This window comes from Brassica napus, chromosome C6 (genome assembly GCF_020379485.1).
Source record: "Brassica napus cultivar Da-Ae chromosome C6, Da-Ae, whole genome shotgun sequence".
Lineage (NCBI taxonomy): Eukaryota > Viridiplantae > Streptophyta > Magnoliopsida > Brassicales > Brassicaceae > Brassica > Brassica napus.
This window is the reverse complement of record NC_063449.1, coordinates 7,882,520-7,954,608: the sequence shown is the minus strand read 5'-3', so window position 1 is coordinate 7,954,608 and position 72,089 is coordinate 7,882,520. Positions and strand designations below refer to the sequence as shown.

Below are 72,089 nucleotides of genomic sequence, written 5' to 3'. Positions count from 1 at the left end.
TAAGCATAATATATGTTAAACCAACTTAAATTATATTTACAATAGGATCATCCTAAACCGGTTAATAAACCAAAAACAATATTAAACCAACATGAACCAATACCTGATTCGGCGAGGAAGGTAATGGTGTGATCATGAAAGAGTTAGTATGAATATTAACAATAAAATTATGGATTAGATTAATTTAAATTTGTAAGAATACCTTTGAGTCTATGAAAAGCAATTCAATTCCCATGAATAAGTTTGGCTTTTGGAAGTTGCGGGTTTTCCAACAATGAATCCACCTAACAAAAAGTTCGTTGTTATAAAAAATCTCCTTCAAGGTCATTAAAGGTTTTTGGGACGGCAAGAGTTGATGGTGGAACCATTTTTTTGCTTGAGTGCTTTGAAGTTTTCCTTGATGGTGTGAGGTTGATGTTGATAGAATAATGAATTTTATAGGGACTTTCTTGATGTAAAACTATACATTTTTATTTTTTTTTGTTTAATGTGGTATTTTCATTTTTATATAATTTACTACCATTTTAAGATGAATGTACATTTTACGATAGATGTTTAAATCTTAATGTACTTTTTCCATTTTTTAAAATGTTTATTTCCATTTCTTATATTTTTTTATTTAAGTAATATCTATATTTTATATTTTAAAATAGATATTTAGATTTTAATGTACTTTTTCCATTTTTTTAAATTGTGTATTTACTTATATTATATATTTTACATTTTAAGATAGATGTTTAATGCTTAAAGAACCTTTTCCATTTTTAAAACAAAATTGTGTATTTACTTATTATTATATATATAATTCATATATTATATATTTACATTATTTACTTATTATTTATTTTTCTGTATATGTATTTCCATTTCTTGTACTTTTTATTTACTTAATATCTCTATTTTACATTTTAAGATAGATGTTTAAATCTTAATGTACATTAATGTACATTTTCCATTTTCTTTAAATTGTATATTTCCATTTGTTATACTTTCTATTTACTTAATATCTATTTAAATTTTAAGATATATTTTTAAATCTTAATGTAATTTTCAATTTTTAAATTGCGTATTTACTTATTATTTATTTTTCTTTATATTGTGTATTTCTATTTCTTATACTTTCTATTTACTAATAATTTTATATTTTAAGATAGATTTACATTTTAAGATAGATGTTTAAATACTATTGTACTTTTTCCATTTTTTAAATTGTGTATTTCCTTTTCTTATACTTTCTATTTGCGTAATATCTATATTTTACATTTTAAAATAGATGTTTAAATATTAATATACTTTTTCCATTGTTTTTAAGTTGTGTATTTCTTTTTTTTATACTTTCTATTTACTTAATATCTATATTTACATTTTAAGATAGATGTTTAATATTTAATGTACTCTTTCCATATTTTAAAAATTGTGGATTTATTTATTATTGTATATATAATTCATCTATTTATAATATTTAATTATTTTTTTTTTCTATATATTGAGTATTTCTCTTTCTTATACTTTATATTTAGTTAATATCTATATTTTATATTTTAAGATAGATGTTTAAATCTTAATGTTTTTTTTATTTTTAATGTAAAACGGCAATGTTTAATAGAAGAACTTGGACAAATAGTCAAATAGTTATATTTATGTTTTTTTTCTTTTTTTATAAAATGATAATGTTACATTATAGAGATAAGCCGTTTTTTTTAGTGAAAAATGGTAATCTTACATATGTTTAATGTAGTTTTTCCATTTTTTTATGTTGTATGTTTACATATTATTGTTATTTTTAAATGTAAAATGGTAATCTTATGTATGTTTAATGTAGTATTTCTATTTTTTTATGTTGTATGTTTACATATTATTTATTATTTTCGAAATTATATATAATGTTTTTTTTACAAAATAGTAATGTTACATTATGGAGATAAACCGTCTTTTTTTAGTGAAAAATGGTAATCTTAAATATGTTTAATGTAGTTTTTCCATTTTTTATGTTGTATGTTTACATATTATTTTTTAAAAATAAAAATGTAAAATGGTAATCTTACATATGTTTAATGTAGTATTTCATTTTTTATGTTGTATGTTTACATATATTTATTATTTTCGAAATTATATATAATGTTTTTTGTTTTTTTCTTATAAAACGGTAATGTTACATTATGGAGATAAGCCGTCTTTTTTTTAAGTGAAAAAATGGTAATTTTACATATGTTTAATGTAGTTTTTCCATTTTTTATGCTGTATGTTTACATATTATTTATAATTTTCGAAAATTAGTAATATTAAAATGAAAAACTATATTTTATGCCACGTGTCATCTTTCGGAAGAAGTTTTTTTTTGCTGATATGGACGCTCTACGGAGCCTCAAAAGATCCCTTTTATTACTAAGGATTTTGATTTTATCTAAAAATTACCATCAGATAACAATAACACATATTTTATTCCCAAATAGCACACAAAAGGAAAAAAAAAAAAATCAAAATATCATTAATTAAAGTTTTTTTAAAATATTTTATATTTGGGTTTGAGATTATTAATTAGGGTTCAGTAGTAAGTGGCGAGGTTAATGTAAGAGTTTAGGTTCGCCGTTAGATGTGCCAAGAACTTTTTGAAGATGATGTGTGATATCTTCTGGTCGATGAGGCTCGAGCCGTGGTCGATCAGGCAAAACCCACCGACCATCTCCGGTCTTAACCATCCCTTTGTTCTCGTCTTGTCTCCAACAAGGCGGTACGTGATAATCACTTTTTAGGAAGTCACAACTCTTGTTCACTAAAGCTATGTCCCTCTTCGTCACCAAACAAAACTTCTTCTCTTCTCCTTCTTCTTCTCCATGATATCCATCCACCAAATGAAGTAAAGCTTCTAGGTTATGTGCACAGCCCAAATCCTTGGTCGGTTTCAGAAACGGGCTTTTCTTGTGGTCTAAGGCAAGCTCTGTGCCAACGTGTGCGTAGCTCCATGGGAATGATGTTGCCTCCTCGATATATTTCTGAAACTGAAACTTCTCGTTTGCAAATATCCCTGGAACTGAAGGTACCTTGTCATGCACGTTTATCACTCTCAAAACTTTGACATCTAGCTCTTCGCATCGTTCCTTGAACCTCAAGTTGCCTACACGTGGTCCTGAGAAGGAGAACACAGTAACTGGGACTTTAGTGTTGTTCTCCGGTATGTGATTCAAGTTTAGCTCCGCGATATCATAAGCACTGACCAAAGCAAGAGCTGCACCCAGGCTGTGACCTGTCACGGTGATGCTTATCTCATGACCTGCTTGACCATAGTACTCAACAAGACGTTTGACTTCGGACAAAACCTGTTCTCGAGCCGAAAAGGAAGAGAACTTGCAAGAGTCTTCTTTCTTGGTGTACAAGTCATGAAACCCTAATTCAATCTTGACTGAAGGGTCGTCACCGAAGTTAGCTGAACAAAGAATGTCTTTCAAGTCATAGATCCATTCGAGATAAGTGACAGTGCCCCTCCAAGCGATGACTATGTCACGTCTCCCGAGCCTAGCCACCTCTTCCTCATCCGTAGCTACAGCAATGTAACCCATCCAGTTTGCATGTTGGCTCCAAATAGAGCTGAGTTTTGATCTTTGGAAGAAGTTTGGGAGGTTGATGTTGGAAGTTGCGTAGAGGTAACGTGTTATGGTGTAGCCCTTGTGTAGATTTAGGTCAAGGTTTGAGAATAAATCTGAAGGATGGTACTTGCAAGAGCCGCAGTATTTAGAGTGAGGATCAAAGTCGAATGAGTCGTAGCAAGCTTGAGCAAACTCGCCGTAACGTATGATCTCGCTTCGAAGATGGTTGTTCATTGGATCTAGTAGTCCTTCCCAGTTATTACAACCTTGTACTTCTCTCCAAATTGATCCAAGACTCACTTCTTCTTCGACCTCTGCTTCTGCTTCTTCTTTTTCTTCTTGTTTGTTGTTTAAAACAAGGGGTTGAGTTGTTGAAGAGTTAATGCTTGTGCAAGAAGATGAGTAAACGAGGGAACAAGTCTTCAACTGTGTTGTCAAGATTAGGGTTTTTGGTTTGGTATTGAATATATTGTGTGGAGAAAAAGAGAGGAATATTGGCTTCTTGAGAGCTATTAGTGATGATGGAGCAGCCATTTGATTTGGTGGTTTGCTTCTTTGCGTAGAGACTAAAGGGCAAGTGAATGTTTGTATATAATAAATATGAGATTTTATTTTATTTGCTTATGTTTTTATGTGTGTGGTTGTGATTTAGTTGGGTAACAGAGATGTGATGAATTTGGTATAAGTGCCTCTTCTTATTGTTGTGTATTTAATGGGGTTAGTTGCAGGAGATAGACGTGCAAATCATTAGAGCAACATTAACCGTTATAATTTCTCTACGGTTTGTGTTTCAAAAAAAAAAAAACTTCTCTAAGGTTCTAAATAAAAAAAAAGATAATATTATTATAATGATTTAGTTATACTTTAATTTTGTAAAACCAATTGAGACATTAGTACATTGACATGTTTCATTTAGAGTCTTTACACGGTTCTTAAAAGTACTGCAGTTAGAACTTTTTTGCTATTTTCTCTCCAATTTAATTTATTTTTCATTTTTTTAACGATGAGAACTCTTCTTCGTCCTGCCGTTAGAACTAATCTTAGGCTATCTTCAACCACTACACTATTTTAGTGTTAAAACTACACCATTTTAGTGTAGTTTTAGCACCAAATTTATTTTCATCTCCAACCACAACACCAAATATCACATTAAAAAATATTTATATTATTATATTATTAAATAAAAAATTCTTTTAATTATTTAATATTTTAATAGTCATTATTCTTATAACATATACAAGTAACTATTTTTAATAAGAACTAGATTAACAAATTTAAAACAATAATTATAATTATTGAATAATACTTTAGAAATACATATGAGATTAAAATAACAAAAAACATAGAAACGAAAATACATATGAAATTAAAATAACTACAAACATACAAACGAAAATACATTGCATAAAAACAACACGCTACATCTTACTAATTATTAGAATTACCATATTCACCCCACAAATGTTCGATTAGTACATCTCGCAGTTCAAAATGAGCATCTCGGTCTTTGATTTTATTGTGCCAAGCTAAGAATTCTTGAAATCGAGCATCATCAACACTTGTCATCTCAACTTCTTGATGGAGCTGGTAATAATTTTACGGGTTATTAGATTATTATGTTAGTCAATCTAATGTTTTCCAGTTTGTTTTTGCAAATTTATGTAATTTTTTTAATTATGCAAATCTATTTTTTGTATGAACTTTTTATGTTTGGTTGGTGTTTATTTGGTTTTATGTATTTTAAATAACTTTTATGTATTTTAATTCTATTTAAAATGTTAAATTAATTAATAATTTATATTAACTAAAATTTAGAAATCACATTAAGATTTATTAAAAATAAATTTAATATCATAATTACGTATCTGTGAATTTTTTTTGTTATTTTACAAAAGTAAATATAATTAATTAAGTTATTTAAATAATAAAAGAAAATAAAAAAATAACAATAAGTTATCCCGTCGCTATAATATCCCACTATATTTAGTGTAACACTATCAAAAATCAGCAAAACACTATAATAGCATTGCATTTACCGTCTCGTTGGAGATGAAAAATCAAAATATGACACTAAAATGGCGTTATGACGTCCACGTTGGAAATGCCCTTAGAGGTTTCTTTCTTCTCCTTTAATGGAGTCTCCCAAATTCTTTCTTGCACTATAGGGCCACTCATCGCTTAACACGTGTATGTGTGTATTAAAAGTGTTAATAGATCTACTCAAGAAACAAACAAGTGTTCCACCTTGTATTGAGATTTAGATTCTCCTATTTGAATTTGAAGTAATATTAAGAGATGAATTACCTTTTAGGATTGTGATTTAAGCTTTAATTAGCTAGTGGAACATCATAAGTCTGAGAATGTAATAATTTTGATGTTAAAAAGAGTTACAATTTGTTTTTTTGGTGGATCATGGATGGGTTTAATTAGTACAAGTACAACAAATAAATAAGTGCTAATATATATTTGTTATATGTGGTTGACATACGTTGGCATATATTTTTCTCTTTGGTTGGTACTTATATAGATTTGTTGAGACATTACTCATTACCCGGCAGAGAAACTAAAACGGGACCGAATAAAAAATTAACTGATTATGATTTATAAACATGTTGTTTTCAACATAAAGTAATTGGAGTACATATTTATATATTATACTTACAATTTTATGGATCAAAATCTAAACAAATATAGTATTTGAGTGATTAAAAATGGTTAAACTATTTTTTTTAAACACAGTTAAACTATATAAATCCATTGAAAATAGCAAAAAAATAAAGTATGATATGCTTAGGCATGGACATTCGGGTTTCGGTTTTATCCATTCGGATTTTGGCTTTTCGGGTTTATCAAAATCAGCCTCATTCGGTTATATAAAAATTCGGTTCGGGTTCTATCGGGTTCAGGTCGGGGTTAGTAAATCTTCAAAGAACCGGTATAATCCATTGTATTTTCGGGTTCGGGTCCCAATCGGTTCTTCGGTTTAAAAATACCTGATTTGTACCTATTTTGTAACTAAAACATAAATAGAATCGGTTCTTTGGATTAAAAATAGATGATTTGTACATATTTTAATAGCCAAAACATAAGTAAAATCGATTCAAAAATAAGAAAAAACGTCAAACGTGATCATTCAAAATCAAGCGAAAGATAAACATAGTTAGTGATAGAAAGAAAACCAGATAAATGAAATCATAAAACAAAAACTAAGTTCTCATGAAATGAGAAACATTATTCAATGAAAACAAAACCAAAATCTAAAAACTTCAGGCTTCAACCGCCACATTCCACCATCAACCTTCATGTAATAGATAATTATTTTACAAGTTCAATAATATCTTAAAGTATTTTGGATACATATTAAGAATTAAGATCATATTTGGTAGAAGTTCTTTTTTTGTGATTTTAAATGTTTCGGATTCTATCGGATATCCATTTAGGTACATGTTCGGTTCGGATAATACCTATAACCCAAAATACCAAAAAAAAGATCCATTCGGTATTTATGTCGGATTCGGATCGGTTCGGATTCGGTTTGGATTTTCGGGTTCGGTTTATTTGCCAAGCCCTAGATATGCTATTGATCAATTTAGTGATCCATTTTTTTATAGAGTTCTTCTGTTATTGAGTAATAAAAATATATTTTATGAATGAAACAAAAATAAATGAAAATGAACAGAGGCCACACGAGGTTAGCTTTTTCATTGACAAGATATGGTTCAGGAAGTGACCAAGGGACGATATCAACGGCTAGAGGAACGTGGGGTAAGATTTGTTTAATCTTGTTCTTTTACTTTTACAATTTGGTTATACATGTTGACAACTGTGAAACATACATACACAGCAAGTCTCAAGGTTTCATGTGTGAGTAGAGTATAATAACCCTTTATTTCTCTCTTTATATATGCAAATCTTAGTGCATCAAAAGAGAACAATGATGATATTATATCATCCCCTATCCTTTTTCTCAAAAACTACCTTCAGCATCTTGCTGGTGTTTTTTCATCCATCTGGTGCTGAAAAATCTCTCGGAGACACCATTGACAAGATTGGGAAGTACCATGGAGACATTAAAGACTAGATGGTTTGTGGTTTGGAGAGATCAGTTTCTGACACAGACACTAATCCTGGGACTTGGATAGTAAAGCTTGATAAATAGGAACAAACTGGTAATTAAAAGCCTTAATATGCTACAGAAAACACATATAAATCAACCAGTCTCTTCCTTAATTGTTGATATATATATATATATGGGAATGAAAGGAAATGCTGTACAACAACTGTCAAATTCACCTCAAAGGTAGGAGATCATTAAGAGAGCAGCATGCACTTGTACAGTAGTATACAAAAATTTGCATAACATGAAAACAATCAAGTTTGAGGAAATATGCAGCAAACACGGTCGGTGGAATCAGCGGTGAAATATGATAGCTGAGATCATCTGAATGATTATCCTCTCATTTTGGATCTTTCTCCATAAAACATTACAAACACACAACAAAGATCATATTATTGGTTGAATAAAAATTACATCTTAAAAGTCATCTTATGTGTTTTGGAGTCAGCTATTTCACCATTCCCATAAAACAAATCATACTTTTCAGCAAAAATTTCAAGTAAGTGGATCATTCTCAGTTACTCAAAATGCTCAAGTAATCAAACAATTTAAAATTATAATGAGTGGTACGACTGTAAGAAATGTCAACTACTACTTCAAACAAAGTTTAAAATATATATGTAGACCTAATGATGTTTTGCTAAGATTAGAAGCAAAAGATAATGGTAACAAATTTGACTATTTGCTATATTATATTGTAACCTATTCAAAAAAATAGTTTAATCCCATCATTCCCAAATGATGTAAAAAGTTCAAATATGATATTCAACACACTCCATATTTGAATTAAAGGAAAAATAACCATAAACAAATAAATAAAAACATGGGAAGTCTCCTTTATGCTAACCTCCAATGGCACAAACTCAACCCCAAGAGACTCTGCTTTCTCTTTAGACACTTTGTAGGTTGGAATAAAAACTTTTTTCATCTGCACATCTGCACAAACTCAATGGGATTCTTTTCAAAAATCTTGTCTTTAAATCAACAACTTCTTTAAAGAAAAGCAGAGCTATTCTGTTTTGTTTCTGATACTAAAACCTAAGACTTACTTCTCAGGGAGTAGAAAATCAGGGTAAAGATGATGCAAGATGTTAACAACTTCAGAGTAGTGAGCAACTCTCTCCACTAAACAGTATCTTCCATTAGCTTCTGGATTCTCAAACGCTTGAATATGAGCGTTGGCCACATCTTTAACGTTAACCCACCTGAATGTCGCTAGGAAACGTCTGTGCACCTGCAAAGTTTCAATCTTAGCAAAATGTCTGAATCAAAAAACCAATCATCTGTTTTTCATTACCTTTGATCAAGCTTAGTAATGCAGCAGCACTAGTGTTGAGCGTTGGTTGTAAGAGAGGACCAATCACCATTGCTTGATTTACCGAAACCAACTTCCACGCGGCGTCTTCAGCTAATGTCTTGGAGAGTACACACCATAGCTTTTAACAAAAAGAAAAACAGAGCGTTTCAGCGAAAACAGAGTGATAACTTGAAGGTCACGCAACACTAGGTTATTTTTATTTCCTTGGCAGCTCTGCAATATTCAGTATGCTGGATACGCTTGACTTGCAAGGTTCCTTTTCCTATTGATTTATGATTATCTAAAAGAATTAGGAAATATGGATTGTGATAATACTATTAGAATTAAGAGTTATCTAGTTCTATATATATGGAGATGCATATTGTGTTGCATAACATATGATTTGTGGTTTGTGATTTGAAGAACTTTGTGATTGAATAAGAGAATGAGTTCTTATTACATGTGATTCTATATTTGGTATCAGAGCCACACAAACTACAAAACAAAAACGATGGGAGATGAGAAAGAAGATATTACTGCGATGAAGATCAAAGAAACCGGCCCCTCCTCCATAAAATTTGGATGCTAAACTCCTCAAACTATACGGTGTGGGCTATGCGTATGAAGATAGCACTCAAGGTCAACAAAGTGTGGGAGGCTATAGACCTCGGAAGTAAAGCTGAAGAAAAGAATGATATGGCTATTGCCTTGCTATTTCAGTCTATACTCGAGGCCTTGACACAACAAGTTGGTGACCTAGATACAGCTAAAGCAATTTGGGATGCGATTAATACCCGACATGTTGGATCTGAGAGAGTTAGAGAAGCAAGACTACAAACCCTAATGATAGAGTTTGATAGACTTAAGATGAAAGAAGAAGATACAATCGATGTATTCGTTGGAAAGCTATCAGAGATTTCTTTGAAGTCAGCCTCGCTGGGGGAGATCATTGAAGAACCCAAAATTGTGAAGAAATTCCTTAAAAGCTTATCGAGAAGAAGATATATCCACATTGTTGCATCTTTAGAACAAGTTCTCGATCTAAACACCACAAGTTTTGAAGATATTGTTGGGAGATTGAAAGCATATGAAGAACGAATAGGAGAAGAAGATGATGAACTACAAGATGATAAAACCAAATTGTTGTACTCCAATACGGAGTCACAACAAGATCAATATGGAGGACGCGGAGGCCGAGGACGTGGAGGTCGATATAACTCATGGTGAGGCCGAGGTCGTGGTAGATATAGCAATTTTCAACAACAACGTGACGCTTATCGACAAGGAACACAACATGACGCTTCACACATTACGTGCTTCAAGTGCGATAAGCTTGGACATTACGCAAACGACTGTCCGGACAACTTACTTAAGCTTCAATAAACTATTGAGAAGAAAGATGATGATACTCAAGAGGCTTATGAGCTAATGGTGCATGAGGTAGTCTATCTCAATGAACAAAAGGTCAACCCGAGCATCTTCGAATCTGATCATGATAACAAGAACTTGTGGTATCTTGATAATAGAGCAAGCAACCACATGAGTGGAAATCGTCTATTCTTTCATACAATGGATGAGAAAATTACAGGCAAAGTGCGATTTGGGGATGATTCACACGTTGATATCAAAGGAAAGGGCTCCATTCCATTTGTCTTCTCGGGAGGTGCTAAAAAGATCAACGTATACTATATTCCAGCTTTGAAGAGCAACATTGTGAGTCTGGGACAAGCCACATAAGTTGGCTCCAAGGTACGAATGAAAGGTAACACACTAATGCTATTTGATCGCTCTGGATATCTCATGATCGAGAGCATACGATCAAGAAATCAGCTTTATAAAGTCACCTTGCAGACGGAAAATATTCAAATGCTTGCAAATAGCGTCAACTGAATCATCTACATGGCACACCCGACTCGGTCATGTTAATGTTGAGACGATGAAACTGATGATAAATAAAGATCTTGTCACCGACATTCCAAACATCACAGTCGGAAAAGAAACATGTACGTCTTGCTTACTTGGAAAACAAGCTAGACAACCATATCCGCAGACAACCCAATATTAAGCAAGCCATCCACTGGAACTCATCCATGGAGATCTGTGTGGACCCATTACTCCTGCTACCCCAGGACATAAACGATACGTGTTTGTTCTTACTGATGATTTGTCTCGCTATATGTGGACCGTTTTGCTGAAAAATAAGAGTGAAGCTTTTGAAAGCTTCAAGCGATTTAAGGTGATGGTCGAACAGGAGACAAAGGCTACAATCCAAACGTTGAGAACGGACAGTGGCGGTGAGTTCACATCTCATGAGTTTGAAACATAATGTGATCGACATGGTATCAGAAGACATCTTACAGCACCATACTCTCCTCAACAGAACAGAGATGTCGAGAGACGGAATCGTACGCTATTAGAGATGACCAGAAGCATATTAAAACACATGAGTGTTCCAAACTTCTTATGGGGAGAGGCAGTACGACATGCTACTTATCTGATCAATCGACTTGGAAAAGGTCACTTAAGGGGAAGACACCATATGAAGCTCTTCGAGACAAGAAGCCAAATCTCGACCACCTAAGAGTGTTTGGGTGTGTGTGTTATGCTACAACTGATACAGCAGGAAGGAAGAAGCTTGATGATCGTTCTAGGCGTCTAGTGCATCTCGGGACAGAGCCAGGGTCTAAAGGCTATTGACTTTTAGACCCATCAAAGAGAAAGATTGTCATAAACCACAACGTGGTTTTCAAAGAAGACCAAAGTTGGAATTGCAATGCAGAGGAGGCGAGAGAAGATGACAACTCCGGTACCTTTGATTTTGAACTGAAGACACTCGATGACAATAGAGAAAAAGTATCATTCCAACTAGTGGAGTAGAAGAAGAAGAAGATGATGATGCAGATACAGATCAACCTCAGCTACAACCAAGAAGATCAACAAGAGTAAGCAATAAACCTTTGTACTTAGAAGATTACGTCCTCCTAGCCGATGGAGAATGTGAACGCCTTCTCATGGTCATCAACGATGAGCCATGGGATTTTGCAGAGGCAAAGAAGCTACAGGTCTTGATCAATGTGTGTTTAGATGAGATAAGTTCAATCGAGAAGAACAATACTTGGATCCTAGTTGATTTGCCTAAAGGAGTAAAGCCAATCGGATTGAAGTGGGTAGTCAAAATAAAACGTAATGCCGACGGAAGTATCATCAAATATAAATCGCGGTTAGTAGCTAAAGGTTACGTTCAGAAACATGGGATCTACTACGACGAAGTCTTCACTCCAGTTGCTGGAGTAGAGGCAATTCGTCTAGTTGTCTCGTTGGCCGCTTCATCTGGTTGGGAAATACATCACCTCGACGTGAAAACCGCATTCTTGCATGGTGAACTAAAAAAAGAAGTATTCGTTTCACAGCCTGAGGGCTTTGTGATCGTAGGACAAGAAGGGAAAATATATAAGTTAAGAAAAGCTTTGTATGGTTTGAAGCAAGCGCCTCGAGCATAGAATGCTAAGCTAAACAAGATTCTTGTTGGGGTGAACTTTCATCGATGCTCCAAAGAACCATCTCTGTACAGAAGACAAGATAAGACGAGTCTCCTAATCGTGGTAGTATATGTCGATGACTTGGTCATCACGGGTTCTTCGTTGACAGCCATAAATGACTTTAAGAGAAGTATGGCGATTGAGTTTGAGATGAGTGACCTTGGAAGATTGATGTATTACTTGGGCATTGAAGTACATCAGTTCGACGGAGGTATTACAGTGAAACAGAGCTGATATGCGATGAAGCTTCTTGAGGAAAGCAGTATGGGCATGTGCAACTTAACTCATGTTCCAATGGACTTCAACGTAAAGCTGTCCAAGTCACCTGCATAAAAGGGCGTTGATGAAACAGGGTTCAGAAGGAACATAGGTTGCATGCAGTACTTATTGCACACTCGTCCGGACTTGTCATTTAGCGTGGGACTACTAAGCCGATACATGCAGGAACCAAATGAATCACATGGTGCAGCATTAAAGCAAGTACTGAGATACATACGAGGAACTGTCTCTCTTTGTGTTTTGTTTTCGAGGTCGTCAAAGTTGGAAGTGGTCGGATTCAGTGATAGCTCTCATAACGTAGATGAAGATGACGGTAAGAGCACTACAGGTCACGTATTCTATCTCGATGACAGTCCAATAACGTGGCGTTCACAGAAGCAAGAGATTGTTGCTCTATCATCATGTGAGGCAGAATTCATGGCTGTTACGGAGGCAGCGAAGAAAGCGATATGGTTGCAAGAATTACTTGGTGAGGTTGTAAGAAAGGCTTGCGAGAAAGTGAAGATAATGGTGGATAACAAATCTGTAATTGCTCTAACGAAAAATCCTGTTTTTCATGGCCGAAGGAAACATATACACCGAAGGTTCCATTTTGTACGCGAATGTGTTGAGAAAGAGCAAATTGAAGTGGAACATGTGTCAGGAAGTGAGCAGCGAGCAGGCATACTAACCAATTCATTGGGAAGAACCAAGTTTGTAGAGATGAGGAATTTGATCGGGGTCAAGAACGTGGATGAAGGTGAATTCAAGTTTACGGGAGAGATTGTTGGATAAGCTTGACTTGCAAGTTTCATTTTCCTATTGATTTATGATTATCTAAAAGAATTAGGAAATATGGATTGTGATAATACTATTAGAATTAGGAGTGATCTAGTTCTATATATATGGAGATGCATATTGTGTTGCATAATATATGATTTGTGATTTGAAATTTGAAGAACTTTGTGACTGAATAAGAGAAGGACTTCTTATTACTTGTGATTCTATGCAGTATCGGCAAACCAAGACTCGTCGACTATTGTTTCGGGTGTTCGAGTCATTCCATTAAAAGCAACAGCTGCTATAGATGAGGTTAGACGACTCTCTTAACAGAGGAAGTTTTCAAGCAGAGCTTGGAACATTTATTGTTCCTTTCACCGCTGGATCAAGTAACTCAGCCTAACAGAACCCAAATCAATCAAAACATAGGATTTGATAACTCAGAGCATGTGACTATGAGAGAGAGAAAGACCTGAGGATCTTTGACATCGTGATAGAATGGTGATGCAGTGTGGAAAACTCCTTAACAACCATCGATTGCTGAATCGAAAGAGCCTTCTTCTAACAAGTTTTTTTTGAAAAGTTTAAGTCTTTCTTCTGCACCTTCCGTTGCAAGTAAATTTTCTGTTTTTCTAGGATCATATGTTCCATTGAACCATTTACACAACAAACACAGAGAATCAATCTTATGAATTATCCTTCAAATTTCATTAGAAATGAATATTGAACATGAATCTTTACCTTTCAACTTAATTGGGATTCACAATCTTTCGAAATAATTGAAATTGTTATTATTAATAGATATATACTATATAATAGAGTAAAGTTTTTGTTATGTTTTTCTTGGTCTAAGAGTCCACCAGTAACCTATAAAAAAGTTTAGGGTAAGTTTCACATTAGTTTAAACTCAAATCAAATGAATATTTTTTTCTCTGTGATTAACATAGGTGTTTTTAGAAGATAACTACTACACTGACAGAGTGACAGAACATCAAATAGAGATATTGGTTTTTAATGCTTTCACAATAAAACACTGGAAAAGATAAATGTTTATGTTTTTGATTGAATATTTTCCCAATTGGCTAATGCATTACATATATCATGAGGAAAAAAAGAAACCATCTAATCTATTAAAACTGAAGTACATTTTGTACTTAGCCCAAACTTTTCCTAAATAATTACAAAGGAATGCCACTAAGATTATAAACTGTAGTTTTAACTCATTACTAAACCATTGACTTAAATTTGACCCACCTTGCTTGTTAAAATAAAAATAAAACCAAAGTGAACCTAATCTTCCGTGTATCCATACCAAATATGCTTCGGTTACTCTTGGTGTGCAGAATCAAAAAGATTACAAATATTAGATACATAAAAAAATTGATGGATTACATTAAAAAAAAATTGTGTAAATACTTAACCACATAATTCTGATACATTATATTGCTTGATTAATAAAGACTGTAATTATCAAAGAAATGTCTCTCATCTTAGTATTTTTCTTATGAATCTATTGGTTTATCGGTTACAATATCATGGTTTGTATCATGATATATATTAAAATGTGTCAATCAAGCATGTAACATAAAATATTAGTATCATAATAAATAATCCTAAAGATATACACTTGGTTTGTATCCTAAGATATTATGGGATTCAATTGTACTATCGTTCCAGAAATAAATTATCTTATTTAACCTACCTTTTCGGAAGAAACTATATATATATCTACTCTATTGCGTCAGTAGAAAAGAAAAAAAAGATCCTTAACCTAAACATGTCTTCATCAACAACTTTTACTTTTCTCACAAAAGTCCGACCTTTCAAAACCTTATGGCGAGTTCAGGTTAAGTGTTTACATTCGTGGAAGCAAAACACATCTTTGGGAAAAGTTAACTTTGAGATGGTTTTAGCCGACTAAATGGTGACTTTCTGTGTAAACATTTGTTAACTTCAATTGCTTACTTTCTTTTACTATAATCTAACACTAACCGTGTTTGTTTTTGTAGGGTAACAAAAGAGTCAACATTGACTAACTATATAGATAATCAAACGGCATATTATAAATTGTTAGAAATGTTTACTATTTACTTACCATGAGTTAGCTATGATTCAACTGATTCTCATCTTTCTGTTCTTCTCCCTTCAGTCTTGCTTTTGGATAAATGGCTTCTGGCTACTGTCCCTCTGTTTGTCAATACTACTAATACATGATGTCGGAAAGCAAATAAGAATCAAGAAAATTAACCCTAAGTTGAATCTTAATCTAATATAAGACTATCTGAACTTAACTTGCAATGTGATTACACTTCAATTTGCACTACAGCTGATAGAAGAAAATTAACTCTAAGTCTTATCAAAACAGACGGACACTTCTATTTGCACTAAACCTAATAATATTATTCATCTGAAAATAAAACTCATTACTCATGAGTAACCAAAACAGACATAACCTCTGAATCTAAACAAGACCTTAAACACACAGAAATACCAGCTTCAAGCTGGAAATAAAACAACAAAATAAAACACAGTAGAAACAAACAGTAATAAAAAGTATAACCTTTGTCTTAGAATTGATTCTGGTTTTATTCTTCTTTAAATTGGTTCGGTTTGTCTTATGTATCAAGATCAATATCGGCCGACACCTATCTTCAAATACTTTCACTTTCGATAGATCAATCAATCTATATTTGTTACTTATATATATCGATGCCGTTCATCTGAAGTTGAAACAATATGAAAGACAAAATAAGAACAAAATCCTTACCTTCAAAATAAGAACAAAATCCTTACCTTTTTGCATACGCCTTCACCATTGATAGCATACTGGTGAATCCTGAAAGATTTTAAATGAAAGTTCGGTATGAATAACGAAAATATTTGATGTATCGTGAAGGAATCGACGAAACCCTAGCTGTTACTCGTATCGCTCTGTCTCTTTTCTTTTTTACGAACCTTCATCTAACTGATTTTTTTTCCTACGCCAATTAGTTACATTACTAAATGGACCAGAACATTAATCAAACAGGCCATTCATTACATTTAACATTACCGCAAATTTTAGGCCCAAGTTTTTCCAACTTATAGATTTCCATCGGGCCCATCTTTTCTTATTAATAGTTACTATCTATCTATATATAAAGTTGGATTTTTCTCTTTTTATGACATGTGGAAGGGGGGTTTGTTGACATGTGTCCTCATGTTTTTTTTTGTAATTAAATTCTTCTTCTTTTAAATTATTGCAATTTTCTCCATCAATTTCTAATTGTGTATTATCTAATCATTCTCACACTTATTGGTCTCTAAAATTCAAGAAATAAATAAAATAATATAAATATATTTTAAATATTTAATTTATTCACACCTAAAAATAGCAAGACTTTTCATCATTTTATTATTTTTACTAATTTTTATTATTTCATTTACAAATTATATTTATTCAAGTATTAGTATCATAAGATAATCAAATTAAGAATAAGAAACTAGACAACCAACGCATAAAGTAAAAAAGCAGGCCAAAGGGAGAATAATAATCGAAAGGCCAAAGCCACCAAAAAGCAGGAAAATATATGTCTAAAACACCGGAATCACAACCAGTAGCTAAAAAGTAAGAAACACCTCACAAACTAAACAAGAACATACAAGACGACATGCAAGTGAAAAACCACAAACCTCTAGATAGAAAGGACCAAAGCTCCAAGAGACTAACTCCGCACACCTATACCTAGGAAAACATGGAAAGAAAAGAAACAACTTGAGAGAGGGAGAATGGAAGACAACCACCAAAAAATCAGAGACTAAACTTGAGACCAGAAATAACCTTCCAAGCCCACATAGCATACACGAACGAAAATATTATCCAAATCTCGAGTGGCAAACATGGTGAGAGGGAGAGCCACCAGAGATGCGATGAAAGCTACAAAGAGATGCAAGAATAGAGAGGGAAAGGGAGACGGAGCGAAATCAGAAAACTCTGGAGCCGTCCTCGAGCTATGAAAGAGAGCATAGAAGTCAGAACACCAAAAACTAGAATTTGAAAACCAAAACGAGCAGAGACTATTGACGGTAAGCCAACGACGAGGAATACAAAATCAAAGACGAATAAACTCTGACCCAACCAAGGAGATGCAGTTCCCAACATCAGCTGAAATCTAAGAAAGAAGAAGAGCAGTTAATATTGACTGGAACAGCCTATAATGTTGTGGGAAGCAACCGAACAACTGAAAACTCATAAACCTGATCTGCAAAATACCATATAATCTCATAGGTGAAGAAGACAATGAAGAACAAAAGAAAAATGTGGGTCTTTTTCCGGTGATGGTGAGAAGCACCGCACACCAGAAATGTAACGAAATACATAGACGGTGAGGGCTCAAGTTTAAAATATGGGGAGAGGGCAAAAAACATCTTAAAAATTATAATTTTCAAAAAATATGAAAAAAATATAACACAATTTTGACGATGAAACCATTAATCTTAGAATCAACAAATGCGTAGATGTAAAGTTATTGAAATTCAATATTAGTTTACGTTAAAAGCGCATTTGACTACTAACAAGTACTATACACACAACAACACATTATTCAAAAAAAACAAACGCAAAATATATTAACTTATCACCTACTACATAACACACTAAAAACATCAAATAATGATCTTAACAAATAAAAACGACAACATAATTACATTATCCAAAAAAAAAATCATGCTCTTAGCAATAATAAAACAATATTCCGCGCGAAGCGCGGACACCCCCTAGTATTATATATATATATATATAATTCTCATTTTGTTGTTATCACAATAAATATGTTATATATATTTTTCACACTATGATTAATTTATTGTAGAACAAGTAATTCTAGAAAAATGCATTTTCAAATAAACATTTAGATGATCGATGCCACATCCGTGGATATATGACAAATCGTAGGTAAATAAGAGAAAAGCCAGCCAGAACTGCCGAGATGGAGGTGATGAAGCCGCCTGCGACGATGACCATGCCGAAGTGAAGCGCTATATATAACACCATGCCGAAGTGAAGCGCTATAACCCCTAAGGTGATGGCAGCCATGTCCACATGTGCACGCAATCTCATCTCAGGGGGCACCGCCTTGGAGATCAAATAAACAATAACGTATAGTATCACAGCGATGAAAAATCCTTGAAAGGTGTTACTTTCCTGGGGTTGACGGGATGCTGACTGTGACTTCGACAAGTTTTTATCACAAGTACAAATTTTATTCACATTAATTCAATTATCATCGGCAGAAAAATAAAATTTGAATAAAAGTTAAGAATCAAAAAAAAAAAAAAAAAAAAAAAGTTAAGAATCAACAACCATCCTGCGAGAGGTTAGGGACAGCGCCAGTCATGACCATAGAAGAGGTGACAAAGGCAATGGCAATAAAAAGCTTAACCTTTGTGTTGTGCTCACTTAGATTTGATAAGAACAAAATTTACTTCGAACACAAACACATACATATATATATATACTGCTTGATGTTTTGCACTTGTGCGGACTATATATATATATATAACAATTTTTAATTCTAATGTTTATTTTATTTTAAAAATTATTTAACTAGACATAAATTTTAAATTAATATTATAAATTATAAAACATCAAACTATTCATATCGGTAATCAATATATTAGTTATGTTATTTGTTTCATGCCCTTTTATTTATTGAACGTAAATTTTGGATCAAAATCTTTTTTATAGTAATAATTAAATAAAAACTTGTATTTGAAATTAAAAACTTATTGTATTTGGATTAAAAACAAATCAGGTGACACTGAAAGAATTATAAACAATCACAATCCATAAAATATCAACAAAATAACAATAGTTTAGGGGTGTTCAATCCGATAAAACCAAACCACTTAAAATCGAACCAAACCAAAATAGAGAAAAAAAATCATGCTCTTAGCAATAATAAAATAATATTCCGCGCGAATCGCGGACACCCCCTAGTATTATATATATATATATATATATATATATATAATTCTCATTTTGTTGTTATCACAATAAATATGTTATATATATTTTTCACACTATGATTAATTTATTGTAGAACAAGTAATTCTAGAAAAAGCATTTTCAAATAAATATTTAGATGATCGATGCCACATCCGTGGATATATGACAAATCGTAGGTAAATAAGAGAAAAGCCAGCCAGAACTGCCGAGATGGAGGTGATGAAGCCGCCTGCGACGATGACCATGCCGAAATGAAGCGCTATATATAACACCATGCCGAAGTGAAGCGCTATAACCCCTAAGGTGATGGCAGCCATGTCCACATGTGCACGCAATCTCATCTCAGGGGGCACCGCCTTGGAGATCAAATAAACAATAACGTATAGTATCACAGCGATGAAAAATCCTTGAAAGGTGTTACTTTCCTGGGGTTGACGGGATGCTGACTGTGACTTCGACAAGTTTTTATCACAAGTACAAATTTTATTCACATTAATTCAATTATCATCGGCAGAAAAATAAAATTTGAATAAAAGTTAAGAATAAGAAAAAAAAAAAAAAAAAAGGTTAAGAATCAACAACCAACCTGCGAGAGGTTAGGGACAGCGCCAGTCATGACCATAGAAGAGGTGACAAAGGCAATGGCAATAAAAAGCTTAACCTTTGTGTTGTGCTCACTTAGATTTGATAAGAACAAAATTTACTTCGAACACAAACACATACATATATATATATACTGCTTGATGTTTTGCACTTGTGCGGACTATATATATATATATAACAATTTTTAATTCTAATGTTTATTTTATTTTAAAAATTATTTAATTAGACATAAATTTTAAATTAATATTATAAATTATAAAACATCAAACTATTCATATCGGTAATCAATATATTAGTTATGTTATTTGTTTCATGCCCTTTTATTTATTGAACTTAAATTTTGGATCAAAATCTTTTTATAGTAATAATTAAATAAAAACTTGTATTTGAAATTAAAAACTTATTGTATTTGGATTGAAAACAAATCAGGTGACACTGAAAGAATTATAAACAATCACAACCCATTAAATATCAACAAAATAACAATAGTTTAGGGTGTTCAATCCGATAAAACCAAACCACTTAAAATCGAACCAAACCAAAATAGAGAAAATAGTATGGATTTCGCAGTACCGATGGATGTTATTTTAAGAAACCGCAATATATAGATATAGTTTAGTATATTAACCGATCCAACCGAATAAACTGAAGAAATCGATTTATTATATATAATTTTTTTTAATAATTTGTATTTGGATCAATATTTCTAATACGAATTTGAGAAACTGACTATAATATTAGTCATTAAAATCATAAAATAAATATGAGATAAACATAATTATGATATTATTGGTAGATATTGTTAATATCTATTTATTAATTAAATATTCTAAATATCTTGATAATTATATATTAAAATATTTTTTAATGATAGTATATATATATATATATATATATATATATATATATATCAGTAGAAAAGGTTAATTTTATTAATTATCTTAAATATCATGACAAATATATACCACTTTCTTGTTCCTATTAACAAAACATCCCCTTTAACTTCGCTCTTCCGGAACCGGTATAGAAATGGGTGATTTTTTTACGTTGTTTACCTGGCGAATCCTTCACTCTACCTTCTCTTATTAACACCTAATATAATAAAAATTTAAATAATAATATTAATTAAACTAAATATTCATCTTAAAATCATGGAGAATATGATAAGTAAACAAATTCATTAAAATTATTAGTTAAAGGTCCTAAATATCATGATAATTACATATTAAAATATATTTAAAAAATAATTGTATATGTATCAGTAGAATAGGTTAATGTTTATTAATTATCTTAAATATCATGATATATATATATATATATATATATATAATAAAATAAAGTGTTAAATAATAATATTAATTAAGCTAATGATTTATCATAAAATCGATGACAAGTAATCAAGTTCACTAAAGTCATGGAGAAAATAACAAGTAATCAAATTCACTTCTAAAATAAAAAATAAATAATATTATTTAAACTAAAGTTTTATTCTAAAATAATGGAGAATATGACAAGTAAACAAATTCACTAAAATTACTAATTAAATGTCCTAAAAATCATGATAATTACATATTAAAATACATATTTAAAATAATTGTGTATATATATATATCGGTAGAATAAGCTAATGTTTATTAATTATCTTAAATATCATGATAAATATATATAATAAATAAAGTTTTAAATAATAATATTAATTAATCTAATGATTTATCTTAAAATCGATGATAATTTGGAAATTCACTAAAGTCATGAAGAAGATGACAAGTAAGCCAATTGACTTCCACATGTTCATCAAAGGGAAGTCATCTATTAATTCTTCACATTTTTGTATATCCTTGTTATCATTTAACTCTTTATTGTGTAATTTCTTGCTGCCAAGTTTCTTGCTGCCAAGTTTCTTGGTCATGCATGAATAGAAGTCAATGAAACATGTGTTTCAAGTCTAAAAAATATTTTTTATACGGGGCCAATTATAACAACAAATATCACGTAATTCTATGATAACTGCATTGTTATTGTGTACTAGATCTTGACACTGTCGCCCGCGCGCGGATGTTGGTTTTCTCTTTTATTGATTTTGATAATTTTATGTATTTATTAATAGTTAATACAAATCAATCAAAAATAGAGGATTGATAACTCAGTGAGAGACTGAGAGAGACCTGAGGGTTTTTGACATCATGATAGAATGGTGATGCAGTGCGGAAAACTCCTTGGCAACCATCGATTGATGAATCAAAAGATCCTTCTTCTAACAAGTTTGCTTAGAAAAGTTTAAGTCTTTCCTCTGCACCTTCCAACACAAGCAAATGCTCTGTTTTTCTTGGATCATCTGTTCCATTGAACCATGTACACAACAAACACATAGAATCAATCTTATGAATTATCTTTCAAGTTTCATTAAAAATGAATCTTCTATATGGGTTTATGGGTTGGGTCGGGTTGGATTTTGTTAATCTGGGTTTAGTTTATTAAATTACAGAATAACCCCACTAGTTTAAGCCTTTCCTCTGCACCTTCCAACACAAGCAAATGCTCTGATTTTCTTGGATCATCTGTTCCATTGAACCATTTACACAACAAACACATAGAATTCATCTTATGAATTATCCTTCAAGTTTCATTAAAAATGAATCTTCTATATGGGTTTATGGGTTGGGTCGGGTTGGATTTTGTTAATCTGGGTTTAGTTTATTAAATTACAGAATAACTCTACTTTAATCTGGGTTTAGTTTATTAAATTACAGAATAACCCCACTAACTAAGCTTAATATCAATTAAACCCGATTGTGATGTTGCCAATATATTAAATTTAACTTCGTATATATGACATGTATTAACATAAACATTGTGTATTTATTGACATATTTTAATACCTTGAATGGTTTCCACCATATTAGATTATACTTCTTCGAGTGGCAAACTTTTTTCCATTTATTAACCAACCATAGAAAACAGAAAAAAGAATCTGGTTTTTGTCAGAAAGAAAAGTTACACTCTCATGACATTGGAGTTCTTCTGTCTCACTGCCACTGAACCGTTCTTAATTTCTCTTAAAGGCTGTCTTGAACTAGACGGTTTTGTTGTTTTCCTCTCACTGTACTTAGACCAATCTCCATTGCTGCTATATATGTTCTCTTTCAACCTACAAATCAACACTCTCTTCTCTGACTCTGTTGGCAACTTGTTCTTCGCTGCTTCTACCTTATCATCCTTCCTCAACCTTTTCATCTCTTCTTGTAATCCGCAAACCTCGGCTTCTAGGTTCTTCAACTTTGCTTCTGATGACAACGCTTTTCTTCTCCATCCTTCAACCTAAAACAGATTCATCAAAAGGATTATCAAACTCATGTTATATCAAAGATGAATCTAAGACAAATCTCATAAAGATCATATTTTTAGTTTTTGTCACATAAAAAGTTTTAAGCATATATTAATCAATAAAAAATATTAAATTACCTTATATTGTAAACTCTAACCCTGATCATAACCCTACTCCCTAAATACTAAACTCTAATCATTAAACTCAAAAATGTTTTTTTTTTTAACTTTTTATCTACGCTATTTTGGTGATTTTCCTCTTTATGTGCTAATTTTTGAACAAAAACTTGATTTAGTGGGTTGCCCAAAAAAAAAAAAACATGATTTAGTGCTAGCTAAGGATATCTCTCACGAATCTATGTGTGTGTAAGTCGATCTTACTGAGGAATGTAGATTCTGTATCTGAGAATCTGATTCAAGAGCTCTGTTTTGCCAGAAATCGCGACAAGTTTGAAGTTCCTCCATTTCATTCCTCACTTGACTAAGCATTTCTTGCATTTCTGACCATTGCTCTGCTTCTGCTCTTGCTTGATCTGCAATCTTCCTCATAAGTGCTTTGCAATGTCTAGAACAGCCTCTATTTTCCCCATGCGCCTGCACAAATACTCCTTTAGACAACTCCTCCAATTTACTACCCAATGTATCTATCTGCAGTAGATAACATCAAAATCAAGAACATGCAAAGAGACTAGGCATTTTTTTTGAACAGTGAACTGTTGTTGTGACTCACATTTTGATCAGGTAGAGAGTTGGGATTGACCAAGAAGCTATCTTCTGCCATTTTCTGAATCCCTTTAACACAAACCTCTCCTTCATCTAACTTCTCCAGCTCTCTTCTTAAAACAGAAGCTTGCCTGTCAAAGTTATGTCTGTAGTTTCCAACTTCCATGTCTTTAACCTTTGGAGACTTCAACTCATTCAGTTTCTCAATCAAGTAGCTAATCTCATCTTCCAAAACGTTGCTCTCCTTCTTCCCTTCAGAGATTCTCTGTTTCCCCTAAATCAAAACCACCAACATTGAACAACAATGTTATGAACAAACGCAAATCGACTTTGAAGAAAGCAAATAAACTTAAGAACAAAAACGAATTGATTCAAATACCCGTTTAGGATTTGTATATTGATTATGTGTGAAAAAAATTACGATGGCTTAAACCCGTATTTATAGTAATCTAAAAATTCAATTTCCTTTTTACTTTAGGAAAACATTCTTATCCTACAAAAATTAGTTTTCCTAATCATAAAAGGCATACGGTACCCAAGAACTACGTCCGGCACAATGAATGTTGGCATTTTTACTCATGTACAGATAATTTAAGACACATCCATGATTAACAAACAACAATCAAACTCAAAAACACTCACACTTGCAAACCAAGGAGAAGGAGGAAGAACACACTTACAGAGAGAAGAATAAGAACAGCAGATCTTAGCGTTCTCTCCATCCTCTTCTTCCTTCTCTCCATCTTCTTCATAGCGATCTCTTTCTCAACCCTTAGTAAATTACACTCTGATCTCAACATCTCCGCCTGAAACCTCCACTTGGCGAAATCAACAGGAGAAGACCTACTAATCTCTCTCCCGTCCGCAACTTTCCCTCTTCTCCTCCCTCCCTCCTCCTCGTGATGAAAAGACCTCTCTTGGTGAAACAGAGCCTCCAGCTTCACTCTCTGATCCTTCTTCTTCGGTGATATTGTATTCCTTCTCCGAACGCTATGCCTACGTGGCAGCTGGAGAATCCTCGGCGCAGGAGGACCCACCATTCCGTTTCTTCTCTCCATGTTTTCACCGCCAACTTTCAAAAAAGACATGGAAAGTGTCTGTCTTTTGTCTTTGTCTCTTTCTGGTAATGATTGTCAGAAGAAGAAAGACTTCTGGTCTTTTCTTTCTCTGTCGGATTTTGAAAAGTAAAACCCTTTTGTTACCGTTGCAAGAGCGATAGAGAGAATCACTAGAGAGACAACATTGGAGAAGTCAAGCGCAAAGATCGCTTCTTTTTCGTGATTTTTTAACATTGGGGTTTTTTTTCTGTGGGATATATATAATGAATGCGAAAGTAAGGATCTTTCATTGGGTCTGGTTCTCGAGTAAAGCAAGCCTACGGCGAAAGAGAGAGAGAGATGAAGACCTCGTGAAGTGGAGCCATTTTCAAATAAAAGCTGTCTTGTTGTTGTTCGTGATCAAACCGCTGCTTCCTCCTCTTTTCCACTTATTTACAACTCTGCCACTACGGCGAGTCTCATGCCTCATTGAGTCATTGGATGATGGATATTCATTTATTACATATCTTTTTTTCTTCCTTTTTACGATATCATTAAGACATTAATGTACATAGTGACTACTTGGTGCGTGTGTTTGTGTTTTTCTCAACGACTAGTAATTGTTTTACTCCAATCATGCTTTTCTATAGCCTATTCAAATTATTAATTAAAAAATGTACACTAGAGTATATTGTTATTAAAAATTGTTATACAATTCAAATTTCCTAAGATTATGCTCCTTAAAGTAAGATGTTTTAGATCTTTTATTTGTTCCACAAAGATAGATTTTCCATATATTTAAGATATTTTTTTATACTTTTAAAAAACATTAAATAAAAATGTTTAAATTGATTAAATTTCATTGGTGAAAAATTATTGGAAAGTGTATAATAAAATAAAAAAAATTAAATTATAAACATTTATTGAATTCTTAATAAGCGTGAACACTTTAGAAAATCTTACTTTCGGGTACGGAAGGAGTATTATGTTTTATATTGTTTTCTAAAATTTTATAATGTATTTGTCAAATTGTAAGGGACAAAGACTAAAAATGATGAGAGTTCTATTGATATTCGATATTAACATCTAACTAAATGGTATATGATAAACAAGTGGGATAAAAACGTAAAACATGTACATTTGCCAACTAAAAATTGACAAATTTGCTAAAACTCTAATGTTTAGTAAGTGTTTAAAATCAAGTTTTTTTGGAGGAAATATCCTCTCTAAAAAGAAATAATTTAAAATAGTTTAAATTTGGTCCTAGAAGAAGAATGTACACGAACCTAGAACTTTTTAGTAATTCAAAGAAACATGTATATTTAAATATGTTTATTTGGTTCGATACATTAGTGGAAGAAGAAACTCTTGTTAATATCTTACATATATACTAATATTTCATATATTTGATTATTTAGTAGGCCTGGAACTTTTATCCGAGATCCGGATTCGATCCGTGATCCGATCCGGATTCGATCCGTGATCCGATCCGGATCCGATCCAAAAATCCGGATATCCGGAGAGGTCGAATCCGGATCCGGATAGTAAAATGTTGGATCCGTCAAAGCCGAATCCGGATCCGGATATCTTGATTTTTTAGTCCGGATATCCGGATCTGTAAATTTTATTAATAACTATTTCAAAAATAGTAATATCTATATATAAAAACTAATTTTATTAAATATATTTTCATTTTTATAATAGTATATATAAATTTTATGTAAATTTTGTAATATTATACATAGAAATAATTAAAAAAAATTATATATATTTTTATTTTTAAATTATTGTTAATATTTTATATATATTAATATTATTTTTTATTTATTTTAAGGATCCAAATCCGGATCCGGATATCCGCCGGATATTATAATTTTTAGAAGGATATCAGACACCCGGATATCCGCGAACCCCGGATCTGGATAAGGATAGTAAAATTATGGATCCGCCGGATAAGGATCCGGATCCGAATATCTTAAAATTGTCCGGATACCCAATCCGTCCGAGACCTATTATTTAGTTTGATTTAAATTAAGTCATAGAAATAGAAAGACCAAAAGGTACAAAGCCAATTGTACAAGAGTCTCAAATTTTCTTTTTGTAAAATCTATATTATAATGATTGAGTTTTTGCTCTCTCCCCAGAGAGCCACGTCAGCGTTTTGTTGACCCTCACTTTTAAAAAGTGTGAAAATGTGTTAAACCCTTGGCTCGAACCCAGGTTATTGAGATATAAACACCAACATTTATACCACTAAACTAAAGGATACTTTGTACATTGATGGCCGAAACTAATATATATTTATGAAGGTCAGAAACCCTCGATTCTTCGGCTTTTTCTATAAGTGTATTATAAGTTCCTTTTTTAAATGAAACATCACGTTATATGAAAAAAAAAAACAATTATAGTTTTTCCATATTGTAAACTGTCTTTGTTTAACATGAGTTAAGGTTCTTTTCATCATTGTCTCAGACAAGTCTGAATTACAGAGTTGCGATGTGTGTCTGTTCGTAATCTATTTTTTCACCGGTGAACTCTTCATCTCCCCATCTTAAATCGCTTGATCATAAATGTTCCTGATTTGTAGCCCTTATGTAAACCCTATATATATATATGATTTTTCATCTTTGATGAACTCAATCTGCATCTCCACAAAACTCATTGATTTCTCTTAACTTTAACCATCTTCTAGAAAATGTCTCTCTCTCTGTCTTTCCAGTTCCTCAAACCGGCGTCCCCGGTGTCCGTCACTCAACCTTTGCGTCTCTTCGTCTTGGTCGTAGTAGTCAGAGCATAGCCTCTAACCTCCTCGCTTTTTGGATTCCCTGAACTTTAAGAAAGACAGTGAGTTTATGGGAATCACGGTTCTCTTCCTTGATGAAAAGGTAAGTTAATCTTCGATTTATCACACTTATTTAATATAATTGTTTTTAATTGATTTCCTGATTCTTTGTTGAATAATATTATTTGCAAATTCTGTGATTCATGGGTTTATTCCCGGCGGGCCTGCTAATCATTACATGCCATCTTTGAAAGCCGGTTCCATTGTGAAAGTCGATCGTTTTGAGGTTGCTAGGTGCTCAAGCATGTACAAGATAACTGATCATTCATTCCTCATTCGTTTCATCTCACCAACTATTATTGATGAAGTCATCACGGATGCTCGTAAGATTAATCTCCAGTCATAATTAGACTGTTCGACAATTTCCAATTGAATGCGAACACAAACCTAGAACTCCCAGGTATATTATCATATTGCACCTGAGTTTATATTATGTTTCGATATCATAACTGATATTTAAACTCGCAGATGTGGTTGGGCAAATCTATTATGTTCAGGGCTCTGACCTTACCAAAGAAACAACTTGAGTCGTTATCTGTCTCCTCATTGATCCGTAAAAAACAATCAACACACAACTCCATTTATATTATTAACTATATTGTGCTAACATCAATAATCAAAAATATTTTATACCCAAAATTTGTGGTCGTCTATTTATCTCACTTACTTATCAAACTAATTTTACGCAAACTTTTATTTTACAGGTTAAAAGAAACCACAACAACCCAAACAATCAAAACACCAAAAACTATAATTCCAAAAAAAGACGAATCATTAATGATCACCTCTCTTTTTTTGTCTAATCTTAGAAATAAACTTCAAAACAAATATACCAAACCAATCACCACAACTAAAACTCAACGACACATACATCGAGTCTTTTAAACAATACAAACTACACGGCCAAATATTTAACAATTTACAAACTTACTTTCGCAATGAAGAAGACGAAGACGACAATCAAGATCAGTGAAATTACCTAAACAAAAAAAGCAGAATAAGTTACGAACTCTGATAAATACAACTAACAATGATTTTTGTTTACATATTACTCATCAAATAAAAGAGAAACAAACACAGCCACACCAGAAGATACAAGAGACAATCCCAACAGACACAAAGGCGGCAACAACATCTCCACCTGCTCACTCCTCTTATCTTATAAAAATAGCTTACATGCTCAATGTCAACAGGCCAATGCTATTGTCTTCTTATGAGAAGACAATAGCATAAGGCCCAAATACTCAGAACTGTCACTCCTTTTTATAGTTATTTCTACAAGTCTTCATGTATTTGTTTCAAAGGTCCGGTAAGAGCAACAAGTTTAAAAATAAAAAAGAAACATATAACAAACATAATAAAAATAATAAAAATTATTACTTAATACACACAACTTACACAACTAAATTGGAGAAAAAATATTCAGAAACAAAAGATACTCTCAACAACTTTAATATAATTTATGTACTCTCAACAGTACAATAAACAAATTAAAAAGACAAACAAACAATAAGTTTCAGTAACACAACAAACAACACCACGAACTATATCAATCACATTACTAACACAGTTTAGTCTTTCATAGGTGGAGAACAATGCATACACAGTTCATCATCACAACTCTAACCCTATAACAATAAAAAAACTTGAAAAACAACTCAAAACACAAAATTCACAACTACAATAACCCTAACAAATATTGAGATGAAACAAAAACTATGTTCACAACTCCGCGATTGCGCGGAGGCAATGCCCTAGTTTATCATATGAGATACTTATCTCATTTTATCTCTTTCATTTTGATTACTTTTGATTACTTTAAGGTTGAGAAACTCATTGAGGATAAATGCAATCCTTTATCAAAGAAAAAGAAAACTTAAATACGCTAAATAATACTCAACCATTTTCAAAAGATAAATGTTGTTAAAAACTTGTTTGAAAGTAGATTTTTAAAATTTTCTATGCACTATTTATCAATTAATAATAAGCAACTTTAAATTGCAAAAATAACTAAATTGTTATTCGTTTTAAGCTATTAATAATTAAATTTTACTTTTTCCTTATTATGTGTGAAAAGCTGAAAACCAATTACTTGAAACATCTCAGTAATCTAAAACTCTAAAACAATCTTGTGCTGACCTTTCAAAAGCGTTGAGTAACCAACTAGAACTCTTTTTACCGTCCACGTAAAGACTCTTTGAACTATACTTCTGTTATGCTACTTTGACGCTTTGAGCAATGGTAATAATGGCCCAGAAGAAGTTTGTCAGTTGTGACTAGTCGTCCGCTTTGGTGGTCAGATAAGTGAACCCAGTACAGAAGCTACTCGTATTCTCCAGAGAGGTCACTTCGATTCAACGACCACAAGTTCCCCTCTGCCAAAGATTGCACAACCACACGTGGCAACAACCCATTTGCTCTAAATTCATATTTTGGATAAGGAAATGGATCATAATCCCTCAAACCCAACTTTCTTTGCCCACATCCCCAACTTTTTAAACACACAACCATCATCACTGGGCGATCAGAGAACAGAGAGAGACTAAGAGATCGCATCAACATCACAATTTGCTATGGCGTCAATGACCATGACATCTTCATTTCTCCCTGCCGTCTCAAAGCTTCCAGCAACCGTCTCCGGCAGCGACAGACGAAGCCTCACTGTTGTCAAAGCCTCCACGAGCGAGAACACAACCAAGAAAGAACAGACCATGAAGATGAGGAGGGATCTAATGTTCACAGCTGCAGCTGCGGCTGTGTGCTCCTTAGCCAAGGTGGCCATGGCAGAAGAAGAAGAACCCAAGAGAGGGACAGAAGCAGCCAAGAAAAAGTATGCTCCTGTCTGCGTCACAATGCCTACCGCCAAGATTTGCCGTAACTAAGTTCACTATTTTCACCAACTTAACTATATATATATATATATTATATCCACGCCATGTGTCTGTGTTGGTATTGTAATGATCATATTTGATCAAATCTATTAAAACCCTTTGTTAATGTACTTGAATGGTCCACTGATATTATACGAAAGAACATAAATCAGCAAATACATCTACTCAACCTTTGGCTACAAATCTTTACACTCTCAATAAGAGACATTATAATCCAATAAGAAATCAACTATTGGGATTAAATCATGAGGTTTGATAAAGAATAAACAGCTTAAAAAAGGCTGACAAATTCATACGAGGACAAAAGTAATGCACCTCTGGTTTTATTCTTCTTGTGTATGTTGAGAAGTGCTTCTGTTACTCTACTCCACCGGCCCAGACGAAGTTCCATCCTCTTCACCATCAAACTCTTGCTCAACACCTTTGACCTGTGCATTGCACAAGCAACCACTTTGGTGAGTAATCTTGAAAACAGGACAGAAGAAGACTATACCAATGCATCAGCTTTACCTCGGATATATAATGCATCAGCATATTCTCAATCCCTGATTTCAAAGTAACAGATGAACTTGGACAACCGCTACAAGCTCCTTGCATTCGAAGCTTAACTATCCCAGTTTCCCTGATCAAAAACATATAGCTTAGATAAAAGATATGGATCTTCTTGACCATTTGCTATAATTCACTTACGTATCAAATCCACAATACTCGATGTCCCCTCCATCATCTTGGACTGATGGTCGGATGCGAGTCTCCAAGAGTTCTTTGATCATTGCTACAGTTTCAGAGTCATCCTGAATAACACTTGTTAGCATTTTCTTTAGAGTCTCTCATCTACCAAAAACTTTGGAGATTACTGGAAGAAGCTTACGAACCTCGTTAATGGCAGTGTCCTTGGCAGCTGCAACTTGTGAGTCCATAAACAAAGGCTGCCCAGAGGAGTAGAAGTCCATTACCACTGCAAACACTTCAGGCTTGAGGAAGTCCCATGTCACGTCGTCTGACTTAGTCACAGTGACAAAATCCGATCCGAAGAAAACTCTAACAACACCTGCATCCAAGAGAGATTAACACAGTCTTCTTGTCATATGTAGCAAAAAGCTGCAAGAGATACCATCAATGGAGAAGATGGCTTTTGCCAAAGGTGAACTCATAGCTGAACGAGAATTAGGGAAGTCTGCGCTTCCTACTTCCATGACTGGTTTGCCAGGACTAAACATCAGAGAAGAAGGGTTTGGTGTTGACTGTGTTTGTATAAACATTTTCCTCCTTTGCACCGCCCCTAAACACACATAAGTTTAGTTAACTAGAGAGAGACCTTCAACTTCAAGCCATACCTTCATTCATTCATCTCTCAAACACACACACACACATTAGAGAGGGACATTCAAGCAATAACTTCATTCATTCATTTCTTAAGTTCAAAAAGATAAGATTTTTAAAATGCCCAAAAACACATACCTCCCAGTGAAATCGATTTGAGGGGAAAGGAAGAAACTTTCGGAGGGTAACAAGAAGCATAAACCCCCCCATCACTCGTCGAAAATTGGGTTGTCGCCGAAATGAACAGAGGGCGACGTGATACCAGAAGAGGAGAAGGCGAAGAAAAGATCTCGCGAGCTCTACGTCGCGAAAGAGAATTCAGAAACCTCGTTATCCCTTTCATCGTTTCCTACGATTCCAGATTATAAAGATTTAAGCTTTCGTCGGAGAATCGCAAATCGGATAGGCCCCGAAGAAAGAAGCTGATCGTCGGAGAAGAAGAAGAAACCTGCGTTACGGCGTGGCCACGACGGGCTCGCTCGTTATTAATAGTTTCTGTTACCGTCACCGTTAGTACCGTTAATTAATGAACCGGCTTTAACTCGAACCAACATTTCTGCAATTTATTTCTACTATACCGATTGTATAGCTCTACCGAATCTAACCGACCTTTAGCTCCATAATTTACCATATGTTTTTTTTTTTTTTTTTTTGAAACATAATTTACCATATGTAGTTGACTAATTTTATAAGTTTTCTATAAAGTGTTTGAGGCCGATGCTTAAGTGAATCTAGACACAGCATTCTCGAAAATGATTCTAAACCGCTTAAAACTGTCCGGAGAAAAAAAAAAAAGTCTCAAACGTAACCAAAAAAAAAGGATTTTTCTGAATATAAATACAATTAATTTTGGGACGAGGTCTAGTTAACAGTACGTACAAAGACAAAAAGAAAATATAAAGCTAAAGAAATTGATGGGCTCAAATCAAATCCTCATTCCAAGGTGATTTGTAGCTTTACCTAATTGTTTTATTTTGTTTGTTTGTACGTGTTAACATGCATACGTGCGAGATTTTCCTCGCACGAATATATAATACTTTACAGCTACGTATATTTACCTTTACGTAATTATGATAAAAGATATATTTCTTATGTAAACCAATGGACGAACTTCATTTAAAACAAAGCATATGATTAGCGTGCATGAGCGCATAGCCAAAGGCAACAAAATGTTTTATAAAGATTAATCATAATAATATGGTTTTACTACGTTATATTAGATTTATTTTTGACAAAGAACGTTTTAGTAGATTTACCATTGTAGAATAACAAAACTTAAAAATGACTTTATAAGTTCAGTTATATAATTGTTATTTCGGTCCTCAAGTTTTTAATAAAAAAATGAAAGTGAAGTTTTCTCCTGTAAGAAACAACGATAGAAGAGGCCGGAACGTTAGAAGCCGGTATGTGTCCGACTTTGAAATGAATGGTGCGGATTATGCACCTCAACCAAACGACGCAAAAAAGGAGAGGTGAGACTTCTGTTTGCAATTCATGTGCGTTACATATTAAGTTTCAACTCATCTCCGTGTGTTCTCTCTCGTCTATACAAACAGGTTGGGCTAGCAAACATCTTGGAAACCATAGTGGACACACTAAGACTCAAAGAAGAAGTGTGAGGGCTCTTCTTGAAACCGGTTTCGAAGAAGGATGCTCCAGACTATTTTGATATAGTGAAACGCCCGATGGATCTGTCGACAATCAGGGATAAGGTACGGAAGATAGAGTACAGAAACCACGAGCAGTTTAGACACGATGTGTGGCAGATCCAGCTCAATGCTCATCTTTATAACAACAATGGGCGTAACCCAGGGATACCGCCTTTGGCAGATCAGTTGCTGGAGATTTGTGATTGCTTGTTAGAAGATTATGGAGATCAGTTAGCAGAAGCAGAGAAAGGTATTGATAGATAGATCCCAAACTGACTGAGAGAGTGTGTTTTAAGATAGTCATTCCTCTTTTAATCAAGAAAAAAGAACTGGGATTCTAGCTTTAGCTAATGATTTGTATGAAGAAAAAAAAAGAAACATTGTCATGTGCTGTGTGTGTGTTCTTTTTTCTTTTTTCTATTGTTGTTTGTAAAATTTTGAGGTTTTCACTAAAGTGATGATTGTGGTGTGGGTATTAAATAGGACTTTGAAAGATGATGTGTTAATGTTGTGTATAAAACTTTGTTTTCATTGAGAATGGGCCTTTTGTTAATTATTAATTTCTTATTTACTAATTAGTAAGCTTGGAGTTAATTGAGACATAAATTTGCTAATCTATCTTTGTTTGGTCGGGAGTATCCTTCATGGCGCTTCCGATACCTTCACGTCGTCTCTATTATCTCTTCCCCCACAAAGTCATCTTACTCTCAGTATGTATCCTATTGGTCCATGCTTGTGATAATTTATCGCAAATCTATAAAAAGCAACATTCAGTGATAAAGGTCAATGAAAACATGCTTAACATAAACGGAAGATTTTATTTTGCATGGTCTTGATTGTTTGTTTGCGTTTACAATCGTTTATCTATTCCTTGAATTTCATTTATTGGGAAGAGATGTGCTAAACATAAATGGATGATTTTCGTTTATGTTTAGAGTTAGAGATGTGAAACAGGTTTACCCATTCTGTTCCGTCCCGTACCGCGGCGGGTTAGTCGTCGAGGATCACAGCGGGTCTGTCCCGCGCGGGCTGCGGTCTTCAAAATGCCGGCCCAAACCCGTCCCGCAGAATATATAGGCCTTCGCGGGCCGTCCCGCGGGACGCCTCCTTACCAAACCGCCTGCTACAGCTTTTTTAATGAATGTTCAAGTAGAAGAGTTGTGTAAGAGAGTTGAATAGAGCTCATTAAGTTTTACTAAAGCCTTATCAAAATCAATGCTACAAAGCTCTGTTTGTGCTTGCGTTTTTGAGGTAAAAGTCTTCTTTTGTTATCAGCATAAGCTTTTGTTAAGTTTGAACCTGATTGAGTTGTTGTCTTTGTAATAATTTGGCTCAAGTGTTGTATGTCTTCATCAAACCATCTCTCTTTTTAATTATTTGGATTGCAAAAAAATTCGTGAATTACTTTGCCAAATTATACAAGTGACGTGATATACAACTAACTTTTCTCCTAAACAATACCATTGTAACCAAATTTAATTTAAAAAAAATATCTTCACAGCATTGAAAAGAAAACAAAACCAATCAACTTAAATAAGAAATATCACATTGTAATAAAGCAATTCATAGTTGTGAGTAATAAAAAGAGAAAACAAATCAAAACACCACCAGAGCTCGAGTCGTCATCGCCGGAGTTCGAATCATCATCACCGGAACTCCTTATGTTTTCTGGAGAAAAAGTCACAAGAATCGCTTTCTTCTCACTCTCTCTCTCGTTTTTTTCCAGGTAAAATAAGAAATGAAAAAAAATGCGGGTCTATGTAATCTCGCATGACCCGTTTCGGCCCATCTCGCAAAAGACCCGTCCTGCGAGGCCCGCAAATTTGCGGACCTAGAAAACCTCGTCCCAGTACCGTCCTGCGACAGTCTTTTACGGGCTATGTCCGCGGTCAAGATCCATGATTGTCATCTCTATTTAGAGTATATTCTAAAGGATAGTAGATATTTGGTTACCTTTTTTTCATGATTTAACGAGTAAGAATCGGTCCATTTCTAGTAGTCCTAGATTTATTGAAAATATTTTTGAATTCCTCTTTTGAAGGATCGTTTTGTGGATACAGTTGGACCTTCATTGTGCATATAAAAATGTGTAAATTGATTGACGAAAACAGTATCTCTTTCTGCCAATTAACTTCTACTTTGAAACTTTGATCTAGATCTAACATTTGGTATCAAAGCTTTCACTCCATAATGAAGCTCTGATACCAAATTGTTAGCACTAGATCAAAGCTTTAATGTTGAAGTAAATTGGCCGAAAACAAGAAGAGAAAATGTATTTAGATTTATCTTCGGATTATTATAGGATGTTGGTGCATATTCCACGATACTTTCATTCTTATAGGAATCTTTTGTAGGTTTATAATCATTGTTAACTTATTGTTCTTTGATTGTATCCTTAGATGGATTTTTATTCAGCGAAGTGGACGCTTCTTGTATAACGCAATTGTTTGTTTGCCAGTTTTGTTTTCTGATTTGTTAGTTTCTGTCTTGTTTTACTCTTTGGTAAAGTTATTACTCTTCATTCTACGATATTTTCTTAATCATAGCTGATTCTGATTCATTCACTTTTCAATAACCATTAACTAGATTTCGACCCGCGCAACCGCGCGGATTTTTGTTTTCATTTATTTTTATATAAATATTTTGTTTTCAATTCTAAATTGGTATTTGTTATAATATATATATGTGTTTATCAATTTTTAAAACATAATAAGTTTATTGTATATTTTTTCTATTGAATATATTATTTCAAACTTTCACATGTATTTGTATCTTCTTCTATCCATATATTTTCGGATTATTATTTCATTATTAAATTCATAACTATGTATATAAAGATTAGTAAAATATTATTTTATTGTCATATTCAAAGATATTGTAACATTTTACAAATTTAGAAAGTTTTTAAAATATTAAACTTTTCGCTTCATAGATTTATATTATCGAGTAAATAATTAAAAATTTAGTTTTTGTTTAATTTTTAAAATAAACTATACAATTTAAAAAAAAATTTCATTGGTTTAATGTAGTAAAGATTAATCATTGTTAGATAATATGATTTTTGTTATTGAAAAAAAAAATCTTTATAATTTTAAAATTTAACATCGACAAATATTTAAATATTTAGCATATAGAGGTATAGTATTACAACATTAAATTATATCTATTTAATTTATACTATCTATAAGTCCAATGGATCATCTATTGTTTAAATCCAATTATTGATAGTTCAATAAAAAAATTTTGTAGGCCCAAAATTAAAATGATAAGATTAGATATTAAATGTAACATCACTTTCTAGGAATAGGTCCATTAGGTCCATTTAAAAAAAAAAATCATGACTTCTGTTTTAATATATAAGATACCACTAATCTCTAAGATATAATTTGAAAAATCACTTTATGTATTGCAGTCACGTCAAATTATTATTATTTTTTTTTAAGATAATAATTAAATATGTTTGATTATTAAATATACCGTAATAATTATAAAAATTTTAAACAAAAATATATTTTATAGTAGGGTAGGCCCGCCTGAAAATAAGAAAAAAATAATATTTAGTTTATTCTCAATTTTTGAAATTATTTTGAATATATATATTATTCGGTTTTGTTATTTTTATTTTTATTTTTTTTATGATATATAATTTGACTTTTATAAATACTTAAAAATAATGTTTTAGGTGAGAAGTTGATTGGAGAAAAGATTATATGTGATATAGTTTATTTTGATTGCTCTCTATCGGAGTAGAGCCACGTTTTAATCTTCCTACTAAAAGCATCATTATCCCAAAAGACCATTTTAGGGTCTCTTAATTATTTTTAAGTAGTAAATGTAAGGGTAAGAGACATAGTTAAGAGACTTGTCTCTTAAGCTAAGAGATTGTTTGTTGTGTTTAGATGTAAAGTCTAAAATTTTCTGCAAGTTGATCTTTTCTCTTCTGTGTACTCTAATAGTGTGTCAAAATCTGATACAATCCATCGTAGAAAATGTTTCAATTCCATCACCAAGTGTTCAAGTCTATATAAAGAAAAAAAAAGAAACCTTGTTATCATGGGAAGACCAAAAGGAGCTCCATCTATATACAATACTTGGATGACTGGTGCTTACCATGTGATGGATGACGAGAAGAGAAATTCATCCGACCACCCCTGCCACCACGGCCTGAGCCATCGGATCTCCATTTTGGTTCAACAGAATCCTTGCTGCTAAGATTCTGTTGCATTTACAAACATTGTCAATCACCAAAAACCACATACCTCTTTCCTTTTATCACGCTTTTTCTTAACCTCAAGGAATGGATCTGCAGAGTCATGAACAAATTTAGAATAAGTTTAGAGCATAGCACAGAATAATTCACAACAAAACAAAACTTAACAAATCCTAGAAACCGTCTCCAAACTACATGATAGTTATACACAAGCATTGACTATATGAACCATTCTAAAATCCTGATGCAATACCACAAGATCTGACTTGACAACCAAAAGCTAAACATAATAAACATAACCAGAGTTCCACTGATAGATCCAGAAGAGTTAAATTCTAAGCAATAGATTCATCTACAAAGCACCACCAGTCATTGCACAAGTAGTAACCCCACAGACAAACCACTCAGATAACCTTTACTTAGAAGCTAAATAACCTTTGTCTCACACACACACACACCGCTAGTGGATATAAATTGATTCTCACGCATATTCTAAATCAAATCCTAAACTTTTTTGCGGAAAACGGTTATAAGACAATATCAAATAAACAACTTTAACAACCGAACATAAGAACAGGCGACGAGAAGACAAATCAGAAGCTAAAACCTAAATTTAGGACCAAAAAAAAACAAAAGCCCCCAAATCGAAACCTAAAATTGCATCGTTGATCCGTTCCTTACCCAATCCGGTCGACGAGCTTACACGTGGAGTCCAATGAGCCAACGCCGCCTAAGTCATCGACACATGAAAGCGAGGATTCGTCGTCAGGGTGAGGCTCCGGCGCCGGAGAAGGTGTCGGCGGATTGTTGTCTCCGGCGTTTAGTTTCGGATTTATGTAGAGGATGATGATGAAGAAGGAGAGACGGAGATGGAATCTCATCTTTTGAATTGGAATCAGAATCATGTAGAGATGAGAGAAGCCATCATTACACCAATCTTAACCGTTGCGTTTCTACGAAGATTCAAATTCAGAAATTGCGAGGATTTATACGAAGAGACAGAACAGAGGTTTGAAGGTTTGGTGATGCTCTGTGTCTGAACAGAGGTGGAGAGAGAGAGAGAAGAAGGTAGCTTTGCTTCGTGTGTAGAGAGAGAGAGAGAGCGAAGAGGTTGAAGGAAGGAAGCGAGAGGCGCGCTGTGTTTGGTAAAACTGGTGGAGAGATTTTTAGAAAGCTATTTGCATCTGTCCTCTCATTTGCCACCACCTGTCAATGAGTATGTATACTAAATTTCAACTCGGTCAGCATTTATTTACCTTGTCAAACAATCTCCTAAAAATGATGTTAGAGAACAGTTTTCTAATGATTGTGGCCCAATTTTGAAAGTGATATACTAATTGTTTATAACTTTTATTCATAATTTGGTTGGTCCAACGAACTCTCTGCAATGAGATCTTTCCATATATAACTTTATCTTGATACAATTTTTTTATATTTGGCCGGAAACCACCTCTAAAGTAGCCTACATACACATTGAATTTAAAAGGTAAAGCTGCAGGTTTTCGGATCAGAGAGAACATAAAAAATTTCATCAACTTTCAAATAGATTTCTCGATGGAGTTTACCTCTGATTCGAACACAGTATCTTTCTATGGATTCCTTGCAGCTTTATCTTTCCATAGACATAATATCCGAGATCTAGATACTTCTGGTCTGTTCCGAAATCGCTTCCCAAAAAACTCATGTTTAACCACCTTCTATCTCCCGTGCACGCCTAGCCATTGCTTTGATTTCATGGATCTTATTGATTCGGTTTAGGTATCAAAAAAGATAAGAACAATGTATTCTGAGAAATATAAAGATTGTATTGATAAATAAGAGTACATGGTGAGTTTTTCTCATGAGTTTCTCTCTCTCCCCATGAACAAATTGACCATACAAATGATAACCTTCTACTAACAAACGCATTCCTTATTTATAAGCTGAATCCTACTCTCGTTCCTTGCTAACTCAAGCGCCAACAGCCCATGTGCAGCTCGTAACGGATTGTACAAATCATCAGCTATTATTCTTCTGGAAGCTTCCCTTTCTACACCAACATCTCAGGACCAGAATGACACTCCTCTGCTTACTCTTTACGGGCTTTTCTCGAGTAGTGGTACAGGACTGGAGGATGAGTTGCAGCCCATGTATCATTACTCGCCCCAATGAAATTGACCTTGTCCTCAAGGTCAAATCCTCCAAACTTCTCCTTCACTGCAGACTTCCATTCCCATGTGCTCTCATGACTAGGGAGCCCTTTCCATTTGATCAACAGCTCTTCCTGTCCTGACTGCGCGTTGATCCGGGTAGACAACACACCTTCAGGTTCCACCACCAGCTCTGCTTCACTCGTCAACTGCAGAGGTATTGGAACAACCTCAAGTGGCTCCCCTACTGCCTTCTTAAGCTGCGAGATGTGAAACGTAGGATGAATCTTAGAGTCGCTAGGAAGCTTGAGCTTATAAGCTACCTGACCCACCCGTGCTTCCACCTCGAAAGGACCATAAAAGCGAGCACACAACTTCTCATTAACCTTTCGTGCCAAAGATTTCTGTCGGTAAGGACGCAACTTCACATACACACGTTCCCCTACAGCAAACTCAACCTCACGTCGGCTCTTATCAGCTCTCTGTTTCATTAGTTGCTGAGCGCGATGGAGGTGATCGCGTAACAGCTTCAGAGTAGCGTCGCGATCCTTCAACTGTTCCTCCAACGCTGCATTAGTGGTAGACCCGTTCTCGTATTTGATGAGAGAAGGTGGGTCCCTTCCATACAGAGCACGAAACGGAGTCATGTTAAGTGTCGAATGAAAAGAGTTATTGTAGCCGAGTTCTGCCCAAGCCAGGTTACGAAGCTAGTAATGGGTCCCTTCCATACCATTCTTCTTTTTGACGAGAAGTACTGGACTGGAGAACGGGCTCCCACTCTCTTGAATGAAACCCGCAGCAAGCATGGACGCAATTTGCCTCTCAATTTCGGCTTTTTGCACCTGAGGGTATCGAAATGGGCGGACACTGATTGGTTTAGCGCCATCTTCCAAGACAATACCGTGCTCCTTGCCTCGAGACGGAGGCAGCTCAGTTGGTATCTCAAATACCGATGAGTATTGAGTCAACAACCCCTCCAAATTACCTGGAACCTTCACCGCCAGTGCGGCTTCTTCCTTCTTCATGCCTCCAACTCCTTCACCATCCTTTCCCAACGCCTTCCAAAGAGATTTGAGAGACACTGACGCCGTGTGTAAGTCAAACTCTCCTTGGATTGTAACCCACTCCTCATTTAGCTAAATATTCATCGTTTGTAGCCTCCAATTAACCCACATTTCCCCCAGCGTATCCAACCACTGCACTCCCAATATGATATCGGAGATGCCCAACTCCAGTGGCAAGAAACTGGTATGAATCTTACAAGTTGGAAGATCCAACTTCACGTTATCAATGATACCACACCCCTGCACCTTCACTCCACCAGCTACCAACACTCCATATTTCGACGTATCACTCGCCACGAGCCCCAACTTCTCAAGTAGTTAATCCGAAATGAAATTATGGGATGCTCCACTGTCAATGAGCACCACCACGTTTTCCTCCCCAATCTTCTCCCTCAGCTTCATTGTCTTTGGCGACGTCAAACCCACCACCGAATTGATGGAGACCTCCGCCACCATTGCCTCGATCTCCTCCACCACAGCCTCCTGCTCAACTTCGCACTGTTCCTCCTTTAACTCGGTCTCCGTTCCATCAGCGTGAAGCACCAATACCATCAGCTCTAGTTTGGAACAGAGGTGATTACGGTGCCACTTCTCGTCACACTTGAAAGAAAGACTTTCTGCATGCCATTTTGCCACTTCTTTCGGCGTATGCGTCTGAAAGGCGGCTTCAATCGACCGTTAGGTACCGTCGTGGTCTTTCCTTCTCCGCGATTATTAGGGTTCGACAGAGATGGGTTGGGCCTAGGAAGATTTCCTTGTGGGCTTTGTCCCCCGTAATTGGGCTTGATAGTAACAGGAGACGAGCCCAACGAACTGGATTTTCCTCCTTTCGTACAGGTACCAAATCCGAGATTACTAAGGAAACCATCCTAGACATGGAGATAAGGCTGGCCGGCTCTAAGGTACAGGTACCAAACAATGTAGCTTGGGACGCCAAGCTGCAAAATATTAAAGGTCCTGATAATAATGAATCTCAATCGATTATATCATGTCTGGAACATAATGGAACCAATAAGGAATGTCGACATAAGATGATTTATTTGCATACAAGGTAGCACTTGAATTTATGAATATAAGCAAGGATCATGAACCCACGTCAATATAAGAGTGCGAACTCGTAGAACAGATTGGATTGAATGAAAACGTGAGGTTAAATAGTTTAAGGAAGAAAGATGTATTTGGCCATATGATGTTAAAACCAGTGAATATAAATGGGTCTTGTGAGGAATAGAAATCGTGAGATATAAAGCTGATGTTGCACAAGGATTCTCACAAAGACCAGTAATAGATTATGAGGAGACATACTCCCATGTGGTGGATACAAATACTTTTAGATTTCTCATAAGTCTGGCTATATAAGAGAGAAAATTAGAGTTGCAGCAAGTTGATGTAGTGACTGCATAGTTATAAGGTCCACTGGATAATGAAAGTACTAGAGGGTACTGAGCTGAAAGTACAGCAAGTTCTCGAGAACAATATTGATAATCATCAAAGTATATGATATGAATATCCTAGGAACCTCTGGAAACAATTTCCCAAACAGTTGAATATCTCAAGAAAGAGTTTGAGATGAAAGATCTTGGAAAACAAAGTTTTGTTTGGGATTACAGCTTGAGTACATTAACAATGAAATCGTTGTGCATCGAATAGTATATACAGAAAAGGGTACTCAAGAGATTTGATATGGACCAGTCTCACCCATTATCTAGTACATGGGCGTGAGATCACTTGTTTTGGACACTGATCCATTCAGTCCAAAGGTGGACGATAAAGAAGTCCATTTAGTCCTGAGATGGACGATGCATAAGTCTTGTTTGAGACACTGATCTGATTGGTCCATAAGAAGGACGATGAAGACCAGCCCAAAGAGGGGTTATTTGGTTTTGTTGATTTGTTTTCATACAGGTTATGTTTTACACATGCACTACAAGAAAACGTCGGTATTCTGACGGACATTCCGACGGAAAATGAAATCCTCGGAATATCCCGAGGAATTTTCGAGGATATTCCGACGAAACACAAAATTTGGTTTCCTCGGAATTTCCTCGGAATATACCGACGGAATTCCGAGGAAATTCCGAGGAAATATCAATCCGTCGGAATATTCTTATGGAATACCGAGGAAAAATGTATTCCTCGGAAAAAACTGATGAGCTCTGAGGATATATTATAGCCGTTGGAGAGCCGTTGGGGGATTTTAAAAATTCTGAGGAAATTCCGATGAACTAGCCGTTGGCGTCGGAATTCCGTCGGAATTTCCTCGGTCTGTCGGCAGGATTTCAACTATAAATACAAGCACCCCTCTTCGTCTTCATTCACTCCATATCTTCATCCTCCCTCTTACTCTCTTTACACACGAATTTGATTCATAAAAAACATGTCTTCTTCAAATTATTTTCGTTCTTGGATCGATCGACCTCATTTGGATCCGAACACGAGATTGCTTACGGAAGAATACCAACGAGGTATAACCGAATTCATGGGGTTAGTTCACCGACAACCGGAAGCAAAAACAGGTATGTTAAGATGTCCTTGCTCTAATTGTAAAAATAGAAAGGTTATTAAAGAGTGAGATGTTTGGACTCATCTATATTTGAGTGGGTTTACACGAAGTTACAAAATTTGGTATCATCATGGGAAAACTGATTATGAACATGGAAGTACTAGCGAACCTCAGCCAGCGGTTAGATTTGAAGAACCAATTAGAACGGATGTAGATTATGGTGTAGGTACTGAGCAGATGGTAAATGATCATTTTAGAGGGGAATATTTACCCAATGCACAAGCTAGGAGATTTTATGATATGTTGGATGCTGGAAAGCAACCATTGTACGAAGGTTGCAGAGATGGTCATTCAGCTTTATCATCTGCAACAAGATTGATGGGCATTAAAACAAATTATAATTTGGCTGAAGACTGTGTGGATGCGATTGCTGATTTTATAAAAGGTATTTTACCCGAGGATAATGTAGCTCCTGGTTCATACTACGAGGTTCAGAGACTCGTAGCTGGTCTTGGTTTATCGTATCAGGTAATAGATGTATGCAGCGACAACTGCATGATTTATTGGAGGGCGGATGAACAGCAGGTTACATGCAAATTTTGTGGGAAGCCTCGTTATAAAGATACGAGTGGAAGAGTTCCAGTGCCATATAAAAGGATGTGGTATTTGCCTTTGACGGAAAGGTTGCAGAGGTTGTATCTGTCTGAACGCACAGCGCAACCAATGAGATGGCATGCGGAGCACTCAACAGATGGTGAGATCAGACATCCTTCAGATGCAAAAGCGTGGAAGCATTTCCAATCAAAGTATCCCGACTTTGCGTATGAGAGAATAAATGTCTACCTTGGATTATGTACTGATGGTTTCAGCCCGTTTGGCAATAGCGGAAGACAGTGTTCTCTATGGCCAGTCATTCTTACACCATACAACCTACCCCCAAACTTGTGCTTGCGACGAGAGTTTTTGTTTCTCTCGATTCTCGTTCCCGGACCAGAGCATCCTAAGAGATCACTTGATGTGTTTCTTCAGCCACTAATATATGAGTTGCAACAACTATGGGCTCAAGGTGCTGAAACATACGATGTTTCGTGTAAAGAAAACTTTCAAATGCGGGCAGTACTAATGTGGACAATAAGTGATTTTCCAGCATATGGGTATGTTATCTGGATGGACAACGCATGAAAGGCTATCATGTCCATATTGTCAAGATAATACTGATGCTTTCCAACTAAAACACGGAAGGAAAACGTGTTGGTTTGACTGTCACAGGAGATTCCTACCACCTGATCATCCATATCGTAGGAGTAGGAATTTGTTTACGAAGAACAAGAGGGTGTTTGACAGTCCACCTCCGGAAATTTGTGGGAAGGATTTGAAGACACAACTAAGAGATTTTAGTGCAGAAAGGACGCCAGACGTCGGTGGACATTAGCGTTTTCCGGTAGATGCTGTTGGAGACCTACATAACTGGCACAAAAAAAGTATTTTCTGGGATCTGCCATACTGGGAGGATCATCTGCTAAGGCATAATTTAGATGTCATGCATATTGAGAAATTTTTTTTTGACAATCTCATGAACACGATCCTTAATGTTCAAGGTAAAACAAAGGATAATTTGAAGTCAAGACTGGATTTAGTCGATATATGTGCTCGTTCAGAACTTCATGTTGATGAGAATGGTAGGGCTCCTTTTCCCATATACCGACTTGATGCAGAGGGAAAATATGCGTTCTTTGATTGGATTTCAAACGATGTGGAATTTCTAGACGGTTACGCATCTAATTTGCGTAACTGTATCAACAGAAAGGAAGGAAAGTTTACTGGCTTGAAAAGCCACGATTGCCATGTAATGATGCAGCGCCTCCTTCCGTTTGCCTTCAAGGAACTATTACCACGAAATGTTCATGAAGCAATTGCAGGGATAAGTGGTTTCTTCCGCGATTTATGCACGAGATCAGTGACTCTTGAAGGTATTGAAAATTTGAAGACTAACATAGCTGTTATTCAGTGCTACCTTGAGAAGATATTTCCTCTCTCATTTTTTGATGTTATGGAGCATCTTGTCATTCATCTGGCAAGAGAATTGGAACTTGGTGGTCCTGTGCAGTATAGATGGATGTATATGTATGAGCGGTATATGTTCCATGTGAAGAAGATGGTGAAAAATTTAAGTAGGGTGGAAGGTTCTATAGTCGCACAGATGATCAATGAAGAAACTTCAAACTTTGCCGAGTACTACTTTCCAGCAGAAGTTCAGACCAAAAACAGAAAACCTGCTCGGCATGATGATAGAGGCGAACGGGCAACATATCATGTTACGGTTCCAGACATTTTCACAGACGTTAGACGACTTAGCGGAAAACCAAAGGACTGTCGACTTACTGAGCAGGAGCGCAGTAATTTGCAAACATATTTGCTCACCAACTGCGAAGATGTTCTTCAATATGAGAGGTAAATAAATTAGCTTACAAATTTTTATTTTAACAAGTTGAAATTTAAATCTTAATTAATTACATTATTGTCATCATATGTACAAGATTTTCATGGCAGAAAAGCGGTTCAAATATAGATACGCCACAGAGGACGAACTAGAAGAAATGAAGCAGAGAGAATTTGCTGGATGGATGTTTACTTATGTGAGTGCTTTAAACAAATTAAAATATCATTTATCAAATATTTATACTAATTCACATTTATTGATATAACATATATATGTGCTATTAATAGGTGTCTGCTGGTTTGGCCAGAGGTGAAACATTTGACGATTGGATACGCGAGATGGTCGTTGGACCAAACTTTGTTGTGAAGTCATATCCGAGATTTTGTACTCGAGGATATGCATTCACAACTCAGAAGAGGAGACGTTCGAGTATGACCTATGGTGCTGGCGTTTGTTCTGCATCAGGAGATGATGTATACTACGGACACATACATGAGATTTTGGAAATCAAGTATTTGGGCATGGTTGGATTCCGCTGTACTGTTTTCTATTGTTATTGGCACGACAACACTCTGGATCGAGGTGTGAGAACAGATGCATTTGGTGTTACATCAGTAAATTCGAGGCGAAAGCTGCAATATTATGATCCTTTCATTCTTGCTTCTCAGGCCGATCAGGTAATTAAATGTTAATTATTCAGAATGATTCATCATCATGTGTATTAATTTATAATTTTACTAATAATTTTTTAAATGTTACAGGTTTGTTATATCAAGTACCCCCGGGTAAGGAACAGAGATGATCCATGGCTTACTGTTACAAGACTCAACCCGAGAGGCCGAGTTTAGGGAAGTTCTGAGCTGGAAGACCCACTACAACCAAACACATCCGGCAACTTAAGTGCAGCAGAAGATTTAGCTGGAGTTGGCCTTGTAGTCGATTTAACCGACTTCGGAGAGGAAGCCGTCGTTCACGTAGAGGATGAACCAGTGATTGGAGAGTTTCACCAAGATCCAGATTCAGATTCATCTGGTGATGATGACTCGGAAACAGACTAGCATCGACTTTTTTTTGTTTTAATAGAAATACCGAGGAAATTCCGAGGGAAGATAGGTTTTCCTCGGAATTTCCTCGGAATAGACCTTGTCGATTTAGGGTTTTGATTATAGAGTCTTTTTCCTCGAAATTTTCTCGGAATATTCCGACGGAATTCCGAGGAAGATAAGGGTTTCCTCGGAATTCCCTCGGAATATTCCGAGGAAATTCCGAGGAACTAGGGGTTTTTAACCGAAAACAACGTTTTGCGGATTGAATAACACGTATATAACCTTCATTAAGTGTCTTAACCAGATTATGAAGTCAAACTTTGGTGTTTTACCCAATAACAAACACTTTTACGATTGCATGAACGAAAACCACACAACATAAGAGAAACACTTATACACTTTAATAAACGGTAAAGGGAATACTTACAATTATTTTGAAATTTTGTTATTTCACGGTTTATGATCATCTATACAAAGAATCCTCAATGATATGCATTACAATTGTAGAAGAAATGAAATACGGCAAAAAAAATTGATGTTTTGAAACCCCAAACCCTTTTTCCTCGGAATTTCCTCGGTAATTATCGAGGGTATTCCGAGGAAACATGGTTCCTCGGAATAATTTCATTTAACCGGGTAAACCAAGCCGCCAAATATTTCGCGAAAATTGAATTAATGATTTCCGAAGAAATTCCGACGGAAATATATAATTATTCCGAGGAAATTCCGACGGACATTTTCCGTCGGACGCCTCATTTTATTAGGTCGAACCAGATCTTCTTCCCCATTTCTCTCTTCCTCTCCGCCGAAGCTCTCCTTCTCTCTCACGATTTACGCCGAACTCTCTCTTCTCTCTCGCGATTTCCGCCCTAATCCTCCTCAATTTCAGTTATTGATCATGTATGAACTCTATCCCACTCTCTTAGGTTAGATTTGTTAGGTTTTTAAGTAGATTTGATGATTTTGGAGTGATATTTATAGATTTTTGTTAGGGTGAATGGTAGGATTGTGTAAAATCGAGTTTGACTATGGTATTCACTTGATTTGGAATTTTTTTTTAGTTTTTATTAATTTTGTGATTAAAAACTATTATTTGGGATTTTTTTTTTAAAAAAAAAATATATATATATATATAATATAAATTTTTATATTTATTAAACATTTTTAATATTATTAAAACTATTTTTTTTGCAATTATTAAACTATTTTTTGTAATTATTTAACTATTTTCTATTTATTAAAACTATTTTTTGCTTATTAGAAATATTTTCATATATTTATTAAACATTTTTTAATATCTATAAACCTTTTTTGTGATTAAAAACTATTATTTGGGATTTTTTTTTAAAAAAAATATATATATATATAATATAAATTTCTATATTTATTAAACATTTTTAATATTATTAAAACTATTTTTTGTAAATATTAAACTATTTTTTATTTATTAAAACTATTTTTTGTTTATTAGAACTAATTTTTAAATATGTTTTTTTTTAATTTACAGGTCTAATGATGATCAGACCCGGCCTCGACAGCGTCGTGGTCGTGGTGGTACGGGGAGTCAGCCTCGGGATTCCAGCCAGATTCAGGATTCCGCTTCGCCCCACAGCTCCTACCATACATCTCCTTCTGCTGCACCCGCTCCGGCTCCTCTCGCTCCCGCTGCTGCACCCGCTCCCGCTGCTGCACCCGCTCCCGCTGCTGCACCCGCTCCCGCTGCTGCACCCGCTCCCGCTGCTGCACCCGCTCCCGCTGCTGCACCCGCTCCCGCTGCTGCACCCGCTCCTGCTCCTCCGGGTCCTCCGGGAGTGATGAGTGTTGCGGAGTTGGTTCGACAGCCCGGTCGTGACCAACTTCCCTATCTCACTCCGCATCCACATGGACGAGGTCAAACATGATAATTAAACTTATATTTTTTTCATTAAAATTTGATTCATTATTAATAATTTGTTCTTTTTATTAGGTTCAACCGATCCGGGAACGGGATCAGCGCATGGATCAACCGTATGATGTACTCGGCCCTCGACAAGGGACATCCGACTTTCACTGACTTCTCTACCGACAAGCAGCATCTGTGGTTTCGTCAGTTTGCGGTAAGTATTTTAATTTTTTACTTATATTTTTAATATTTAATATAAATTTTGTACTAATCGTGTTTTTTTTTCAGCAAGAATTCAACTGGAATTCTGATGATACGCTCTTTATCTATCTCCACTTCGTCCATAAAGTTATGGACAACTATGGGAAGCATATCCGCGAGTGGAAGAATAAGTGAAAAATCAACAAGGTTGTTTTTAATTTATTAAACAATTTTTTTATTTATTAAATTATTTTTTATTTATTAAACTATTTTCTTTTCTTTTTTTATTAAAAGGTCCCAAAGTCGATGAACAACACGGTCTGGACGGAGTTGTGTGTGCATTGGGATAAGGAAGAGACGAAAGAAACTTCTTCCACCAACTCCACCAACCGCAGGAGCGACCGTAAAGGGATGGGCGTCTTCAAGCATAACTTGGGTGCTCAATCTATTGCCACTCTGGGGGATCGCATGGTAAGTTTAGCCGCTTTTTCTTCAATTATTTAAGTTTTGAAATTTTATTTTTTTGCATTTCTTCTAATTTCTAATGTTTGTTTAATTTATGTTTTTTCAAAGCGGAAGAAAATAATGGCGAGCCGGTTGATGATCTCTCCCTAATGAAGAGGGCGTATACCAACAAGAAGACCGGCCAGATTGATGATGGTCTTGTGAGGGAAGTGGTCACCCTGGTCCAAACTCAGGTGCAAGACGAAGTGTCTCAGCTTCAAACCGAGGATGACGATTCGACGGCTTCGACCAACTTGTCCCGGTTTCGAATTAATGAAATCGTTGAATCGGTAAGTTCTTTTTTTTTAAGTTCAATTCATTTATTTCTTGATTTTTGTTTTATCATCTTTTTATATTATTTAAATTTGGCTATTTTCTATTTCAGTCGGTTCCAAAGAAGAAAGGACGTTTGGTCGGTTTGGGTCGTCGCCCCTGGTCGGTTCCTCCTTCTTCTGCACCACCGCCCTTTGTTGACCCAGAAGTACTTACGGCTCAGTTGAAGGACAAGGATGATCGCATATCTTTGTTAGAGATCCAGATGGCCGCTCAACAGGCGGGCTATGAGGCACAAAAGAGGTTGAACCAGCAAATGATGGAGATGATGCAGAGGATGTACCCGAACGAGGTGTTCCCGATCGTGCAAGACCCGTAGTTTTTTTTTTTTTCAAAAACTCGGAATGTTTTATTTTTATTTGTACTACTTTGAATATTATCTAATATGTTTTCAATTTTAATTTTAATTTTATATTTTCGAATTTAAATTTCAAAAATTTTATTTTTTAAAAAAAATTAATTTTTTTTGAAATTCCGAGGAAATGAACCCTCGGAAATTTCCGACGAACATTTCCTCGGAATAAGTCGTCGGAATATATTGAGGGACTCCTTGCTCGGAATTTTCCGAGGGCTCCGTTCCTCGGAAATTCCCGATGAAAATTCCGAAGAACATTTCGTCGGAACTTCCGAGGATTGAACTATCGGAAAGTCCATCGAAATATCCCGAGGAAGTTTTCCCTCGGTATATTCCGAGGACCTTTCCGACGAACTGGTGGTCCCCGAGTTTCCTCGGAAATTCATTTCCTTGGAATTCCGTCGGAAATTTCCGAGGGATTTCTGAGGAAAAATGAATTTCCGAGGAGTTATTTCCGAGGTCTTGTTTCAGCGGTATGTCGTCGGAATAACGTTATTCCGACGACATACCGACAATTTTTTCCCTCGGTATGTCGCTATTTTCTTGTAGTGATGGTGGTACACACATATTACAACAACATCATCCAAGATTTCGTGTGTGTATTTGAGGTCGATGACTCAATATGTTCGATCAGATTGTGGCATGACCGATGGTAAAGAAGAACCAACTATCATGTTCGAGGACGAAACATATTCTGCCCAAGATCTTCATCACCCACAGATTGCAGAAAATTGGAGAGGTCTAAGGAACCTTCAGTAATGTCCAAATCAGGGGGAGTAATGTGTATTGTACTTTTTTTCCTTCACCATGGTTTTGTCCCAATTGAGTTTTCCTAGTAAGATTTTAATGAGACAACATTAAAGCACATTACAAGTTCTAAATGGTTATAGCATCCAAGGGGAAGTGTTATGAACCAGATTGTGGATGACTCATAACCAAGAGATTATGAATTGTAATCTTTCCGGCCTTCAATTTTTAAAAATATTTTGCTGCCATAAGCGAATGTTTCTTTTTACATACCATGGCACGGCACTGCTTGTCTGTAACCGGTAGACCGACCTTCAAAATTTAGTAGGGCGGCTTTCGGGTTCAGATACACCCCGAATTTAAAATTTTTTTTCCAAATAGACTTGCATAGTTTTTTTTATAACATCAGACTTGCATAGTTATTTATCAAAACGACAACATAATAGATGAACCTTTTTAATAACTTTGGATTATATCTAAAACTTCTGTATGCATATGTTATTCTCCATCAACTATTTTTGCTTATATCAACTTTTGATTTTCTATATAATTTAACACAAAATAAACTCGGATCAGAAGTTTTGAATTTAAGCTATCAATCTGATAAATGTGTTGTCACTTCATCATATGAATTTTCATGTACACATTATAAAATAAAATATATTTAAGAAGTATTTTCTTATGAGCAAAACAAATAAAGTATGCCCAACTAGTAACTAGATTAAACCAAAATACAAGCAAAATGCAAAGCTATCAAGCCCGAAATGTTAGCAAGCATCATTCAATTACAGAACCCATAAACAAAAGTTACAATATAACTAATTAAAAAAGAGATAGGGTATTTGATGAATTATACCTTACCACAAATTCAAAATCACCCAACCAAAAAAAAGAACCAAAGAGGGGAAAAAGAAAGATAGAAGAAAAAAGAAGCCAAAACATCACACTAAGCTAGTAAACTCTCTTAATATACCTTCCAGCCTGATACCTTCAGTTATTGTATTTAAATCCAACTAGAAGCTTGAGATTGATTATACCATGATTATGACCACAGAACCCTAATTAAAACTTAACTTATTTATCGTTTTCTTGACCATGATTATGACCAAGTGCAAAAACAAAGAAGAGCTCTACATCTGGAGGAGCAAAGAAAGAGATTTGTCTCCTCCTCGAAGCAAAGTTTTGCGCCACCCTTTGCTTCTTCGGAGCTGGCGGACACGTCAGCATCTCCGGTATTCGTGACTTCTTAGATATCGGAGTACAACATCCACTGGGCGACGTTGACGTAGCGGTTGAGGATATTGAAGTAGATGATGACGTTGAAGTGACTTCACTGTTGATACTACATGGAGAAGATGGGTTCTTGATTCTTTTTATTCTTCTTGTAGGTGTTCCTCTTATTGGTTTCTTTCCTTTTGATACCATTTTTAAGACAGTTAAGGGAGAAGAGAAAACAACGTGTGTGAATCTATATATATATGAGGAGTATGTATACGTATAAACCTTAGTGGAAGTTTTAATTTAAAGCTCTTAATTTTTGACTGAAGAAAGTTTCTATCAGGGAAGAAAAAAGCCAAGAAAGAAAAAGTTGAGAAAAAGAAGAGATTGGTATTTGGAAAACTAAAGAAAAAGGGTTTCTTTTTGGTAGAGGATCAATGCATGTAAGTCACTATGTAGTGTGAATTGTGAAATGGGTACGCTTTATTTTACTTGAATATTCATCAAATAAAATAATACTAGTAGCTAGTGTTTTAGAACTATCTCGTCAATTCATGGACGTTTTGTAAGAAAAAAAAACTTATAGCTTCACGTGTTCTATATCTTGATGTTTAAATTTTATGTATGTAAAGTAAATAAGAAGATTTTGGTTCATAATTATTAACAATATACTCCATCTGTTCATAAATATAGGATCTTTAGAATAGTTTTTATGTTTCAATATGTAAGATGTTCTCATATTTTTAGGTAGCTGTAAGTTTATCAAAAACTGTGTAACCAATCAAATTTAATAGTTTCATTTTGTAATTGTTTGAATATTTTTTAATTTAAAATTTTAATGATACTTTTTAGATAAAAAATAACTTTCTTAATAAGTGTGTTTTACCTAAAAAATCTTATATTTAGGAATAGAGGGAATACTGATATTGATCGAAAAAAGCAAATTGATTTTCCGGATGTGAATGAGTGTATGTTAAGAAATACTTTTTTCTTTTTTTTTGAGAAATGGCTTATACTTGTTAAAAAATACTTAGTCGTCAAAAACCTAGTTGTGATGTTTTAAAGATTTTTCTAAAACAAAATAAAGACATGATTTTTGGCTGTCCCATAATAAGGCAAAGCAACTAAATAAATAGAATCAAGGTGGATATATCGAAGAAATAAACTCTTTCCCCGAAAAAGAGAATATCATAGTACCGAAGAAACTATTTAATTGTGTTGTTGTTTCAAATGCATGTAGTTCAAGTTCGCGGTTAAAGATAACACGAATTTTCAACATTTGTTTTTTTCCAAAATGTTATTTGTAAAAAAAAAACATTTACTGTGAGTTATGTACAATCAAAGTTCAAACGCATGTGAAAACGTTAACAAGGCGTAGTTATGCAAAGAGACGACGCTAATTTAGTACTCATGATAGAGATTCTTCACATGCATATCCTATTTACATAATAAATTAATTGAAACACACAGCACGTAGATTAAAAAATATTTAGAAGTCATAACAAGAAAAGAGTCTCACATTTGATGATTAAGATAATTTTGTATTAAAACACTACTATTTCAAAAGTTCAAAAAACAAAACACTACTATTTCGTTGGAAGTAATAGGTGGTAGCTAGATATAGTTTAGCCAATATATCTATTTTGCTTTAATATAATAAAATATTTTCATATATCTAGGTAATTTTAACTTTATCAAAACTGTGTAATCAATTGTTTTTACAGTTTTTATTTCTAATTCAATAATTTAATTTTCAATACTCTTTAAAAAAAATAATATGTATGCATTGAAATAAAATATCATTATACATCATGAAATATGTAAAATCATTTTCTTTAATAAGAAAAAGAGCGGCAGAATAAAATAAAAATAGAATAAAAACTTCGATGTGATATAAAATTATTTCACGTGTGGGGGATGACATTTAAATTCAATGTATTTATATATAAACTGGGTATTTGCCCGTATTTTGTGGATAGTTATACTATATAAAGAAATATATATTATTCTTATATTATTATAATTTTTGAATAATAATTAGAAATTTAAAAGTTTTATTTTTAATTTCAAATATTTGGATAATCAAAAATTTCATTATATATTTTTAGAAGATATATGAGATTCGAAATAGTTCAAAAACATAAACCTTAATCATTAAAAATCTTTCTCTGAAAAAAAATATTATAATTAATTCAGATAATTGGTTGTAGAATTATTTTATATTTTAATTTAACACATGAAAAAACGAAAAATACTCTAGCTCTCAGGAAAAAAAAAAGAATGTGTGGTTTTTTTTGTGTAACTCCAATATGACCAATACAATGATCGGAAGCTTTTATCATGAATGATCTTTTGTAAACGGTTTTGTGTGGGCTTTAAGAACATAAAAGTTATAATAATTCCTTACCTACAAATATAATTATTTTATATAATGATATATAACCATTAAATTTATTTCAATAAAAATGCTAAAGTATTTTTTTAATTATATATAACTAATTGATAAAAATAAAAAATTGATAAAACATATATATATATTTTTTCTCTAATTCTACAATTAGTATCATAAATAATTATTTGTAATATCATTTGTGTTATTTGGTAATTTGTATTAATTAGTTCTACAGTTATCTTTTATTTTTAGATCTGATTAAAATAATAACTAATAAATATTAACAACCAATCAAATTATAACTATTTTTTAAAACTTAACCTATTAAAGACACATAATCAAAAGTCAATTAAGTGACTTTTTAATTAATATATAGTAGGATTTATCTCCTTAAAACTAAGGATAAATTTTGTTAAAATAAACATAAAAACATGTAATAGAAAAATGGTAGTTTAAGAAATTTTTTTCATAATTTGTTCCAAATCACACTTTCTCGCTCATTTTTTTTAATTTAGTGTTTAACATAAAACTAAAATGGGTTAAGCAAACAATTTCTTCTTTAAATTATCTCTGATCATCACACTATTTTATCAAACACTAACTCATTCAACAAAATGTTTTTAATTAAAACTAATCATAGTTTACATATCTTTTAAAATTATTATTTTTAATTTATTTTAAATTAAATTAAAACTTACCTATATTAATTAAATCTGATTAACTAATAAAAAAATAATATTTCAATTTTTAAATAACCAAATGTCGTTATTTTAGGCGTATATACTTAATATTAATGTGAGATTTAATATTCTATGAAATGAATTATTTTTATTTGTATAAATTTTGTTAAAAATTTATTATCGTACATTTTAAAAATTTATTATAGCGTAAAAAATACATCTTATTAATTTTTAAATAATTTTTTCTTAATTTCAATTTACATTATATTTTCCATTTTTAACTTTAACAATTGTAGAGATGATCATTTTAATTGAACTTCCTTACTAAATTTATCTTAACATTTCAAAAACACATAAAATTAATTAGTTCACATTTATCGTAACACAAATAAAAATTAAATACACAAGAATATAAAAATACCAAGAACACAACAATCATATTTTATTATTCTTCCTTCTTGTTCTTTTATTTCTGTCTGCTTTTTTATATTAAAAATAAGCATGCTAATTTTATTATAATCCAAGCTATATGAATTATATTAATAATGTTTTAACTGTAGAAAAATCCCGTGAAAAATACTTTGTTTAAAATAAATTAAATGAATTACCAAATAATATAATTTTAAATAACTTACCATATAATAATGTTAATTCATCTGCTTATATTAATAGATGAATTAAATAAAAAAAATTGATTAATATACGTTTAAATAACTTATCATATAATTTTTATGTTTTAAAATAAAAAATATTTTAATCATTTCTAAAAGTGATAATGCTTATACGATATCACATTGTCATTGAATAATGATTGGATTTTTTTAGAATTATATATTTGATTGTTTTGCATTCATTTGACACATTTTTATACTATATATATAGTGAATGAGTGAATTTAATTAATATTATTAAGTTTAAATTAATTAGTTTTCTAAAATCTATGATTTATTTTATTCACTACTAATATAAACATAATAAAAACCATTTTATAATTGTTTCTATATTTTATTGAATAGAAAATAATATTAAATTTACATACCATCATCGAAATAGTGTGAAAACTAGATTGTAGTCAACTAAAATGGAGAGTTTTTAGTTTGTATACCAGAGTACTATCAATGATCTCTCTTAAGGTTCTCTTCTCATTAATAACAGAAAATTTGGCACGAACAGATGTAGCAGTACCAACAGACCATTGGGTACTATCGTCGTTTGTAAAAGCAAGTGAATCATTAGGAAGACTGCAAAATCAAGATAAATCAAGCTTATAAAAACATTGTATTATGTTGCCAAGGTAATGTATATAAATTCAAAATTAGCTAACAAAAGAGTAGGAGTACCTTGTTTTGAACTGGTCAACCAAATCCATGTTGGGTTGAGTAAAATTTGGATTGAATTCCACCCGCTAGATATGGAGTAAGCAACTACAATATATAGATTTTATTAACATGTTGTACATATAATTATTTTAGAAAGATAGATGTATTATATACCTTTCCACTCTTTAATAGAAGAGAACTAACACAAATAATCATTGTGGGCATGTTACTCATACTATAATCGTATACTTGTTTAGCATAACGACCATACAGAGTACACATCATCTTCTCATTACTGTATAATATAAACTTAAGTTAATAAATCTAATATACATATTTAGATAGCAAATAAGAAAAAGTAAAGTACTTAAGCTTACTTTTGGTCACGTAACTCAATCAAGAGCTTCATGTTATCTTTTCTTTTTATCATTTTGTTTTCAAGAGAACCGAAGTTAACTATTTGACCAATAACATCTACATTCCAAAATAAAAATAATTAAATTAACACAAATAATACAAAACCAAAAGAATATCTAAACATTAAAAATTCAATTAAGAAGGTACAATATTAAAGTTATTTAATAAACAGATTAATAGCCTTAAAATCATATATAAATTATTAGTGCATGAACAATTTCCAGTTGAAAATTACTTACCAACCAAACAGCTGTTATAAGCTTTTTCACCAGTAATTTCAGTGTAATCAGCCAAATACTTCTCGGGAACTTCACTTGGAAAATCATTTGGTTTTGCAACAAAAGTCGCGTGGAAGAACCCAATTTTGTACGGATGAGAGTTTGTCCGATAATCACCAATAGCATCGTACACTTTGAATAACTGGACAACCTTCAAATTTTTTGATGAGCTGTTCACAAACTAAAGCATGAAATTTTGTCCCTGATCGAATATATGAAAGTTATGAGTTAGACAAATAAATTATAAGAGTTGACGGAAAGCAGAATAAGTAGTTATGAAACACTATAAAAAAATATTGTTCATTGTAAAGTAAATATAATATATGACGATTCTGAATTTTGAAAAATGTAGTAATAAAAACAAATACCATTTCGATGGTGTTGCCGGATTCTTTGTTATAATTTCTCCACAAGCGAAGAATCCGTACTTCAATACGCCAAGTATCTTTAGACGGGTTTTTAAAAATTGTTAGAAAGAGAGAATAGTTATATTGTAAGACGTTAAACGTTTGGGTCTCAGTTATATATATAGTCTACCTTCCACGTTAGACATTTATTATGGGATATTTTACATAATAAATGACGTTTTCGAAATGTTTTATCAAGTAAGAAATTAAAATTATATTGCCATAAGGTGAAATGCAATAAACACAATACCAACTTGCGCAAGTAATCCATATTCAAAAATGATAAATTATTAAAAGTGAGCTAACAAATTAGAATGCATTAACTATTATCAACTTGCGCAAGTAATAGGGGAATTAAAAAAATGGTAAAGTTATAAATAAACGGGCAAAAAATTATAAACATTAAGGTTACTTAGGTAAGTTATTAAAAACAATAAGGTAAATTACATTTAAACAATGCAATAAATATTAGCAACTTGCGCAAGTAATAGAAAATTAAGGTAATTTATTATAAACGTTACAATTAATTAAAACATCAATGTAAATTACATTTTAAAGATCCATGTCTACAATATAATTAATTTTATAAATTTATTTATAATTTAATAAATGATTTATAAAGCATGCATGGAATTTATTAGACATTAATAGTTATTATGATACTTTATATACAAATATAAGGCTTTCTATACGAATATAAAATCATTATATCAATTCAAATAAACATTTTTGTTTCTTATTTTATGTAATTTATAAATATATAAAAAAATTGATCACATTATTACTCTTTAATAGTCTCAACAATTAGTTACCATAAATAATTATTTCTAAAATTATGTAGATTATTTTAGAAAGTGGTAATTGAATTATCCTTTCCTTTTAGATATAATTATAATAAATAAAATTAAAAATCATCGGCCAATCAAATTATAACAATTTGAAGAGTTCATTTATGATCGACACGTAATAAAAAATCACTTATGTGACTTCTCAATCAATATATAGTAGGTTTATATTTTTATAAATAATTTATAACATTTTATAAATTATTTTAAAATTATGATAAATTTATTCTTTAAAAAACGATAAATAATTTAAAAATAATATTAATAATCATGTTTGGATTTTGTAATATTTAAAATAGTTATTATATAATTATATTCGAATACAGTTCATCAAGTAGAGTATAAAACTATTATAGTTATCTTATATAATTTTTCGTTCATTATATTTTATAGTTTATAAATATTAAAAGTAATAAATAAAACATTATTAATCTTTCTATAATTTCGAGAATTAGTTTCCATAAATTGTTATTTGTAATATTATTTAGATTATATGGCAAGTGATGTTAAATGATTTTAGACTTACCTTAAATTTTTAGATATAAATTAAATAAATAAAAATTAAAAACAATCGGCCGATCAAATTATAACAATTTCTTGAAACTTCACCTATGAGCGATACGTCATCAAAATTCTAAAGTGACTTCTCATTTAATATAGAGGGGATAGGATGATATGCGCATGGGGTTTCTACACTCCAACTAACACTATTCTTTTTGTTTATTTAACCAACTTAACCATTTTAGGTTTCGTTGAGATTCTCTGTCGGTTAAGAAAATAGCGGCAGAGCGTTAACAGCTCGGATTTATCAATTAATAGTATACAGGAGGACTATTTTTGATATTGTTGATAGACCTTATGTTTTGCTATAATAGATAAATCGAAATTTAGCTGTTTAATCTCTTTAAAAAAACAAAAAAAAATTAGCTGTTTAATCAGGAAGTCAAGTGTTAAGAAAGCATAAAGTTTCGGATCATATACCTACGTCCAAAATCAAATTTTGAAACTTCCAAATTAGATAATAACTAAAAATAGTTTAATTATAAATTCGAAGCATAAAACCTAATTTTCTGCATTACTACCAAACCACGTACCATTTGGGAACTCTATACCAAGCGATGCCATGGTATAGGATCAAAAGATGAAGACACCCGTAAGCCAAACACTATATGGTGCTCTTTATGTAAGTTTTGGTTTTCAGCTTAATCATATTATTGGATCTATACTCCAAATTTATTAGCTTTATGATTTTGTGTTTATTTAAGACCAAGTCTATTATATTCCAGATTGCTTTTAGTTTTCAATAATTATTTTTTATGCTTATAGTCGTAGTTCATTAAAAATCACATTATATTATTCACTCTTGTTTATTTGTCAGTTTTCGTTTATTTCTTTTGCACCCATTCTGTTTACATGAGGAACTAGAAAAATGATTATCCTTTGTTAAAAAAATTGATAAGTCACTAAAGTAAGTACACAGTAGTCGAGGCTGGATCTAATCATGGGATCCGAAACATAGGATTCACTGTGCACAAACGGCCAAATTGCATAAAGGCATGAATTACAGCCTCTTTTTGTTTGGTCAAATAATTACAGTCTCTCTTTTTATTCTTCTTCTCGGTTTAAAATTAATTTGAACTTTGGTAATTATTAATTTAGATATTTTTATAAACTATTTATATCCGGTTGATGATGAAAGTTATAATACGGAGAAGTGAAAAAACTGTTCTCAAATCTTTAGTAAACTAGAAAATAGGTATTGATATTATATAATACAGTAAAACATAAGATGTGTATTAGTAACTTTTTACTGAAATATATTGTTTTTATTGAATCTAGTCAGTTAAACGGTATGATCATAAAACTATACAAAACTTATAGCAAGACATGTTGTAGTTGGTCACATTATCATACTCTCAATGGTTATTGTCAACTAGGCCTGGGACTTTTATCCGAGATCTGATCTGAATTCGATCCGAGATCCGATCCGAGATCCGATCCGAAAATCCGGATATCCGGAGAAACCGAATCCGGATCCGGATAGTAAAATGTTGGATCCGTTAAAACCGAATCCGGATCCGGATATCTTGATTTTTTAGTCCGGATATCCAGATCCGTAAATTTTATTAATAACTATTTCAAAAATAGTAATATCTATATATAAAAATTAATTTTATTTAATATATTTTCATTTTTATAATAATATATATAAATTTTATGTAAATTTTGTAATATTATACATATAAATAATTAAAAACATTATATATATTTTTAAATTATTGTTAATATTTTATATATATTAATATTATTTTTTATTTATTTTAAGGATCCAAATTCGGATCCGGATATACGCCGGATATTATAATTTTTAGAAGGATATCAGACACCCAGATATCCGCGAACCCTGGATCCGGATAAGGATAGTAAAATTATGGATCAGCCGGATAAGGTTCCGGATATACAATCCATCCCAGGCCTATTGTCAACAACAACAACAAAAAAAATGATACAAAACTCAAATGCATTTTTTAAACATAAACTCAAATCATACAAACAATTTAAGTTCCTTTAAGTAAAAAAAGAAGACAACAACAAAAATGTGGTGGATCTAAGCTAACTGTGGTACAAGTAATGGTACAAACTCTTTCTGACTGCTTTCACCTGCACAATTAGTCAGACACAAAAACTGCTTTATTAAACAGAACAGTTACTGAAACTGCTTTATTAAACAGAACAGTTACTGAAACACAAAATCTCTTCATCCTATTCTGACAATATGGTAAGCAAATAAATAAAATCCTAACATTATTGCCAATTCAAGTATAACCCAGAAATGAGAAGAAGAACAAGTACCTGTTGGATGATAGGTGTGTCTGGAACTGGAGATAACAATCCATGAACATGATCATAAACTTAAGTCTCTTTCTGCTACATGGTGAAAAATTGAATCAAAGCTATCGGTTATGTTCAATGTGTATAGGCTGGAAACATGGAATAACAATATCTCTCCGTTTGCTAATTATCACCAAAAGACATTGACTGGCTCAACACGGTTCTGATGCGAATCTGCAAGCATTGAAACAAAGTTTGAGTATCAGAAACAAATGTAGCAAGCAATGAAACTGCTTTAAAGTTTAACTCCTTTTATGAACCTTAACATCAAGGCACGCATCGTTGACCATGTTCTTTAACTGAGGAATGATACCCTCATCCCGCAACTTCACATGCCTATCATGTGCACCAGGACTTGAAGGACTAATGAGGTTAATGATTGTCCACACTGTTGCTGACCGTAACTGGCTCTCATGGCTCTGCAAGAACTTAAGCATGAAGTTGTTTGACTCAGCTTGTGGTTGAGGAAACAGCTGCTGCATAACCGCTTCTTTGTGTAGCTCAGTACCACTCGCTACATTTGTGAGCACATACATTCCCTGTATTGCCATATGAGCTTGTGGAGATTTTCTCAGTTGCTTTCCAACAGTATCTAAGATAAGCCCATCTTCATCAAATACAAACTCAATGGAGTTGATACATCCATCAACAAGATTACGCAGGAGGGCCAAAGCTTGCTCTTGAACCGTGGGCTCAGGATCTGAATAGAGTTTTGTTTGTTGTTAGTTGAGCATAAGATGAAGCATATGATTTGGTTTAGAGGACTCTGCTTACCACTGATAAGGGAAACAAATCCTTGAGCCTTGACCTCTGAATAAAAGAGCTCTTTACGTTTATTGTCTGCAAGGAACATGAGGTTCCTCAGAGCCCGTAAAGCGCTACACCGTGCGTTTGGATCCATTGATTTTGACAACTCAATAAGCTGTTTTATCCCTCCATACTCTATGAATGTTGACTTAGGTGATGAAAAATCCAATACTATATTGCTCAGAGCACCAAGAACTGCAACCTGGTCAATGTATACACATTCAAATTGGTTCTGACATTTGCATCTAAATCAAAGAAATGAGATAATTTAATCTAACCACACCATAGTTAATATTAACAAAAATCTCTCTATATATCTATACATTTTTGTTATTATTAGAACTGCACGGCAGTTAATAGTAATAAAATCTCTCTCTATATATATATAATCTATACATTTTCGTTACTATTAAAACCGCACTGTAGTTAATCTGCATGTTACCATTAGGAGTCATAGTGAGGTTACCTCGACAGAGGAGGATGGATCATGCAATAACTGAACCAAAGGAAGCATGACATGATCGTTGGTAAAACGTCCTGCACTCAAATTCTAAATGACATGTCTCAGTGCAAAGCAGTTAAGGATACTAATAAAATTCACAATCGGTGATGCTAACAACCTTGACTGATCTAGCAGCGTTTCTAAAGCAAATGCAAGCTGCAGTTCTTACATCAGCGTTCTTGTGTCTAAGCGCATTAACCAGCAGATCCAACATCTAAAAGAAGGAAATAAAACAGATTCATTAGAGTATAAGAACAAATGACTACCAATTAAAAAAATGGCAATGTGGAGACGAACCTCCAATGACAGGAAGCTACACCTGCAATCCTCAAGCTTGGAACACAACTCAGCTAGAGACAAAAACAAACCCTGAAGACGTTTAGGATGAAGCTCACTACCTGTCTTCAAGATGTCAACAATGTTCTTGATCGCATTGGCCTCATAAGCTAGCTTCTGTAGATCCTCTTTTTCAGCGATCAGAGAAGATAAACCCAAGGCAGCATCATCTCCAGATTGACCATGGTCGTTAAGAAGCTCAAGAAGAGTAGTTACCAAGCTTGACTTGGTCCCCATGTTGAGAAAATAAGACGGAGAAGTGTTGTATATGACAACTAAACAGAGACAAGAGAGCAGCCTCGTCCTAGGATACCTATCCTTTGTTAATTCAGTCACAGAACTCAAGTATCTCCCGGCCTCGAGTCCAACGAACCGGGAGACAGCTTCGGGGTTGTTCTTCAAAACCGTGGCTAAAGACTCAAGACAAGCTTCTCTCTGGCTTAGTGAACCGTCGAGAAGGATAACAAGCTTCTCCAAGACACCAGCGTCGCAGAGAACCTGCTGCTGTACAGTTGTGCCACAAGCGTGAGCGATGATGCTAGCTCCGAGGCCGCTAACGTTCTCGTTCTCGCTGTTTAGCAAGGAGAAAAGAAACTTCATGTTCTTCTCTTGGAGGAAGTCGTACTTTGGAGCTTGATTGGATTGGAATATCATTCTAAGCGAACGAGCCCCAGCATCTACTACCTAAAGATCAATTACAAAAGGAAAGAAGAAAGGTTCTGTTATATCAAAAGCAAAAGAGAACAGAGTATCAACACAACTAACTAAAGGCCAATGCTTTAACTTAAAGGTGTGACCAGAGGATCACCAAAACTACTTAAAAGGCCACTGCTTTGACTTAAAGGAGAAACCTTTGATCACAGAGTATGTAATCTAAAGACCGTTCAAGCTATCTTCTCAAGACCCAACAGCAATTTCAAACATCATTACGAATCTGGATTATTTGCACAAAGGTTCTGTTATATCCAAAGTAAAGGAAACATAGGATCAACAAAACCACCTAAAGGTCAATGCTTTTGACACCTTTGATCACATAGTATACAATCTAAGTCTCTTCAAGCTATCTTCTCAAGACCCAACAGCAGTTTCTAACATTATTACAAATCTGGATCCACCTAGAAAGCAATTACACGAAGAAAGCAGAAATGTTCTGTTTTACTCAAAGTGAAGAGAACAGAGGATAAACAAAACCACCTAAAGGCCAATGCTTTGATCACATAGTATACAATCTAAGACGGTTCAAGCTATCTTCTTAAGACCCAACAGCAGTTTCTAACACCGAGCTCTATAGAAAAGTCAAAGTCGTCACCTTTTCGTCAGAGCTAGTGAGAAGCCGAAGCAGAAGAGGGAAGACTCCGGCGTCGAGAACGGCCTGAACTCCGGCTTCAAACCCACAAGCGAAACTCCCTAGCGCCGCCGCGGATTGGACGAGGATGCTGTTGCATTCCGAATCGGAGAGAGCGGAGGCTATGGCGGGAACAGCTCCGAGTTTGAGGAAAGAGAGCTTTTTGGTGCGGTTTCCGATGATCTGGTTTTTGACCTCGCGGAGGGCCTTGAGCTTGACTTCAGGGTCAGAGGAAGCGAGACGGGAGAAGACGTCGGCTTGACGATTGCCGGAGGAAGAGGCGGCGGAAGAGAAGGAGGAGGAGGAGGAGGAGGAGGTGGGCATGGCGAGATTTAGTTGCTCCCTGAAAAAAGCTTAATTGAGATGTTTTGTCTTTAGATTGAAAAAGAATGGCAGAGCTGTTTTCCGTAAAGGTTTTTTTTTTTTTTTTTAATTTTTTTTTTTTAATTTTCCTAATAAAGTTTTTGGTTTTTTATAAACTAAAATTCAGAGTGGCTATCAGCCAATCATGTTAAGAAGAGATTTTCTATTTTCTAATCCTAAACATAGGTTAGGTCCTGTTAGTTTTGTTTATTTCATTATTGAGGATGAATCTCTTTTGAAATAATCAATGTCTCTCTTTTAAATTGTCACTTTTAATTAAAACATCAGAATTCCGTTAAATAATTAGAATTAACATTAGACTGATAGATATGTTTACAAACACCACAATAATTAATTTTATGTTTAAATAATATAAAATATTATTTAAACATATCTATTAAGAACCATTTATTAATTTTTTGTAACTATTTTCTTAATCAAATAATTGACTAAAAAGTAAAAACACTCAAATAATTTATGAAATTATTTCAAGCCTTCTACTAATTTTTGCGTAATTATTTTTTTATGCATCTATGAAGATTTCACATTTCAGACCACTAGGATTAATGTATATGATGGAAAATGAGCTATGCTATTCAAGTATATATAGAGGTTGTTGATCATAGCTATATCATTTGATAATCAAACGTTCTTTTATTTCTTATATTTTGTCAATATTTCACAATGACATATGCTCGTTTGAAGGTCATGAATGTCATGAATATGCTATAATGCATATTTTTATAGAACGATTCATCACATAATGCATTTCTAGAAGCAAAAGAGACTCTTTAAAGGTGCAAATCTTGTTCATCGTAAATATGTAAACACCTACCAAAAAAACATATATTATTGTTAAGTATTGACAGAATATAAAATAGAATATATTTGATGGGATATTGGCTAAAACTAAGATGAATTTCATTAGCGATAGCAAGTGATAGGTTTAGATATGATCAGCAACAACTTTATATACATGAGATACATATGTCATTTCTCATCATGACATCATATGAGTTAATACCAGTAGCCAGAAATGTGGAAGCAACAAAATTACAAAAAATATGCATTCACATAACATAACATTCATATAATGACAAACAATTACCTTTTGGATTCCTTCTTACAATAGCAAAAAATATATGTGTCATAGATGTTCCATTTGTGCATGTGTTCTCCAGCTCGGTTCGGCTAACAACATACTTTGTAGGAAGATGCTTTAACGAGTTTTTGGAATCTATGTTGAATTATTATTTCAAAAATTTCAAAAATGTTATAATTATATCAGAACAACGCAAAGAACAAATTTTAAAATGAGAATCTGTTTGTACATGAGCAATTAGAAGTTTCATAATCTATACAAGTTTTTCCAGCTTTGTTGTTAACTAACAATACCGCACTACGTATGCTAATACAATTATAATATATCTGAGTATGAGGTCTACACAGACTTGTGTCTCCAATTTTCCAAAAGTTATCTTGCAATCTCATCAAAAGGTACATAGGTACACGCAAATAAGCAATATAAAATCATTAGTTTTACATTTTAGAGAAGTTTTTCAACTCAAAATCATAAACACCGGTTTCCTAACAATCAAAAGTTTAAGAAGATACATACTTGGCAACCAAAAGGCAATACACATGCAGGTAGAAGAAGCTTCAACCAAATATCTTTTATTATCGAGGATGAACCTTTTTCAAAATAATAACATCTCTCTTTTAAAATAAAACGACCTAACATTTAGTCATAAAATATATTATGTAAAATATCACTAATAATTAAAACATTAGAATTTCGTTAAGTAATTAGAATTAACATTATACTAATAGATATGTTTTCAAACAACATAATAATTAATCGTGTATCTAAATAATATAAAATATTAGGTGTCACTTTTTAATAATTATTTATTAATCTTTTTGAACCATTTACTCAATCAAGTAATTGACTAAAATATTTAAATAATTTATAAAATTTCAAGCCGTCTATTAATTTTTATGCGATTGTTTTTATATGTCTATAGATGTTTCACATTTTAAGCCACTAGGACTAACTCGTATGATGAAAATGAGTCATGTTGCCCAAATATATATAGTTTTTGTTGATCATAGCTACATCATTTGATATTACATATGAATCTGCCACTATTCACTCAAATGTTCTTTTCTTTCTTGTATTTTGTCAATATTTCACAATGACATATTATTGTTTGAAGGTTCTCAATGTCGTGAGTATGCTATTACGCATAGTTTAATAGGATGGTTCATCACATAATGCATTTCTAGAAGCAAAGAAGACTTTATGAAGATGCAAATTTTGTTCATTTTGGTCACTTACTTCTACATATAGCTTGCAAATTTATGAAATATGTTGTTCATGCGGCGTATGATGCATTCACAGAGTTGAAAGAACATGAAGATAATATCACATTATACTAAAACAAGGTGAAACAAGATTTTGCAAGATCATAATGATCAAACACCAAGCTCATCCAACAAGGATCAAACTCAAATTCCTAGGCTTATTACTTCTCAAAGTATTCATAGATGTGTTAGATTCCTTCACCTTTGTATGAATTTACACCGTTCATTTTGATTTAATCTAACAGTAGATAATGATGATCCACATACTTTTCCTATTGGATGTTTGTAATGATGCCCCCTCTTTTAAACCAATCAAAAGTCAAGATTCTTGACTTTCATAAATCCGTAGACCAGATTGGTTTGATTTATTTTCATTTTTACATTGAGTTTAATTTCAGTTCCTATTAAATTTTACTTTGAGTTTGGTCAAAACCGGTTTGAACTTAGTGAGGTTCAATTTTATGTTATTAGTACCGATTTGATTTTGATTTGGTTTAATTTGACTTCAAATCCGGTTATGTTTCAGTTTTATCGATTTTGTATTGATTTGATTCGGTATAGTCTGAAACCGAATTGGTTAAGTAAATCATTGATTAATTTTTAATTCAAACCCTGAATTGAGCAATACATCGTTCAAGTTGACTCGGTTAAGGACCTAATTAAATTTTGTTATGATTCTGATGATTGATTTAGGACAACTGGAAATGGATTGGTTCAATCTTAGTATAATTGAGGATTGGTTTATCACATTTAAGCTAATCATAGGGTTAAGTGTTTCTACTAACTTCTTATAACCATTCATAACTATGTTATTAATCATGTCTCGAGTCTCTAAGCTGATTGATTATATCATGTACCGCTTTGTATCTCAAAATCTTATTCCATGTGTGTGTATGTGTGCTTCATCATCTAATGTCTCTCTTATTCACTATAACTGTTGCAAGTTTTTTATCCTTTGTGTTTCTTACTTGTTTGAAGTATTACATTGGGTACTTGTCCTCCTCCTTATTGGTTTTGGCTTTGCCTAGGACATGGATTTGCAATTATTTATATTTTCGGTAGGAATGCTTTGAGAATATTATAAACCATGTGGTTATCTTGAATCTGTGATTGTCTACTTTAGAGTTTTTCCTTGTTTCCTTGTTTCAGAAGGTTCACACTTTTTTATATTTAGCAATGAAGAGAAGGTGTTTTTAGTGATTCTATCTCTGTATGAGGCTATGCTCCGCCTATCTCTGTGCATGTATGTTATTGAAAAGGACACCAAGAACAATAAATAATGCAGGTGTTTTTTTAATGAAAATTTATTGTCTCAAGAAATTACTACATCGACAAGATAAGTCGGGTATTTGGTGTTGGCTCCTTAAGATGGTTTAGTGGGAAACCTTCAGGCAAAGTTAGTCATGTGAGATATCAAACAAAGTCCCACATTGGAAATTAGACAAATGAGAGTCTAATATATAAAGAGATGTCAAACACTAATTAGTAGGAAGCGTTTGGGAAAAAATCCAAAAGTAAATCCATGTGGGCTTGCTTTTTAAGTCCAAAGTGGACAATATCGTACTAATCGAACAATAGTTGGACATATGCTTTCACAATCCCAACAAGTCATCTCCTTTGCAAGGTAAAAATGTATATAGTTGATGATTACTTTCCACACACGATGGGTACTTGGCACTGATAAGTTAAGTTTATAGGTTTGGCATGGGCTGGCTTCATAGCTCTGCAGCTTTGAAATGGAAGCAAGGGCATATGTTGCAGTTGTACACATTTAAATGAAGACAACCAAGATATAACTTCTAGACAGTTTGCAGCGTTCAATATGAAGGAAGTAAGGACTTGCATCGGTTCTAGCCTAATCCTGGAGTCATATGATATCTTTTATTTATCTTTTTGTGTTACTTTGTGTTCCTTCTTTTAGTATCATATATTGCGATTCCTGCGGCTCTTGTCTTTATCCCTGTTAGTGTCCTCTTCTTGGTTTCAGGCCTCATCGCTAATCTCATTCAGGGCATACATTTTTTATTTAACCTTGTCTTTATCCTTGTTTGTGTTAGCCTGGTCTTCTTCACGGAAGAGACAAGGCTAAAGAGTTTTTGTTCTTCAGATGTTTCTTATAATTCATATTTCAGCTAATTAATAGTTTCGGGTAAGATTATTTTTGTTACCAGCTTGTATACTTCATCATTGTTCGTCCATTCTCGAGAAGCTTGAACAGAAAAATCAACAAAACCGTTGTGGAGTTACTTTGGTTGCAGCTTATATGGCTGATTGATTGGCCGGCCTAGTATAAAGGTTTGTGATTTCTTGATATCATGTTCGGTAAGTCAACAGTCTACACAACAAGTGTCATGTCTGATATGCGATAATGTGTTGTTTACAGCAGGTTAATTTATACACTGATGCAGAGACTATAGATTTACATGGTAAGGCTGTCTTGCAACTTTTATTTTCCAGGGAAAGAACATGCACTTGTTTAGTTGTTTATTCTGATTGAATACTATTGGATAATACATCACAGCATGCATGTTGTCTTGGATGTTGACATGAAGCAATAAAAAGCAAGAGTAAAGACATGAAAAACCTGATTGATCATGGACATGAGATCATGGACAGGAGATCATGGACAGGAGATCATGGACAGGAAAACTAAGGCAAGAAATGAGTTGTGGAGACTAATATGGACGTTGAGAACCTCTAAGAAGTCAAGGTAACCAGTTTGAATTCAAAAGAAAGGATCTGGTTTGAATTAGACAAGAAGAAGTCACATGTGTTGCTTTGGAGAAGCAACTGGACTTGTCACTTTCACTCAAGCAGGTTGTGCCAACCTCTCTCATGTCCCTTTTTCCTCATTTGGTCCTGCCTTCCCTTGTCCATATTCTCCTTTGGCCTCATCTCATTCCCTACAGAATTATTTGTTTATGTTTACTTTGCTTAGTAATTGCTTAATCATGTGTATTGCCTATTTAAAGGCTTCTCCATCACTTGTAACATATTATCAAGAATCAATATACAAGTTTCTTTCAGTCTAAATTTGTGGCTCTCTCTCTCTATTTTGTGTCTAAGCAATATTCACAATGTAGAGAGTTAGGCATTATGGTTTAGAGGCTGTTTTAACTCTTTCTCTCTTAAGGCAACCTAATACTTGTAAAACTCACTCTAAACTCTTCTTTTTCTCTTCTTAAACTCTAGCTTACTGATTCTAAATCCCATTCAACTTAAGTGCACAAACTCTAAAGTGTTGTGTTACTTCTCAAGGATTAGATTCAAACTAGAGATTCTCTGCCTTATATAATCAGTTTACTGTCTAGGATTCTTGGTTATATTTATGCTTTGTGTGAGGATTCAATCACAAGTTGGTTGTCTCTGATCTTGAATGGTGAGTTCCTGTTGTGTGGTTGAAGGGGATTCAGTTACAAGTTAACTGAATATTCTCTTGACATGAGACAAACACTCATGAATTTCAACATGGTATCAGAGCCTAGTTGCTCTTCTTTGGGATTAAACTCACCTATTTTCTCTTTGTTTTGATCCATTAGAGTCATTGTTGTCTAAGCCACAAAAAACACTTGTTCATGTGTTATTATGATGGTTATTTTGTTGCAAGCCCTAGAAAACATCAGTTCATGAGTTATTCTAGTGGCACATGTCTAAGATCAGTGAGTAAATTAATTGTTCAATGGTCCATTGTGTTTCAGCTACTAAAGCACCAAACTCTTGATGAGTATTGAATGCTCCTGGCTGTTTATGCTTCCGCAAAACTCAAGAAAACAGAGCAAAACTCTGTCCATTAGAACTCTTGAGCAAATTCTCTATTTTGTACTCTCTCATTCTCTGATTCTCAGGTTATTTATTCTCCATAATTCTTTCATTTTCTGGCTACTAATACTCTGGTTACATCATTCTCTACTCTCTGCTTATTCTCTGGTTACTTAATTCTCCATTCTCACAATCTTGTTTAAAATATGCTTAAGGGTGTCAAAATGTCTTGAAGTTAAGCTGTCTTGAAAAAAAATTTATCTTGCTTCTGACCTTAGGAAAATTAATTGTCTTGTTGCCTGAATGCTTAGTCATGATGATTAGGATTCAGAGATTGTTGCTAGGATATAATCAAGAGGATATTTGTCCATTGCTTGTTTGAAATGTGTTTTAAAGATCAAACTTGGTAAAAATCCATGCTCTGATCTCTTGTTGTCTACTGATGCTTTTCTTAGTGTTGGTTTGACAGATTTCCCATGTTGATTAGAGACTGCACAAGATGCATATTCCTGACCATGGAGAAATATTTTGTGAGTAGACCAGGTGGCTTAAAAGCTCATATCAAGCTTGTCTCCTCCCTATACTCGGAGTCAAGCTTGAGGGGGGCTGTAAATGAGCTTCCATGGCATATCTAGAAGCCATTGCAAGAAGGATTCAACAAGGACAGCAACAACTTGGAGTTAGAACAGTTACCTTCTAATTGGGAAGCTATGGATCAGCTTCTACATGAAGTTAGAACAGTTACCTTCAGTTGGGAAGCTATGGATCAGCCCAAGGCATGGAGTTCGAACAGTTACC

General features: G+C 33.6%; 6 protein-coding genes and 1 long non-coding RNA gene across 10 annotated transcripts; 2 read left to right on the top strand and 5 right to left on the bottom strand.

Annotated features, from left to right (window-relative positions):
- Nucleotides 1–2,347: 2,347 nt before the first annotated feature.
- Nucleotides 2,348–4,360, bottom strand: LOC106389744 (phospholipase A1-Igamma3, chloroplastic). Its single transcript, XM_013830083.3, has one exon. The coding sequence runs from the start codon at nucleotides 4,116–4,118 to the stop codon at nucleotides 2,565–2,567; it is 1,554 nt and encodes a 517-aa protein (XP_013685537.1). The 5' UTR covers nucleotides 4,119–4,360; the 3' UTR covers nucleotides 2,348–2,564.
- Nucleotides 4,361–23,077: 18,717 nt separating this feature from the next.
- On the bottom strand, nucleotides 23,078–26,794 carry LOC106389740. Of its 4 annotated transcripts, XM_048760430.1 has the most exons (5): nucleotides 25,617–26,786; nucleotides 24,892–25,516; nucleotides 24,219–24,485; nucleotides 23,870–24,136; nucleotides 23,078–23,482 (listed from the first exon to the last, which is right to left on the bottom strand). In XM_048760430.1, the coding sequence occupies exons 2-5, from the start codon at nucleotides 25,297–25,299 to the stop codon at nucleotides 23,159–23,161; spliced, it is 1,266 nt and encodes a 421-aa protein (XP_048616387.1). In that variant the 5' UTR covers nucleotides 25,300–25,516; nucleotides 25,617–26,786; the 3' UTR covers nucleotides 23,078–23,158. The 4 variants fall into 4 exon arrangements, with proteins under 4 accessions (XP_048616387.1, XP_013685534.1, XP_013685532.1 ...); XM_013830080.3 differs by having other exon boundaries at nucleotides 23,870–24,082; nucleotides 24,892–26,794; XM_013830078.3 differs by having other exon boundaries at nucleotides 24,219–24,476; nucleotides 24,892–26,792.
- Nucleotides 26,795–30,338: 3,544 nt separating this feature from the next.
- LOC106389739 (photosystem II 5 kDa protein, chloroplastic-like) lies at nucleotides 30,339–31,091 on the top strand. Its single transcript, XM_013830076.3, has one exon. The coding sequence runs from the start codon at nucleotides 30,664–30,666 to the stop codon at nucleotides 30,970–30,972; it is 309 nt and encodes a 102-aa protein (XP_013685530.1). The 5' UTR covers nucleotides 30,339–30,663; the 3' UTR covers nucleotides 30,973–31,091.
- LOC106389737 (nifU-like protein 5, mitochondrial) lies at nucleotides 31,090–32,779 on the bottom strand. Its single transcript, XM_013830075.3, has 6 exons — nucleotides 32,443–32,779; nucleotides 32,096–32,263; nucleotides 31,857–32,032; nucleotides 31,672–31,775; nucleotides 31,492–31,603; nucleotides 31,090–31,409 (listed from the first exon to the last, which is right to left on the bottom strand). The coding sequence occupies exons 1-6, from the start codon at nucleotides 32,645–32,647 to the stop codon at nucleotides 31,344–31,346; spliced, it is 831 nt and encodes a 276-aa protein (XP_013685529.2). The 5' UTR covers nucleotides 32,648–32,779; the 3' UTR covers nucleotides 31,090–31,343.
- Nucleotides 32,780–33,122: 343 nt separating this feature from the next.
- LOC125588722 lies at nucleotides 33,123–34,509 on the top strand. Its single transcript, XR_007324850.1, has 2 exons — nucleotides 33,123–33,776; nucleotides 33,861–34,509. It is a non-coding gene; the product is annotated as an uncharacterized LOC125588722 (long non-coding RNA).
- A 17,408-nt stretch (nucleotides 34,510–51,917) lies between these two features.
- LOC111206784 (cyclin-dependent protein kinase inhibitor SMR9-like) lies at nucleotides 51,918–54,203 on the bottom strand. Its single transcript, XM_048760429.1, has one exon. The coding sequence runs from the start codon at nucleotides 52,790–52,792 to the stop codon at nucleotides 52,442–52,444; it is 351 nt and encodes a 116-aa protein (XP_048616386.1). The 5' UTR covers nucleotides 52,793–54,203; the 3' UTR covers nucleotides 51,918–52,441.
- Nucleotides 54,204–61,427: 7,224 nt separating this feature from the next.
- On the bottom strand, nucleotides 61,428–65,226 carry LOC106389735 (armadillo repeat-containing protein 8). The gene is made up of 8 exons (XM_013830074.2): nucleotides 64,770–65,226; nucleotides 63,422–64,144; nucleotides 63,243–63,338; nucleotides 63,089–63,172; nucleotides 62,590–62,824; nucleotides 62,076–62,515; nucleotides 61,777–61,989; nucleotides 61,428–61,584 (listed from the first exon to the last, which is right to left on the bottom strand). Exons 1-7 carry the CDS (start codon nucleotides 65,127–65,129, stop codon nucleotides 61,939–61,941), a joined length of 1,989 nt encoding a protein of 662 aa, XP_013685528.2. The 5' UTR covers nucleotides 65,130–65,226; the 3' UTR covers nucleotides 61,428–61,584; nucleotides 61,777–61,938.
- Nucleotides 65,227–72,089: the final 6,863 nt, after the last annotated feature.

Bases quoted from the DNA above. Each gene is read 5' to 3' on its own strand.
- LOC106389737 (XM_013830075.3), bottom strand. From the start codon at position 32,647: ATGAAAGGGATAACGAGGTTTCTGAATTCTCTTTCGCGACGTAGAGCT. The intron at 32,264-32,442 runs GTATGTGTTTTT...ATGTGTGTTTAG, and splicing joins CAAATCGATTTCACTGGGAG to GGGCGGTGCAAAGGAGGAAA. The intron at 31,776-31,856 runs GTTCGTAAGCTT...AGTGTTATTCAG, and splicing joins AGGACACTGCCATTAACGAG to GATGACTCTGAAACTGTAGC.
- LOC106389735 (XM_013830074.2), bottom strand. From the start codon at position 65,129: ATGCCCACCTCCTCCTCCTCCTCCTCCTCCTTCTCTTCCGCCGCCTCT. The intron at 63,339-63,421 runs GTTCGTCTCCAC...TCCTTCTTTTAG, and splicing joins GTAGCTTCCTGTCATTGGAG to ATGTTGGATCTGCTGGTTAA. The intron at 62,825-63,088 runs GTAACCTCACTA...TACATTGACCAG, and splicing joins ATCCATCCTCCTCTGTCGAG to GTTGCAGTTCTTGGTGCTCT.
- LOC106389740 (XM_013830077.3), bottom strand. From the start codon at position 25,299: ATGTCTTTTTTGAAAGTTGGCGGTGAAAACATGGAGAGAAGAAACGGA. The intron at 24,137-24,218 runs GTGAGTCACAAC...TATCTACTGCAG, and splicing joins ACTCTCTACCTGATCAAAAT to ATAGATACATTGGGTAGTAA. The intron at 23,483-23,869 runs GTAAGATCGACT...AATCTGTTTTAG, and splicing joins TACAGAATCTACATTCCTCA to GTTGAAGGATGGAGAAGAAA.
- LOC106389739 (XM_013830076.3), top strand. From the start codon at position 30,664: ATGGCGTCAATGACCATGACATCTTCATTTCTCCCTGCCGTCTCAAAG.
- LOC106389744 (XM_013830083.3), bottom strand. From the start codon at position 4,118: ATGGCTGCTCCATCATCACTAATAGCTCTCAAGAAGCCAATATTCCTC.
- LOC111206784 (XM_048760429.1), bottom strand. From the start codon at position 52,792: ATGGTATCAAAAGGAAAGAAACCAATAAGAGGAACACCTACAAGAAGA.